Source organism: Trichomycterus rosablanca, chromosome 25, assembly GCF_030014385.1.
Source record: "Trichomycterus rosablanca isolate fTriRos1 chromosome 25, fTriRos1.hap1, whole genome shotgun sequence".
NCBI classification, from domain to species: Eukaryota; Metazoa; Chordata; class Actinopteri; order Siluriformes; family Trichomycteridae; genus Trichomycterus; species Trichomycterus rosablanca.
Window position 1 is genome coordinate 14,864,600 of NC_086012.1, and position 71,856 is coordinate 14,936,455.

The following is a 71,856-nucleotide window of genomic DNA, read 5'->3' on the forward strand; positions in this document are numbered from 1 at the left end:
CAATTTCACTTGCAAACTTTAATTGAGAAATGCCGGCTGTGACCGTGGCCTCGAGCATTAATTGTTTCACTGTAGTGGTTTCAGGTTTGAGGGTTTTTTGTGGGTTTTTTGGTTGTTTTGTTTTTGTCATTTTAAATATTTATAAGTAAATTATTGGACTTTTTTTATTTGGCTCCACATGGAAACACTGGGCTCAGGGCTGTAATACACCCTGGACAAGGTGCCAGTCCTTTACTGGGCAACATATCGTATTTTAATGTAGACACTTACATATAGGGGGAATTTAACTCAGCCAATCTGACCTTTTTATGTTAATGGAGGGGAAGGAGGAGTAACTCATGATCAAACACAGGTCTCCTGAACACTTGATTCTTGTGAGAACAGGTTTTCTGTACTCTTTCTACATTTAAAAATACTTATCACTGGTAATCACAAATAAAGAACTGAAATGTTCCATAAAGGTTTTACACCACCAGAGACCTACTGTTAATCACTACAGCCTTAACGAGCATTATGCCATGCTTTCCATCACAACGCCTGTCTGACCACTCCAGCACAATCAGCGTTTCCTCATTCACCATCATGTTGTCTTTTCCTCACAGTAGCTGCATAACTGGCCCTTTTCCCACTGATGACGGCATATGCAGTGTGTACAGGAAGTGACCTGTTCGGCCATTTTATTAACACCCTCCATGTCAGATCAAAGGGCAGCAGGCAGACTGACCCCACCGTCCCTGGTGTCCTGTTTCCTCTGCTGATCATGGTGAAAGTTCGTCGCACATATCAGACCAGTGGAGAGGTCAAACCAGAGGCCTTTCCTGTGGGTTCTGTAACTGAACAGCTGACCCAGAGGAAGATATTAAAGCTGTGGATAGTTCAAAGCTGTTATGTAGAACAAGTCTTACTGTCTGAACCAGATCTGCAGAACCACTAAGGGCGCATTCACGTGAGAAGCGCAAGCCTCGGCGCAAATGGCCTCTTTGCTCAGCGCTTGGCTTAAGCGGTGCAGTAAAACTTCATGAAAGTGACCATGACATGAATATTCATTAGTGTGAAATAAGCATTTAGCTGTATTTTTCTCACTGTTTTACTTTTAAACTTGTGTTATAGTTTGGGGTGCTGAGAAATTGTGAGAATTAGCTTTCCTAAAAGACTCTAAAACGTTTTTGTTAAAAAAAAGCTTAACATGGTTTAATGTACTAAAAGAACGACACAGGAGCACTAAACTTCTCTGAATTATTACTGATCATTGTTTTAATACATTAAGTCACGTTAAGTTTTGTTCACGTTAAGCGTTGTTTATACTGGAGAGTTGCTTTAACTATGTTATATCAAACCGTCGTCTCATTGAAGGAGCTTTGAAAAGGTCAGCGGCAAACTGGGACAAAATTCAATCAGGTGAACTTTGAGTGCCGCGGCAAGTGCAAAAAACGCGATTTTGCCACTTCTCATGTGAATTCATCCTAATGGTTTTAAGCTCTGTTATGGGAAAGTGGAAGCATTTGATAAGCTTGTTCTCACAGAACTGAACCACCAAGCGCTGAAAACATCGAAAACCAGGTCCTATGAGCACATTTTTCCACAACCTGCTAATGGTCATATGGGTGATTGCTTGATTTCCCAAGATCTAGTGGAAAACCTTTCCAAAAGAATGGGGGGGGGGCTCTGTATTAATCGTCATGTTTTTGTTGAGCTTTAGCTTATGGACAGATGACCTGACATTCATTTCAAACATTTTAAATCCACCATAAAGTAAAATCCATCATTCCCTTGATAACGGCATGAAGAGCCCTGGTGCAGTAAGGTACATCCACACCATCACACCACCAGTATATTTAAATAGCTGTATTTCTTTTTCTTAAGACATAATAAGACCCCTGTTGCCCAAGATGTTTTTCTTGTTGTAGAGAAATCAGGCCAGACACTCCTGGGTTGATTCACCACCATTTCCAGGTTCAGTGAAGTCCAAGTGTCTTAAAAATTTCTACGTAACCCTTTCCAGATTAATGGCCCGTAGTTGTGTCCACAAACATTACAATAATAACGTTGCTTGGTTTGTGAATGCTGTAACCATGATACTGGCAACATAAAAAGGCCAGCATCTGATTAGAAGCCAGCTCAACTGTGTGCTTCAAATAAACGTTATATGCGATGGAAATACCAGGATTACTTAAGGCACAAACATAATCACTCTAATAAGCCTCCAATAACCTGCCAACTTATTTTGTGTGTAAAACAGATGTGGTTATTTTAATCACATCCTGACTGCTGCATGATTCCACAAAAACAGAGCATTTAGCTTACAAACCCCTTTCCTCGTAGCTCCTCTATAGGTCTCGGATTAAAAGCCATTTATTCAAGGCACACTTTTAGCAAGGACGAAAATGTCCTGAACTGAGCGCTTATTGTTTGGAAGTTGGTGCCTAGAAGCTGCCTTGGAATAAATCGTGCCAAGCTATTTGTGGAATTACATAAGGACAATCATCCCTGCGATGGCTAGCATATTTTGATGCAAGATATGATGAGTAATAATAATAAAAATCATTTATTGAGAAGATTGAGCCAAGTTGGATTCTGTAAAGGCTGCGTGAGTCATGTTTCACTGGAAGCCGCTGATCCAAAAGTGCAGAATTGTTATTTCACTTAGTAAAAAACTAACTCACTTAGTGTGATCAAAAAAGCTTCTAATATATCGTATACATGGAGCTCAGTCAAGAACCGTTGATGCTTGAAAGAAGGCGCTCCAATCAGTGGAGTCTTTACTAGGCTCTTGCTAGAGTTGTTATTTTTCATTCAATCTTATTTTTATTGTGTCTCTCTTTTTTATTTTTATGCAGCTATTGTTCTTATGTATACACTCTGGGGGGAGGGGGGATGTTCTATGCTCGTATCTGCTTATGATAACTTGTATGACAACATATAAGTTTAAAAAAACAATAAAACAATTGTTCACAAAAAAAAGCTTCTTCTTGATGATGAATGATTTAATTTTGGTGGTTCTTGAATTACTAGGTGAAGGTTTTGGGTTCTGAGTTTTCATTCTTACCTTGGCAAAAGACCACTGTTCCATGTACTCTTTCATTTGAGCAGTCAAACTAGCACCCTATTTATTTGATAATATATTATATGGTGGCTCAGTGGGTAGCACTGTCGCCTCACAGCAATAAGGTCCTGGGTTCGATTCCCAGGTGGAGTGGACTGGGTTCTTTCAATGTGGAGTTTGTATGTTCTCCCTGTGTCCATGTGGGTTTCCTCCAGGAGCTCCGGTTTCCTCCCACAGTCCAAATACATGCAAGTGACCATGACTGTGTTTGACATTAAACCTGAACTGACGAATCTTGTGTAACCAGTAACTACATGTCCTGTCATGAATGTAGCCAAAGTGTGGAAAACATGACGTTAAAATCCTTATGTAAAAAGATGTAAAAAAGTTATGTAAAAAGAATAAATAACAATAATAAAAGTAATGTAAAAAGAATAAATAACAATAATAAAAGTAATGTAAAAAGAATAAATAACAATAATAAAAGTTATGTAAACAGAATAAACAACAATAATAAATAACAATAAAAAAAGTTATGTAAAAAGAATAAATAACAATAATAAAAGTTATGTAAAAAGAATAAATAACAATAAAAAAAGTTATGTAAAAAGAATAAATAACAATAAAAAAAGTTATGTAAAAAGAATAAATAACAATAATAAAAGTTATGTAAAAAGAATAAATAACAATAAAAAAAGTTATGTAAAAAGAATAAATAACAATAATAAAAGTTATGTAAAAAGAATAAATAACAATAATAAAAGTTATGTAAAAAGAATAAATAACAATAATAAAAGTAATGTAAAAAGAATAAACAACAATAATAAAAGTTATGTAAAAAGAATAAATAACAATAATAAAAGTTATGTAAAAAGAATAAATAACAATAATAAAAGTTATGTAAAAAGAATAAATAACACGGCACAAGAAAAGACAAGAAAGAAAAAGTCACGTTAGAACTATGCACACCAGAGCATACCTAAATACTTTCAGTGTTCTCTTTAGTTACTTTGGTCTGTACATCTGCTTTGTGTTTTCATTCTACCTTTAGAAATTCTAAAAAAATCCACTCAATCTCCTCGTTGTTTCACTCGACAGCCCCTGAGAAAAAATCTAAACCATTTCCTTGAAAGCACAGAAATGTAGCAGACAGCCTGATGCCAGCCCGACCGGGCAGTCTAACGGTAAATGGTAGCAATTGTAAGGCCGCGCAGGTCCGCACGGCTGGTAATGGAGAAAGCTGTACATGTGTATGTGTATGTCTATGTGTGTAATGTGGAGTTGCGTGTGGTGTTTATTCAGCTGGTAGGATTTAAAAGCGATGGGTTTGACGTCCGTGTGTGTGGATCTGTGTCGGGCTAGATGAGAAATTAAACAGGCACGTGTCACTTAGGCCGTAATTTAGAAGCGTATTCACGAAGTGTCACTGGTTCTGGCAGTGATGTTAGAATGATGATTATGACTGGACGTTAGTGGACAGGGCTTAGTATAAGATATGCACTAGTAGTTAGTTATTACAGGGGTTGGACAAAATAACTGAAACACCTGGTTTTAGACCACAATAATTTATTAGTATGGTGTAGGGCCTCCTTTTGCGGCCAATACAGCGTCAATTCATCTTGGAAATGACATATACAAGTCCTGCACAGTGGTCAGAGGGATTTTAAGCCATTCTTCTTGCAGGATAGTGGCCAGGTCACTACGTGATGCTGGTGGAGGAAAACGTTTTCTGACTCACTTCTCCAAAACACCCCAAAGTGGCTCAATAATATTTAGATCTGGTGACTGTGCAGGCCATGGGAGATGTTCAACTTCACTTTCATGTTCATCAAACCAATCTTTCACCAGTCTTGCTGTGTGTATTGGTGCATTGTCATCCTGATACACGGCACCGCCATTGGATGCACATGGTCCTCCAGAATGGTTCGGTAGTCCTTGGCAGTGACGCGCCCATCTAGCACAAGTATTTGGCCAAGGGAATGCCATGATATGGCAGCCCAAACCATCACTGATCCACCCCCATGCTTCACTCTGGGCATGCAATAGTCTGGGTGGTATGCTTCTTTGGGGCTTCTCCACACCGTAACTCTCCCGGATGTGGGGAAAACAGTAAAGGTGGACTCATCAGAGAACAATACATGTTTCACATTGTCCACAGCCCAAGATTTGCGCTCCTTGCACCATTGAAACCGACGTTTGGCATTGGCACGAGTGACCAAAGGTTTGGCTATAGCAGCCCGGCCGTGTATATTGACCCTGTGGAGCTCCCGACGGACAGTTCTGGTGGAAACAGGAGAGTCGAGGTGCACATTTAATTCTGCCGTGATTTGGGCAGCCGTGGTTTTATGTTTTTTGGATACAATCCGGGTTAGCACCCGAACATCCCTTTCAGACAGCTTCCTCTTGCGTCCACAGTTAATCCTGTTGGATGTGGTTTGTCCTTCTTGGTGGTATGCTGACATTACCCTGGATACCGTGGCTCTTGATACATCACAAAGACTTGCTGTCTTGGTCACAGATGCGCCAGCAAGACGTGCACCAACAATTTGTCCTCTTTTGAACTCTGGTATGTCACCCATAATGTTGTGTGCATTGCAATATTTTGAGCAAAACTGTGCTCTTACCCTGCTAATTGAACATTCACACTCTGCTCTTACTGGTGCAATGTGCAATTAATGAAGATTGGCCACCAGACTGATCCAATTTAGCCATGAAACCTCCCACACTAAAATGACAGGTGTTTCAGTTATTTTGTCCAACCCCTGTATATAGTTAGTTTAATATCTATTTTTTAGAGTGAGGCAATGCACAAAGCTTAATGTGACTTATTGTACTACAACAATTCACAAGGAATTTCATTAGTGGAGAGAACTTATAAGCAGTAATAATTAAGAGAAGTTTAGTGTTCCTGTGTCGTTCTTTAGTACATTAAACCATGTTACGCTTTTTTAACGATAAGCATTTTAGACTCTCTGGGAAAAGTCCCGAGCTATAACACAAGTTTAAAAGTGAAACAGTGAGTAAAATCTAGCTAAACACAGATACATGTGAAGCTTTCAGACTGGATTCGATGGTTATTTCACACAAATGCAGATTCATTTCATATTCACACTTTGATGACGTTTTACCGCACAGCTCAAGCCGAGCGCTGAACAAAGCGACAGTCACACACACGTTGAGTTTAAGGGTGCAAATTTCTCGACGAAGGGCGTCAAGTTTAGGGGAAGTCAAGTAACAACGTACCACTGTATCTGTAAAACTGTAAAGTCGTCGATTGCTGGGGCTGCTAGTTAAATTACAGGTATATATTATGGCACTCATTGTTGTGAGCTTGTGTGGTGTTATGGTAAGAGCCACACTGCTGAAAATGACAGTGCCAGAGTTTTAGGTTTGAATCCTGGGCTGAGTTTACTACTACAGAAGGCACTGGTCCCAAGCCTGGTTACATAGGTGGGTTGTGCCAACTGTGTCAAACTGAGCCAAATCAATTCTACTTATTGAAAAAAACAATGTGACTATTTATATGTAATCTTTATGTTGTCTATTTAATTAATATGTTTTTACATGCTCGTTTATAAATTAGGTACATTTTATGGCCAAAATTATGTGAACACCTGTGTATAAACTTGCCCACCATTAGGCTATAAAACCCTTTACTCTTCTTGGTTTTTTTAGTACGTCTCTGTGTACATGTGCCCGTTCAGTCAAAATAGCCTTCATGAGGTCAGGCACTGATGCTGGACGAGAACGTTTGACTGAAAATCAAAATATCATTTCATCTCAAAGGTGTTCATTGTGCTTGAGGTCAGGGCCCTGTCCAGCACCTGGAGTTCCACACCAAACTTGTCAAGCCACGTCTTTATGGACTTCATTTTCTGATCAGGTGTAGAGTAACGCTTAAACACAAATAAAAGGCCGTCCCAAATGATTTCAGGAAATGTTATATTACAGCATATCATTTATTCTATATAATTGGTTTTATACCTGTTAGCCATGGCTGTGGCTACAACAGCTGAACTCAATTAATGTGGGGGTCTATGTCCCACATACTTTGGCCATACAAGTGCAGAGTCATCAGACATTATGTGTGTAAATGTGAAGTAAGTATCTGCACTGAAGTTTTATTAAGTGACAAAACCTGTGGTTGAATACCAGTGGTTACCCCCACTTCATGACTCTTTCTCTTTCAATGCTGAGAGCTGATGCAACCACATCCCCTTTAATCAAACAAAAGCCACCTTTATTCACAACCAAAACATTTTAAAAGCCTGTACACATATGTGTTTGTGCTCTGTCCAGAACAGCAGTGTTAATAGCTACTAAATGAAACCATCCCACCCACACACATACCAGCCTCCAATAATGCCCTTGTATTGAGTAGAAAGTGTACCAACCAGGCCTGGCAGCAATCACTCATTAAATCCAAGGCTGACAGTTAAGCATCACATTCCTGGATTACAGACTGGCCGTTGTGCCACTCGCTGAGGTGTTAATATGATGGTGCAAATGCTTTACACATCGGTCACATGTTCCACACAGGGCTAAAGCAAGTCAACAAAAAGACCCTGCAAGGTTTTCGATGTTCTACAGATGTTCAAACAGTGGCTGTTTCATTCTCAATAAAGCACACGAGAGCAGTTAGTGATGCAGCACAAAACCCAAACTGATCAGAAAGCACTGACATAACCTACAAAACTGAAGCTATATGATAATTCAGCCTGTCTGCAATGGCAAATCCACAGATGCCATGGTTTACAGTCTCATGTAGGGTTTAGGCCTACTTTTGTTCACAGATTCAGACCAAAAGCTACAACAATGTAATTAGAATAAGTCACGTTTTAGGATGTCTGTGGGAATTTGTGCTGATTTAGTCAAAAGACCATTTGTGAGGTCAGATCCTGATGTTGAATGAGAAGGCCTGGCTGATTCCACCACACCAAACCCATCAAAACACGTCATATGGACCATGTTATATGCACAATGACCATCGTCAAGCTAATAGTAGCAACAATAGTAAAAACATATGATTCTATTTTATTAATTGATTTTATACACCAGTTAGTTGTTTTAGCCAAGGGTTTGGCTAAAACACAAGGAGTCAATTGCTAGGAAGGGTGTCCACATACTTTTGGTTCTATATGGAAATTTTGGTAGGGAAGTTCCTCTGTTCCAAGTTTTTTTTTCCATTTGTAGATAATGACTCTCACTGTGGTTCACTGGAGTAACAGAGCCTTAGCAATGGCTTTGTAACCCTCTCCAGATTGGTAGATTTCACTGACTTTGTTTTGCATCTGTATTTGAATCTCTTTAGAACATGACATCATGTGCTGCTTTTGACCTTCTAGGCTGCTTCACAATGCCAGACAGGTTGGATTCAAGTAACGATTAAGTTTAACAGGTCTGGCAGTCATCAAATTGAATCCAATTGTCAATTAAATTTGATTACCTGTTTGATTTTGTAGCAAAAGTAAGGGGGCAATTAACTTTTCATATAGGGCATTTTTCCTTTAATAAATGTTCTGAATAAATTAAGCATCATTTTAAAAAAGCATTTTGTGTTTACTTGGTTTATCTTGTGACAGATCTGCAAAAACAGAAGGAACTGGGTAGCAGGCAAATACTTTTTCACGGCACCGTACACAACGAGTTCAATTCCAGGCTGCAACACTTTTTACTCTTTGCATTGCTCCAATTTGGATATGCTTAATTTCCCTGTGCATTCTGGCAACCTGTGCAGCAGCACGTCGCTCTACTTTCTCTTTCTTACATTCTACTTAACAAGACAGCAGGAATCACTGTTGTAGTGGCAAGGAGACAATATCCTATTCGACCTGCCCTTCCTCAGACACAGCAGATTGTGTCTGTTGAACGCTGGGCCAAGACTGAAACTCAAGGCAATGATAATTTTTCATAATTAACAATGACGACAATGTGAACAAGCACACTGATGGATGCATCGGTGGATCTAAATTGAAACTCATATGATTTAATGATGACAAACACTTGTAAGGTAATAAAAATGCCCTCAGATATTTAAGTTTCTGTTCATTTTCATTTGTCCAACACATGCCTAAAAATCGAACAAGAACAGAGTACCTCTCAGGTGCGTATAGTTGGGGGAAGAAAAGAAAACACACAAAAGTGAACGCGGGTCTTGTTCCAGAATTTTCCACAAATATTTGAGGTGTACTGGAATTAATGCTGGATGCCAGCCAGGCCTTTGAATTCCAGCAAGGTTGGTCACACGTGCCAGCCAATCTCTGTTTTTCATTTCTCAGCTCTCCCACCCTCACTCCTAGAGTTTTTCAACAGAGTCCGCGAGTCTCAATGCTATCATTCTCTGATTCCGCGCGAATCTGGCTGCGCGTATGCAGGAAATGGGACCAAACGGGTTTCCTGAGTGGCCCAGGGAGGAAACGCTGCAATAAGTGAGGGGCGTGCATTTAAAAATAACCTCGTATAAATGCCCGTGGCCGGAGCCCACTTGCCTTCAGTTTCGACTTCACACTCTTTCCATGTGCGTGTTACGCTCTCGCTCGCTGGTTCTCAGGACTGAGCTGAAAGGCCAGCTGAGTTAATACAGGTAGTGACAGAAGTGTACATGCACTTGTGAGGGTTGGGATCTCCAACATTTCTTTCTGCAACTGGTCTTTTACTGTGACTGCATTTAAGAACAAAAGAAAAGTCATTTTAATAATTTTATTTTTTAAAATTATTTTTAATACATTTTTAATAAAATTATTTTGTGTCAAAATACACTACAGCAATATATACAACCTCACGATGGGCTTTGTCATTCCATGCCATTTCCCTGCTTTTTGTTTGTCAGCAACAAACCTACGCTTGTTGGAAGAAGGGGCTTCTTTTTTGCAGGGCAACCTTCAAACCCATAGTGATGTAAAGCTTGTCTGGCTGTGGACAGTGTCTCGATGTGAGGAACTCTGATCTGACAGGTTTGAATTCATGGCAGACATGTTTTTGGTAGTTTTTGGATTGGGCTGCCCATCCAGACTAGTTTTACCATATAATCTTTGTCTCTTGCAAGTGTAGGTAAAATGTTGAATATCGCACATGATACTGAAGTAAAAAATAAAACATAAAACATATTACACCTGAACTGAGTGATACTGAATCTCACTGCAAGAAAACACATAATCACAAACACGGCTAACATGACTTGCGGCCACAAGGAACTTTAAAGGTTTCAGGGTTCGATTGAAGTCCCTGAACATTTGTTTTGTTCGCAGAGCTTTTATTTAGAGGAAGACAAAGGCACAAACACAAAGAGCCAAATGTCATGTCTTTGATGCCAGCACTCACCACTCGCTTGCCAGTTTTGACACTGTTGTTCAGGGTATAAATTAGGATAAAAAAACTGGTACAGCGAGACCAATACAGGAAAAGTGACCAGGGACCTGGGGCATGGCACATAAAGACACAATAGACCAGATTGCTATGGGATAAATACTCTTCATGACCAGAAGTATTTGAACACCAAAACACCACAGAGATTTTGCTTGGTAAACAATTCGTTCAAAACCACTGGCATTAACGTAAACATTAAGTCCTGGTATATTACTATGTTCTGGAACACAGCTGTTGTACCTAACTCTCATTAGCCAACAAGAAGATGTTGTAAATTTGATTAAATATGTTGATCAATAAGGCTTTGCTCGCAGTTTCAGGTTACCCAAAAAGTTAAGATCAGGTCTCTGTGCAGTCCAGTTAAGTTCCTCCTTACCAACCTACTACTACTGCTACTGTTTGACTAGCTATCAATGTGGGTGGTTGACACGACCAAGACTAGAAAATTTTATACATACTATTTAATACATGAGGGTTCCATTCTGTGTAGCGGCTTCACAGCTGAGCAATTGTTGCTCAATTATATTTTACTTTTATAAAAGCAGTTGACCAGGGCAGCAATAGCAGGGGTAAAGTTTGATAAACTAACTTCTTAGAAGGATGAAATCCTGTGAAATTGCCTTGCTGATCCATTGTACAGCCAGTTTTTCTATGTAGACTTTATGACTGTATAATTCACCTTTTAAAAATGTTAGGGTGACTCAAATGGCATGATCCACAAGCTCAAAAGTTTGTCTGAAAACTTATGGCCATGAACCTTTGGGTATGCAAGTTTCATAACCAAATTAATAGCATAGGTAGAGTTGGTAAAATGATTACCATTCCTAGTCTTCGAAGTTCGAAGTTTTAATATCAGTGTTATACTAACAGAAGACACACTGTGTCAATAATGTCCCATTTTTTTCAGGTTTCAATAGTCGTCAGTCTTTTCTAACAACCTGATGAGCAACAAAAGCAAAGGAAATATTCCGATGTTTTCTCAGCTCCTCTGCAATGCTTACATTCTCTTACACAATCCACACTATTGTGTAAAAACATGAAACATTGGAATCTGAGAGGTATTGGCTCATCAACATTCAGACTCAAGAGGTGCCATGGCATGTTTGTAACTACTGTCTACCAGTTTATATCTGAGTCAGCTAAGCCCAAAAACCATGCCAGCGTCAAAAAAATGAAGTGGGTTCATTCAGTCTAGCTGGCAGAAGTAAGCTTAAGAGAACACAAAGCAGGTATGTCTGAAAAAAAACCTGCACCAGCAGAAGTAAGCCTGTGGCGCTGATCTAATGCTTTTCAACAGCAGCAATAAGAGCTTTGTAAATAGTACGCTCAGCTCCTCACGCACAAACACACACACTGCTGCACTGGCACAGGAAAATTACAATAAGGTCCCATAGTAACATATTTGCACAGACACACATGCTAAGTGACACATCACTTAGAAAAGATGGCACTACTGTGGCAGGGAGTGTACCCAGGGCCGGCAGTTAAACTGTTAAGACACTCGTCAGACGTAGGTAAAAGAATTCAGCGACACGCGTGACGTCTGTTTATAATTGCTGTCATTTGTGCAATGGAAAAATTTTTAGAGTGAAAAGGCAGTTTTTTGTTTTGTGACAAATGGTTTATCTTTGCCATAACCTAGGTTACGATACAGCCGTGTACTTGAGACTGAACAATAAAACAAACAGCTGAGGGGAGGCAAATGACATCATTTGTTATGTAAATAAACTGTGTGCAACTCGAGCGTGGCATTTTTACCATTGCAAAGATTCAAAGATGTAAAAGCTTGAATGTGGGTGAGTGAGGACAAAAAAGAGATTGTCAAGGGGTTTCGTGAAGGTTTCAATGTAATGAAAAAGGTGTCATAATGAATACAAAATGCCTGTTTTACACACTTTACATTACTATTCTTGGAAGAAGATCAATTTTACCACAGAAAACTTAACAGGAGGTGGAACCACATATTATAAACATAATAAACCTCTTACATGATTTTAGCAAGCTCTGTCTAAAAAATTGCAAATTGAATGTAAAGCCTTTGCAATCAGATAGGGAAAAAATAAAGCGATATTATTAACCAGTGTTACTAAGGACATATTAAAATTACAAAAACAAAAAGGTCAAGACAAATTGATACGAATGTCTTTGCTTTCTAGATGTCATTATGTTACCCAAGTACTTTACCGTATGACTGAATAAACACCTCATTTTAACTAAATATCTTTAACTGATTAAACATCTTGTAGGTTTATTTTGCTCCACACATGCTGAATGTGGAATTTCTCTGTCTGACTGGTTTGTGTATTTACCTGAAATTGTTGTAAAGCCTATAATTATTAAAGAAGGATGAATAAACAGTAATTTGCTACTGGAGATGGTTTATAAAACCTGTCATGTGTATAAAATATGATAAAAATATAACAGTAACCCATAACAGAGCCATCAGACCCACACTACAGTTGTTAGAATAGTTTTATTTGCTACGTGCAAATGCAAAATCATGTCAAAATTATACAAACCACCTGACACATAAATGATTAAAAAGAGCATTATTAGTTTTTATATTGTATTATCAGGTTTTACATGTTAGGTCACTGGGGTAAACTAGTGAGTGAGGAGATTCATACTGGTGGCATTATTAATGTTAGTATCAGTCTGGTAATAATGTAGGCAAGTTAGTTTATTTGATCCACGGAGGCTCAGATCTTTACTTATGCAAATCCTTCACAATAGATTGATCCATTATAATTTGCATTATCTATTCTGATCTCTCTGAAAACACCAGGCTGAAACTATGCCACACAGCCTAAATCTGTGTTCGGAGCAGTATTCCCCAGTAGCTTACATCACCCCCGGGTCATCATTAGCGAAACTAATGGCTCCGTAAACAATGCCAATAAATCGCACCTACAATCGGCGCGCCGTGTACTTTAATCCCCCCATTTAATTTACACCTGAATAAGGCGCAACGGGAATGTGGTGAATGTTGAACGCAGCACAGACACGAGCGGCGCCCGCGTTTAGACAAACCTGCTGTGAGCACTTTGTTTAGATTCGGTCAACTAAAGTAGTATCGATGCTTATAGACCACATCATCATGGTTATAGACCACAGTAAAACAAGAGAGCGTACAATAAACCTGTGTTTCTTTAAGTATAACAAATAATGACATATAACACTGATCCCTTCAAAACCTTTTGGTACAAAATATTGGCGGTACAATGAATGTATCATAAGAATTCTGAATATACTTGTTATATTTGTGGTGAGGCACTAAGTAATTACTGTAGTTTAAAAGCACAAGCTAATTAATGCTGTACTGTTCTAATATGCAGGTAAAGTCAGGAGTTTACATATAGCTTCAAGGGACATGTCTGGCAGACTTGCAATATTAACCATTCTTAAAACTAATAATTTATTGTGAACTAATGATTGAAACACATACATAACACATCACAAATATAAGTTTATTGTAGGTTTTCTGAAAACATTCAGTTCCAAAGTACATCCAGCAACACAGATGATCAGAAGTTATGATGTTATTGAACTTTGTTGCATTGCCTCCTATTTATTGATTTAGGTTGACTACAGTTGTGGCTTCACTTTGGCCATATCATTAGAGCTAGTTTGACTGCATCTGGGCTGTTTAAACATACACAGACCAGTGGTGTCTTGGTAAGGTCATGAAATTAAATCCACAAATTGCCAGCTTATAGTATGAGGATTTTTCTCTGATGGTACAATACAAACTAAAACCCACAAAAGGCACATGCTTGATTGATTAGTACTTATGTAAGCATAGTGGACCAAATAGCTTTAACAACCGCATAAAGCATACACAAATGGAAGACATATCCATATTCTGAATTATTATTTTCTGCAATTTGCAGGGTGGATGACATTATTTGAAGTTTGGTATGCTTTCCCAGTAATTGCAGTGGTTTCACCAGGATACTTTGGTTTCCTCCAAACTGGATGTCTGTCTATCTGTCTGTCTGTCTCTGTCTCTCTATCTAGCTAGGATATATTCCTGCTTTGTGCCCACTGATTCAAGTGATGCCAAATAGAGATAAAATTGAATTGTATAAGGTTCTTGAAATTTATTTTGGGATAATAGCCTGTACATAGCATGTGCTCACCTGTAATGTTACAATAATAATAATTATTATTATTATTTCTATTGTTATTATTATTAACTGACTTTGAGCTCCTATTCTTTTGAGCTTTCAAATTCAGTAGAACGCGGTGCTTACTAAGCCTTACTAAGCATCAGCGACCGGACCCACCGCGACCCTGAAACGGTCGAATGAATGAAGGATAGTACCTGCATTTAAAAGTGTTTAAACTCCTTCAAAACTTTATTACTTTCTTATAATGTAATCCCTATTATCCCCCGCCCAAAAATATCCAAAAAAGTGCAAATAACTTCAGACCACTTAGACTGCAGCGATAAAAATCTGCCAAGGAAAGGTGCGTCTTTTCGCAGTGCGCATGCGTGTCGAGAGCGGGCGGTGCTGTAAGGGCCGCGGTATGTGCCGCCCCCTCCTGACGTCACTGCTGTGAGTAGCTAAATGCGTGTATGAGGGCAGCGGAGAGAGAGTGTGTGTTTGTGGAACTGAGAGAGTGCACTGAGCGTTCCTCTGTCTGACTCTTTTATACTGGCTATTTTTGGGAAAGCGCTACCTCCATCCTGAACGCGGCTTCCTCCGCTCGCACAATTGGCCCAGCTGGGAGCTTTATAAGGTAGGAGGGTCCTACCTGGTACATGCACTCAGTCAGACTCGCTCCTCGGTTCATGGACAGGAGAGAAAGTTTGGATCAGACGGGCTGATTTTTTACTTGGACGAGCGGTGCGTTTTTGCGCTCACGTATTAGAGAAGTTTTCACGGGACAACCTGGACATTTGAAAGATGGCCTTACCTGGGTCCATTTTGCCATCGATTTCGACCTTTGCCAACCAGAAGGAGAAATTGTGGGAGAATGTAAGTATGATTTCATTTATGTAGGCAACAAGTGCTTTAGAAATGATGTTGGCATTTGTGATGCGAGCTTGTCAAACGTCAGCTGACATTATTATTTTAATTATAATTAGCGCGCAAAAACACTTGAAAGCTTTTTGTGCCACAATTGGATCTTATTCTAGATACAAAGTGAAGAAAATACTTTTGTAATTAAATTTGGTAATTGGACAAATTTGCGTTCCTAATTCTTCAGAATTAAGAATTAAGTTCTTGTATAAACCGATTTTAATGTATGCATAAATATAACCATGAATAAACTAATATTTGCTCTTTAATTTCCAGAGGTGGACTGTAGATGAGAAGCCGCTGACATGCGCAGACGCGTACCGGAGAAAAGACGACGAGGATCTGAGCGATTTCTTGGATCTGGAGTTCATTCTGGCTAACACGACCGGTCCTGAGACCGTGAACCCAGTCAGTGCCACTGTTACGGACTATAATTCCACACCAAACCACTGCAACATGTACCAAACCGGGAGTGCGTACGCACCATACAGCCTAGTGGCTGAACTCTTGCACACTGAACCGGACACCTACTGCACCAGCGGCAGCATCGGAATTCACGGTCGGTTCGTCATGAATATGAACACTGTTCCAAACAACGCGCCTTTTCCAAGACCGGGCTTTCCAGACGGAATCAAAGTTGAGCCCTGCGCAGAGGAGGACGGATACGGCCCAGTGATGGGCATGGTGCCCCAAAGCTGCCAGCGCATCAAACAGGAAGGCAACGTCTCTTGCGCATTACAGTTCGAGCAGCCCAGACCTGCAGTGTCCCCACAAGCAGCGGGCAACATCACCCCACCGCTCAGCCCAGACGACCAGGCCAGGTGCCAAACACAGATCTGCCGCAACACCTTCCCACAGAGCTCCTACTACCCACCTCAGCAGCACCAGCAGCAGCAAGTGCAGCTGGGATACCAAAGCGCGCAGCTGTATGCCGTGTTCGATGACGGACTCGGAGTGATGCAGCCCGGTGCCCAGCGTGCACTCCTCACCCCTCCATCATCACCCCTAGATCTGCTCGACTCCAAACCCAAAAGAGGGAGGCGCACCTGGCCGAGAAAGCGCGCAGCTACGCATACGTGTACGTTCCAAGGCTGCGGGAAAACCTACACCAAGAGTTCGCACCTGAAAGCGCACCACAGAACTCACACTGGTAAGTTATAAAGTACACAATTTCACCAGCTTTCGAACGCTGCATGATTTTTACCTTTTGCGTAAAATGAACAATGCAGTGTTAAATTACGAAAGAGTTTAAAGTTCATATGTGTTTATGAGTTTTCGTTGCACTGTAAAGGATTTACCATGCAAAAAGGAGTAACTTCACTGACTCAATTTATTCTCTGCAATATACCTGCTCTACCACTACTACTTGACCCGTTAAAACCGATTTGATCACAACTGTCTACATAAATATGTAAAAACAGTTGCTCTGACTAATTCATTTGTACAAAATGGCCATGAAGGAAACAGTATAGAATTAAAGCTGCAATATGCAACTTTATCATAAAAACACGGCTGTGTTATTCTGGAAAGCCTTAAAACCCAATTCTAATTAAAGATGTAAAATAATAAAGGTTTTTTATTCTTTAAATCTCCCCATAGCAATTGAGAATCATTTTCTGATTGTTTCATGAATAATATATGAATTACTTGCCACTTGCCAATCAGCAACAAAACACTCTTAGTTCTTCTGCCAGGGAGGACAACAAATGATGCATGCATATAAAACCCACCTAAGATCCTGTATTAACATGTTACCTGTTTTGTTCCATCAGGTGAGAAGCCATACCACTGCAACTGGGAAGGCTGCGGCTGGAAGTTCGCCCGGTCTGACGAGCTCACCCGTCACTTCAGAAAGCACACAGGCCACCGACCCTTCCAGTGCCAACTGTGTGAGCGTGCTTTCTCCCGCTCCGACCACCTTGCTCTGCACATGAAGAGGCACATGTAAACATGGAGGAACATGAGACTGATCTGACAGAAAAAGTTGTAACCAAAGCCTTATAACTGCCTTATTTAATACCTTCATACAACCCGAGACCAAAAGACTTTTGTGTCACCATTTTTTCTATACTATTTTGTATTATGTAGCTGGTACTACGTGGGATTTGCAGAACAATTGAATGCTGCATTAAGTGTTTTGGGGACAAACAGCAACCTGCAGGGACGGTCCTATAATATATAAATATATAGCCATGTTGAAACTGAAAACAGTATGTATGTTCAACAGAGTGCATTTATAATGAGAGTAAATGTGCATACTGACCATGCACAGCGACAACGTTCTTGAAACTGCCTTCAAATTGTTGACCAGAACTGTGTGTTCATTGTGATACTTTGTAAGATAATGTTTTGTTAAAATTATTAAAATTATCATTTGTTATAAACTATTCCAACATATTGTATCACAAAGGTACAATAACCTGTTGCCCCATTGTACACTAGCACATAAACCAGGGCTCGATGTCCTGCTTTTTTTAAAGATATAAACAGAAGTTTTATATTGTAAGTATTGTATTTATTGTACATAATAAACTAAATTTGAGTATACGCTTGACTTGTATTGCTCATTTTTCATGTTCACTCACATATTCATGCACACTCTCTTATTACTGGCTGCTTTGAAGTTTCTTGGAATCCTAAGAAACTCAAGCTGTGGTGAACAAGCTTATTACACTAAACATGGCCCTATAACATGCCATTTGGTTAAAGCAAGGGTACCGAACTGCTATTCCTGAACCCCCACTCAGGCGGGTATTATAGTTTAGGCCGAGATGCTTTCCAGCTGCAGCCAGCCGAGGCCCGCAGCCTGTGGCTTTCGCCTATAAATACAAACATTACATTTACATAATTACAGAGAGAGAATTTAGATACGTCTGGACGGAGGGGCGCTGGGCTCCGTGCTGAAGATCCAGCTTAAAGAGACGGCCTGTTTACAGAAGCCTTTGATGGTGGCTTGTCGAAACAGACATCTGACTGCGCAACTGCTGATGCAATTCAAAAATCCCTCTGACTTTAAATCCGAGTTGTCTCGACGGAGCACGTTTGTGGACCTCTTTTAAACTTTCATAACATAAAATGACAAAATGACAGCAGAACAAACCAAAATAGTTATTACGACCTGCAAATGAGATGGCACAAGAGTCTAGAACAGGAAAAAAAAACAAGCCTGAGTCGTTCCTCAGCAGCTTATTACAGTTTGCTGGAGAATTTAAGCATGAGAACCTGATGTCAAAAGTCATGTTCACTTCTGGTAAAGAAAATTTCACAAACACAAAAAAGCAGAAATACAAGCCGAGCTATTTATAGCAAACTAGTGTAGTATAAAAGTAGAAGTCTCATTTCACTTTTTTGTTCTGAAGATAGTACCTACTACTACCACGACACGCATGATTTGTGATGAATGCTTTTATTTTGAGGCCTTCTAGATCCAGATTACATTATCTGAAATATATATTTACATATGTTTTCAAAGCACACAGATACTCCCAATGTGAGCTACAGTACAGATGTGAGTTTGAGTTCAAATACATACAAGTACAGTCACTGCAGCAAACATAGTCTGGTCATTTAAATCCTCAAATTATTTATTTTTATTTTATATTAATTAACTCCAACTGCATGGTGTCATAAAAAGTCAATTTTTGTATGTGTACTACTGTAACATACACTTGTGGTAAAAAGTATTGCTTGTTTGACATCCCATTCCAAAACTATTTGGAGCTGCCACCCCCTCCCCTAACTGTAGCTATAACAGCCAGGATTTGAATTGTGTTTTGCTATTTTGGCCATTCAATCAAAAGAGCATTTCTGAAGTTGGGCACCAAAGTTGAAAAAGTCCAACATCAATGTCTTAACTCTTCTCAGTGTTCAGTAGGGTTGCTGTCATGCTTCTCTGTTCAAACCACCAAATTTCTTCACATCAAACTCACAAAATAATGTCTGTATGAACTTTGCTTTGTGCACAGGGGCCCTGTCATGATGAATCAGCAGGGCTTTCCCCAAACTGTTGCCACAAAGTTGTAAGCATGTATATGCTTTATATAAGCACACCTAGGGGCTGCTAACAATAGTCCACTTTCTACATGTTTTTATAGAGTATATAGAGAAAACCCACATGAGAACACTTCCAGGAGGATGCTGTGTACTGTATTCACCTGCAGTGTGTTTGCCTCAAATGAAAAATTTATGTCTCCCCCTATTGTGCAAAACGATTAGTGCTGAGTTTATTTTTTGGCTGATGAGTTAATTGAATTGATTTTTTGTAAGTTGTACGATAAAAACACTTCACTACTCCTGGTACAACCATTTCATCTAAAGAGCTTGTCTCCTACAGATTGTAGATGACAAAGCTCATCACCCTTTTGTAATAAACAACAATCATACAATTGTTCAGAACTCATTGTCTAATGCAGATTGGAGAGATGTTCCAAAGTTAGTTAGAACACAGAATAATTGAAGCCAACTTTGAAGCCAATTTTACCAACACTTCACGGTGTTTCCTCTACTATAAACATGACACTTTAATATTACTTGTTCTGTAAGAGCTGCTCTGGAGTTCATTAAACAGTATTTGACAGTAATTGCTCAAAAATCGATATATCTTTCATTATGACAGCTAAGTAACTCTCTTTTTGTTGTAGTGTCTCAAATGTTCCTATTAACCACTAACATAGTTTTTAATGATACATTTTTCATGACATTATTATGATTTGAGACATGGCCTATGCATATAAATTCAGTTTTAGACAATACATATCAAAATGTTTAAAGGAGCATCACACATTCATATTTAAACACATTGATTAAAAGTTTGGAATCACAAAATCTTTCCCCATTTCATTAAATTTTTATCAACCTTTTTACCCAGGTCAGAGCCACTGTGGGTCCAGTTCCATCAGGAAATACCCTAGAGAGAGTGCCAATCTATCCAAGCAGTTTACTCTATTCATGCTTCATCAGATGTATAATGTTTAGCTTTCAGCAATGAAATCTCCACAGACACAGACTGGCATTAGAATGAAGAACGTTTATTGATGCCACCTTTGCAACAAGTTTAGTCAAATTTCTAGATCTTAAAATCCACTGTTTGTATCTAACAGCAGTTGTTTGTTTCTAGCCTTCTAGCATCACAACATCAGTGCCAAACCCTAGTAATGTTCTTTTAACTGAATGAAGGCAGATGGCAACAGTCACATTCAGAATCTGGGTACTAATGCCCATCATTTGACCCCATTCTGTTGTATGTTGATATATTAAAATGGTGTTGGTACAAGTGCAACTATCAACAGATCATTTCTATCAGAAAAGGAAATATTCTAAACCTTTTGTTTAAAATCAGGCTGGAGCTGTAGGTATGGCCGACTGGCCCCTCACAGTTATTATAAATTAATTCAGAGAAGTAAAAACGATTCTGTTCAGGAATCCCACAGGGCAGCCCTGTTAACCCACTTGACACTGGACATGCTGCAGCAAAATTTTAAAATGAGACAAAAATGTGGCTGAGCATGCCTGGTGAGAATTCTCCTAAATTAACCACATATGTGGACCAAAAAAAAGCAAAGCAGCGTCAACAAATGTTAAGAAAAAAAAATGCAAATAAGAGAAGAATTTCAACCTCACATTTTTTTCATCACCTGAGCCCTGCGCTGCTCCTCACTCATCCTTTTAAAGCTAAATCTCCACTTCTAGCTCCTGACCAACCTTCACTAAATTAGAACAAGAATGCCAAGGTATGTGGGTTGGTATGGGATTTGACATACCAACTCACAAATGCAGGCAGCTGCTGGATTATTTTTACACATCAAAATCTTGAATTTATTTTTGAGTTACTTAGTCTGAAATGTCTCAGTCTGGAGGAAACAAGGAATTTGTGGTGCTTTAAAGAAACAACATGGAAGGAAAGAGAAATTAGTCACATTTGGGAGTTTGATGAGAGTAAACAGACAGGAAATCAGGAGAAGACAGCACATGTTTCTATGCATGCTGACATACAGTGCCTTGCAAAAGTATTCGGCCCCCTTGAACTTTTCAACCTTTTGCCACATTTTAGGCTTCAAACATAACGATATGAAATTGTAATTTTTTGTGAAGAATCAACAACAAGTGGGACACAATCGTGAAGTGGAACGAAATTTATTGGATATTTTAAACTTTTTTTAGAAATAAAAAACTGAATATTATTCGGCCCCCTTGCGTTAATACTTTGTAGCGCCACCTTTTGCTGCGATTACAGCTGCAAGTCGCTTGGGGTATGTCTCTATTAGTTTTGCACATCGAGAGACAGAAATTTTTGCCCATTCTTCCTTGCAAAACAGCTCGAGCTAAGTGAGGTTGGATGGAGAGCGTTTGTGAACAGCAGTTTTCAGCTCTTTCCACAGATTCTCGATGGGATTCAGGTCTGGACTTTGACTTTGCCATTCTAACACCTGGATACGTTTATTTGTGAACCATTCCATTGTAGATTTTGCTTTATGTTTTGGTTCATTGTTTTGTTGTCTCAGGTCAGTCAACATGTTTTGTTGTCTCAGGCCAGTCTCAGGTCTTTTGCAGACTGCAACAGGTTTTCTTCCAGAATGGTCCTGTATTTGGCTCCATCCATCTTCCCATCAATTTTAACCATCTTCCCTGTCCCTGCTGAAGAAAAGCAGGCCCAAACCATGATGCTGCCACCACCATGTTTGACAGTGCGGATGGTGTGTTCAGGGTGATGAGCTGTGTTGCTTTTACGCCAAACATAACGTTTTGCATTGTGGCCAAAAAGTTCGATTTTGGTTTCATCTGACCAGAGCACCTTCTTCCACATGTTTGGTGTGTCTCCCAGGTGACTTTTTATGGATATCTTTGAGAAATGGCTTTCTTCTTGCCACTCTTCCATAAAGGCCAGATTTGTGCAGTGTACGACTGATTGTGTCCTATGGACAGAGTCTCCCACCTCAGCTGTAGATCTCTGCAGTTCATTCAGAGTGATCATGGGCCTCTTGGCTGCATCTCTGATCAGTCTTCTCCTTGTTTGAGCTGAAAGTTTAGAGGGACGGCCGGGTCTTTGTAGATTTGCAGTGGTCTGATACTCCTTCCATTTCAATATGATCGCTTGCACAGTGCTCCTTGAGATGTTTAAAGCTTGAGAAATCTTTTTGTATCCAAATCCGGCTTTAAACTTCTCCACAACAGTATCTCAGACCTGCCTGGTGTGTTCCTTGGTCTTCATGATGCTCTCTGCGCTTTAAACAGAACTCTGAGACTATCACAGAGCAGGTGCATTTATACGGAGACTTGATTACACACAGGTGGATTCTATTTATCACCATCAGTCATTTAGGTCAACATTGGATCATTCAGAGATCCTCACTGAACTTCTGGAGTGAGTTTGCTGCACTGAAAGTAAAGGGGCCGAATAATATTGCACGCCCCACTTTTTAGTTTTTTATTTCTAAAAAAAGTTTAAAATATCCAATAAATTTCGTTCCACTTCACGATTGTGTCCCACTTGTTGTTGATTCTTCACAAAAAATTACAATTTCATATCGTTATGTTTGAAGCCTGAAATGTGGCAAAAGGTTGAAAAGTTCAAGGGGGCCGAATACTTTTGCAAGGCACTGTATGGATAGAACTTCATGGTTTGATAGACATGGTTTGATAGAACTTCAGTGGACTAAGCACTGACCTCAACCTCACTGGACACCTATGGAATAAATAGAATGTTGGCAAGCCAGGCCTTCCTGTTCAATTGGTGCCTGAAGTCACAGAACATCTTTTAAATTGGGCACAGGTTTCCACAAACACACTACAAAGTCTTATGGAAAGCCTTTGCAGAGACTATTGGACAGTTACATATTAACACCCATTAACCCAGTTTACAAAAGGGATGTGCAGCACATTCATGGTTAGGTGTCCGCATATGTGCGACAACCAACTCAAAACAGACTAAGTATGGAAAGATTTGGGCAGTGTCCACATTCTCTTAATAGAAGTTCACATATCCTGGTGTAGTTGGTGGTAATTCTGATGCCCATCATAGGAACACTGGGTACACTGTGAGAATATACAGTAGACTGGGCACCAGTCCATCACAGGGCATAAAACCCTCACTCACTCACTCATACTAACAGCTGAGAGAAATGTCTGGGTGGTCAGGTGTTATCCAAGCACCATCAAAATTAGAAGCTGCTGGAACATAGGTAACAGTCCAGCAAGCTTTACATCGCTATTAGATTTGATAATGACGGGTAAAATCAGCACTATAAAAACCTTAAAAAAAAAAAAAAAAGCCTACATACAATTATATAAAAAAAAAAAAATAAATAAATAAAAACATTTCCTTTTTATGCTTTCAGAAAGTGAAAATGATTCCTTTTCAATTTAGTGTAAGCAACAAACTTTCCAATGTCAACTCCTGCACCATCTGAGGAAGCTAAACCACTGACTTAAACATTATAAAATGTTATCATCCTTGTAAAATTCAAATAGAAATAAAGAACTGGCAGCACTGATTTTAGGTATATAAGTTTAATTTTGAAACTAATTCAAATACATTTCATTTCCACCAATCCAATATCACAGAAAAAAGCAGAAGAGTCACAAGTGGTTACACCAACACAAAGTATAAATATGTAATTCTCATATATAGAAAAATGAACCGTAATTATTAGATGTGTTTAACACATAATAAATATATAAAAACACAGAAATAAAATACAGTATAAGGTCATTGTGTGTAACATCCAAATCATAATAATCTATCTGTATTTCAAGCTCACCCTGATTTCAAAGTTTTAAGTAATATAAATATAACAAAGTATTTCTCTGTAATACACAAACCTTTCAAATAAAACTGAAACTGAAAAACACAGTATTAATGCTCTGTACTGGGAATGTATAAACACTCTAGAAACTGTTCAAAACCATTACAATATATTCTAGTTCTACTTGTATGTGCTAATACCGTGTTACACAAGAAACGTAAGAATTATTACAGCTTCATCCGGTTTCAATCAAACGGTGTAAATAAGGCTAAAGTAACATTCGTTTTGAAGCTCTGCTCCCACAAGAAGTATTTTTAAAAAGCACCAATTTAATACCGAGTATCTGTACCAGGTGAATATTAACTCTGGAATGATATCAGCTTGGCATCACCTCAGATCATTGGAAGCATTAAATCATTTCACCAGCTTTGGTTATTTTATTCAGTTTATTCAGTTGGGACAATCTGGCAAATCGTAAGATAACAGCCTTCAGATCAAATCAAATCAAATCTATTACTTTATTTTCCAAGCATTTTAAGAGATCAGGTCAGTGTTCTCAAAAAACATTTACTTTAAAATCTTTAAATAAAAAAGCTGATCAAAGTCAGGTGTTATAAAGAGGAAAATAATAATGTGAGAAGTTAAAATAAGTGTTTTGAAGGTTCTACATTTCAGTAAGTCAGTGGAATTCACACTTTTTTCAGGTTCTTCCACCTCACTTAACCAGAGCTTTAAATTAAAGCTTTCCCCACATCAATTAATCATAAATAATAGTTTGGTTTAGCTACTGGAGTAGGATGTTCACAAAGCAAATGGTCAGGTGTCCACATATATTTGGTCATAAAATGTATTTGTATATAATTAAAAATAAAAAAAGCGCTTCGAAATACTGGCACTTGTATAAGAGAACCACAATCCTGGGAGAAAAACGGCGTTCCACTTTGGTGCTGTGGTGATTATTAGTGGCACCTCATATCTGAATGCTGTAATTCAGTCAGGTTTCTGATACAGATACTCAGTATTCGGTTTGGTGCATGTACAACTGCTCACTAAGCTGATTATTCAAATACATGCATAGGTTTCTCTTGTCTCATATAAGCTTATATGTACTAAAATAATTAACAGAGTTTGGTTTGACCTGCAAGCTACATTCAGCTCTGCTATTATTTGTGACTATAGATGGGGAATAAATGTAATAGAAAATAACGTTAGTTAAACCTAGAATGACACGAGTGTATTATACCCCAATGCACAGTGAGTAAAATGGTTAGAAAGGTAAACATTCCTCCAAGGATCATGGTTGACAATTCTCAGAAAGTTGGTAGCAATCTAAGATCGCACAATGTCCAAATCTACAAACAGACTACTGCTACATGCCAAAAACTGTCAGGTGTGCCAGAGCAAAGCTTTTACTTTAATTTAAGCACAAATGTTTACAATATTTGATTAAAAGTGAGGTTTCATAATCAAATGCCACAAATTTAAAGCTTTCTGGCAACTCCAGGTCGGTTTTGCATAAAAGCATACAGAAATCTACAGAAAATAACTTAATCCATGATATTTTAGTCAATTTCTGGCTGCGTATGGCTAGACGTTAAAACTTGAAAGGTTTTGGTCGATTCATCCAGTCCAGTCCAACTCCATTTACTCTCAGACTCTCATCAAGCATTGTATAAGAGAAGACTCAGTGCTGAGGGGAAGTCATTCAATTACAAAATAGTTTTTTTTGTTACCTTTTCTACCCATCTTTACAGTTTTATCAGTTACCAAAAATCCTGGAGCTGACTGTTTACAACACATATGTAACCTGTTATAAGTTTAGTATTTAAATACATGCATTTATACTGTATATTTGCTTTCTATAAACAAACAAAGAAATACAACATTCTTTGGATAAAAGAGCAGTATTTGGTTTTGGTTCTATAGTAAGAAGTAGAATCCTTCATATCACATTAGTATATACATGTTGTGCACTATAAAAATGCAGTGCAGTAAAATAAGAGAGGAGGAAGATTGTCAGAAGAGGCCACTTAGTAGTCTAGTGGGGCCAGACTTGTTCTCTAACAAGATTTAAAGTCAAGAGAAACGTGTTAGATCCTGTGTCATTATATAAGGACCTTTCTTTTTTATTATTATTCTACTTATGCGTTTTCTCATTTATCCTTTTTCTTCCAATTTAGTCATATCCAGTAACCCTGGTTATATCTCTACTCACTGCTGCAGGCTCCCACCCAGGCTGAGGAGGGTGGTACCTGACACACGCCCCTTCAGACACCTGCACGAGGCAGATTCAGACAGGGATCAGTATCATGTACGTAGAGTCACGCACTGATCTCTGTTATTCCTCGTCTCTGTGCAGCACTGATGAGAAATCCCTCCGGCCCTCCCACTCGACAGACGTTAGCCAATCGTCTAGTCTGCATATTAATGCCCGGTGACCAGTAGCAGAGCTATTCATTTTATTATTTATTAGGATTTTTAATGTCATGTTTTACACACTTTGGTAAGGACACACTTTTTGTATCACCAGTTTACCTCACTTGCACGTCTTTGGACTGTGTGAGGAAACCAGAGCTCACGGAGGAAACCCACACAGACACGGGGAGAACATGCAAACTCCACACAGGACCCGGACCGCTCCACCTGGGAATCGAATCCAGGACCTTTTTGCTGTGAGGTGACAGGGCTACCCACTGAGCCATCGTGCCGCCAGTAACAGAGCTAAGTTTCGAACTTGTTGGTGGGCTAGCATGTTTTACTGCTTCACCACCTGAGCACCCCAAGTTTCAATTTCTTAAGCCAGTTTATGACTACAGCAGCAATTGTACTGGGACACATTCCAAACTGCACTTAACAATATGTCTAATTAGTGCACTACCAATTATATACTTAAACACTATGTAATACATTGGAAGCAGTTTGGGATGCAGACAGAAAATCCCTTGTGTTGTGTAAACACTGCTTGCATGTCATAACCAGAGCTAAAAATATTCACCTGATCATGTCAGTAAAAGACAATCAGGGTCTCAAGAACGAAGAGAACACATTAAAATCTGCAAATATATTTATAAAGTACAAACTACTTAGCTAAAAAGTAAATAAGAACTCCATGTACAGCAGGATAAAACAAGAGTTATTATGTGGTTACCATTTAAAATCAGAATTTTGTTTTTGTGCTATATGCCAAACTGGTTAAACTGACGTGCCTGCGGGCTTCATTTTTACTGCAGGTTATAGTAAAATCTTTGCTAACACTTTCCCCAGACTTTGCCTTGTTAAAGATCATGGCTGGCCTGATTTGGTGTATATATAAGGCCACGAGAACGTGTGATTCTATAAAGTACTGTAGTATAGTTTTGACCTAAGGCACATGGCAGTGCATTTAAAATAGACCCTGGAAGGCAACTAGGAATGATTGGTTGAACACAAAAAGCAGATTAGGACTGAGTAATCATTTTAGCAGCAGCATAAACCGAGCTATGTGCGCCTCAAAGCTCAGGGGAATGGATCACACTGAGAACGTTCTGTTGCTGAACCCTCAAAGGAAGTGGTATTTAGATGGATGTGTTGCAGGGTTGGGTTCTGGAGAATAATATGTGAACTGGCCTCACGTTCGGGACATTTCGGCTCTGCTGAGAGCGAGTGCCAGTTCCAGATCTTCCTGCTCCTGTAGACGGAGCCTCCTACTGCGCTCCTCCTCCTCCTTCTTACTCTCTCGCTTGGCCCACTCCAGCTGTTCCAGTTCACTTCCGAACTGACAGAAAGATAAAAACTTACAATATCAGATCAGAGATATAAACATGATGTATATCAGGCCAACATGATTGTTTTGGATACACACTGTGGCCAAATGTATGTGGACATCATTCCAAATTTTTTAATTCAGCAGGTTCAGCCACACCCATTACTAACAAGAGGATAAAATCAATGACATCAAATAAATGATCAGCTTCTAGGTTTGGGGTTGTTTTCCTGTTTCAGTGTAACTGACCCCCTTCACTCAATAAGAAGAGTGGAGGCTGTTAAAGTCGCAAAGGGGAGCGAGCAGCAACTTCGTATGGTATTTTGGTGTGCACATATTTTTGGCCATGTGGTGTGAAATGGATTTCAGTTCATTAGAATAAAGAATTTTTATTTAAAACACATTTCTTGTGTTAATAAATCAGAGATTAAACACAGTGTGATTCTTTTAGGCAACTCTGTGATTCATGCTATCAGTTAAGCAACCATCCAGACACAGCATTTATCCATATTTTTATAACATAAAATTATGAATCACCTGATCAAAAACATTTGTTTAAAACATGCAGTGTGAATGGTTACTGAATGATCACATGTGGGCACTGTAAAATTTTATGGACCTGAACCCCAGATCACAGCCCTGTGATGATGGATGAACGGAAGGCTTTTGTGAAGTTTAAATATTAATATAATTTGATCTTAATAGTTAAGGTTAGGTTTGTAACAGTAGATGGAGTAAAGCCTGGTTTATGCTTCTTTCAAAAGCCCTCAGGAGGTTGGATAAAAATATTGGAGAATTACAGTATATAAACTAGAGCCAATAGCCATGTTACTTCTGAAGGTCAATTCATCTTTCCCATGGATAACTTTCTAGTGCAACAGCACAACAACATAGTTGACTCCTGGGCATATGACCCAAAAAAAAGGTACTTGTAGGTGCTGATTTATGCATTGAACTCATTAAACCAGCCCTGCACAACAACATTAAAGCACACTTACAAGTGGCTTGACATTTTAAAGCTGTAATGTGTAATTACACAGTCGAGTCACATTATTATGACCAGCATTTAAAATCCAAAGTAACCGCCGTGTGCAGCACAGATAGCAGCTAGACGGGTTGGGAGTGACTCAATAAGATCCTGGTAGGTTAGGTTGTCACAGGTATCTTGGAACCATGCTGACTGCAGTGCAGCCCACAGCTGCTGAAGGGGGCATGGGGAAGGATCCACAGAGCGAACACAAGGTTCGTGGTGGTCCCACAGATGCTCAATTGTGTTCAAGTATGGAGAATTAGGGGGGCAGGGTAATACTTGGAAGTCTTGGTCATGCTCTTCCAACCAATGTCGGACATTTTTGGCGGTGAGACATGTCGCACTGTCTTGCTTGAAGATCCCATCTGCCTCAAGCAAGACAATTTTACCCAAGACAGGAACGAGGGATATATGTGCAGACAGCCTATGGCACACCTTATAAACCCACAAAGCCAGCTCACGAAACATGACTTCCTTCATAAGCTACGTGCTGCCGCTGTCGAAAGTAAGTGGAAGTGGTTATAATCATGTGACTCGAATGTGTATTTATAATCAAATACTTTAATTCCTATTACTTTAAAGTACTCAAAATAAATGCAGTGCTTATCTCAAATGAGTCTCTAACATTCTACAAGCTGAAGCATTTTTACCTTTAATGTGATGTAAACCCTTGACTACAATTGTTGGTTAAAGGCATTTTTTATCTTGATGAACAAGTGTGAACAATTGATCTATTTATAGTGGAGTCAATACTTAGGGACTGTTGTTTCCTGACTCTTTTACATCACTGCTGAGGTAAACCCAAACTATTCTTTAAACAGACAATATATGTACACTTGTACCTACTTCTACTGCCTTTGTATCACATATTACCTTGTTCCATAGACAGCTAAGAACATCCTAATTTAAAGAAGCATTTAGGGTGTCACTCAGAAGCACTTCTAGAGGAGCATAAACCAGGTTTTAATGATCATATACTGGCGAGTGGTGAACATCCGTTCTCCAGTGCTCATATATCATTCTTAAACATGTGAACAATAAAGAAATCAGACTGAAATTCTTTGATTCTGTGATTATCGAGTGGAGTGGGTGCTCGCTATGATAAACACACACACGTGCAGGGAGCAAAGTTGTGGTCACCATACCCTCGTGCTGCCTTACCTTCACGTGTTCTGGCCCTGAGAGAGACACACATTATAATACAGTTCTAGAACAAGCACGTCTACACAGCCACCATAAACCAACTCATGCTGCATAGAGGAACAATACAAGCAAATACGCTGCACAGCAAGCACATGCTGGAGCTATACACAAATAATATAATGCAAATGCTGCAACGCAACACCACGTACAAGCAGGGATGGAATATTGTCATATTATATTTATTTTGCATGATTGAATCACGGATTACTTACCGTGGTAAACTGGGACAGGGAAAGTGCCCCGACCGTCAAAAATGATTTTAAATACTTTATATAGTGGACTTTGGGTGAACTGAATTCACACAGGGCAGAAACTAGGAATGATAAAATTCAGGATATCACATAATGCGTCTCAATTTATGGTAGATTTGAAATCGTTCTGCTCTTAAGCGATCAAAACTAGACAATCAGAGCATTAAATCATGTACATTTGGTCTCCTAAGCTAATAGCAGTTAGTTCCTCACTTCTTGTTCTATGTTATCTACATCAGATCACAGTAATTATGGTATTTATGTTTTCATTAAAAATTATCAGACGTGGTTAGCAACACATTTACTCAAGCTTATGCACTCTGTGCCTATAAAGCACCCTGGTTGTAGTGAATGCAGATTGAGGACTGGCACTGTGTTGCTGACATAACCAAGGAATTCTCAGTTAAAGACTTCCTGCCTTGATGGTAGCATGTGTCTCTCTACAATCCCAATATACACCTCAACGTACATGCACACATCATTTCGATTGCTATAAACCCAATGCAAAGGGCAGCTGTAGCCTAGCGGTTAGGGTACTGGACTAGTAATAAAAAAAAAGTGTCACTGGATTAAGCCCCACCACTGACAGGTTGCCAATGTTGGGGCCCTGAGCAAGGCCCTTAACCCTCAATTGCTTAGATAATATACTGTCTAATGTACTTTAAGTCACTTTGGACAAAAACCCTGGTCTACAAGAGCAAATATCATATTTAAACTGGTATCATGCATACCATAATACTGGTTTACCATTCAAACTGACCTGAATTGTTTAAATTGATCTAGTGTCATTTTAAGCTGAACTGGGATGAATTTGAAGTTGGCACTGTCAGATGTACTAGTTTGCAATGTAGTTTTCGAAAACAGGAAGTGCACAAGGTGAACCACCAACTCATCGCCAACTCCGACCTAAGTCAGTCTGAGGTCAGACAGAGTTAAACTCCCACACAAAGGAGGGCATGAAGAGTTTATGTGAAACGTGTATCTACTTTACATGATTGATGAAATCAATAACATTTGCTGTATTGTGATGGGAACTTTACATAGGAAACTGGGCTAATTTCATCTTTTTACATGTATTAGGTCAATTTATACATATTTATCTGCAACGCTGGTATTTTTGTGCTTCTCACCCAAAAACATCTTTGTTCAAATGATCCTACAGAAAGATAAATATCTGCAATTATATAAGTGCATTGTCATTGGATAATGTTCTAGCTCGCCGCTACATGCTGTATTTGTATTTGGTCTGTGTGTGTAAATCCGAGGCACTTTTGTAACAGGAATAATCGGTTCTTTTGAAGTCTCTTTAACGGACGCATGATTTCATACACTTTACCCACATAAAGGAATAAAGCTCAGGATGCAAACAATAACACAGAAACACAAAACACAAAAGCTGGCTGGATGTGAGGGTAAAGCAAGCAACATGTAAAACAGGACGGTTTACACCAGCAGGGTCTAGTGGTCTCAACTACTGCAGATAAACCGTTCACACAAAGAAACGAATGGTGGAATGGGCAGCATGCTGTAACTTCAACTATGACAAAAGACAATGCAGTATGGGACCGACGCAAAACACCACCAACATGAACAAAATAAACACAGACACAGAGCGTGCTGGACTGGTCATGCCTGCAGGGACACAGCTCTCGCCAAGCTGGACGGACGGGAAATTCAACCGGGCTCGACTTACAGCTCTGAGATCTGTCAATTCTGGGGATTCTCTTACAGTCGGTCTATTGGACTGAGGCAAAGAGCAAGAGTCCTTGCATGGCTTTGAAACTTGTGATACACCGAGTGCTTGTTTATTAGAAGCAACTCCTGTACGACTTCCTGCTGCACTTGGGCCTAAAACAGTAAATAAAACCGTTACCATCACTGGAAGTTAGATAAATGTAAGAAATACAGGTAAAAGTCAGGTAAAGAAAAGAACAAATTTATACTGACAATCTTTAACCAATCTTTTTTTCCCAAAGCAATCTTTACCAAAAGATTTAGTAATTTTGGAGAACTTAGTGTAGTGATAAACACACTGCTCAACCCAATCCACTAAATACCCCTAATTATAAGTTCATACAATCTCCTAAACCCTGAAACTCTGAAAAGAAAAAAAGTTTTCTAAAGACTTACTTGCGGTGTACCAAAACCAGAGCATTGGTTTCATTTCTGTCAAGACAAGCCACCTTTAAAAAAATTACAACCCACTGTTGATGATTACAACAGAAGATCGTTGAGGCATAGGCTTTGTGGTACACAAAACACTGCAGGTGGAAGTCAGATTCTTAAAAAAAAATCCAGGTTAACAGGGTTTTGCTAAATAGAAAACGTGTTGATGTGATGTGGTTTGGAAAGGTAAGGCATCACTATCGAAGATGGGTCACACTTTAGAGTGCAAAAGGTCAGAGTACAGCTGCTTGAGAGAAGTAAAACACTGCTGGTGCACAAGGGCTTTGGGACATTAATGCTATAGATTATACCATTTATCACACCACAAACATGTTATAGGTTTTAATAGAATGACATCAGCATTTCATTTTGATATAGGTCATCTATTCAGTGGTAGCAATTACGTGGACTCAAGGTCTACGATAATGAAGCATCAACTGAAATGGTAAAACTACAAAAATTGCCTCAAGCATCTCTGCTAGGACAGTTGGTTCAATAATCCTGAAGTGGAAGGTTCATGGAACCACCAGCGTACAGTAATCACCATGGACTGAACAGCTACACCAGCTTGTGCTCTCATACTAGCTTGTCATGTTTGTGGGGGGGAAAAAAAAAAGAGTTGTATGTATAATCCCAGAAAAAACAACTGTGAAGTATGTAGGTGGGAGCATCCTGATGTAGGGTTGCTTCCCTGCACCAAGACATGTGATGTCAATGAAACGAATCTCTCGGGCAGAAGACTTTCAAGGGCCAAAAAAGCTAAAATAAACAAAAGCAAGCCGATCTGCTGACTTGAAATCTATTGAAAATTTGAATGATTTTTATAAGCGCAAGTCTATGTTTATGACCATGGAAATTAATGACAGGTCACAAACTGAACCACAATGATCTAAAATTAATGATGATTTCTTACAGTAGATGTAATTACTAGCAACGGCTTTGCAAAAAAGTACTAGTGCTTTCTTTATGCTTGATCCTTTTTTCCTTCAATTTTTGTTAATATTTTCTTTCATAATACAAGTCAATTTCCTACAAAAATATTCCATGTTTTGTTTATTTTATAAATTAGTGTAAGTGAAAACATATACTGTACATAGAACAAGTTTAAACATGGCATTGTAAAATCTATTTAAATCTATGTTTTTCCAAAATTAAACATACAGGCTATACTTTTGCTTAAAACTGCATGGATATCAACTGAAGTGGACACAATTTAAATAAGTTGTTTTTCTTGTTTTTCTTACAGTACTCATTATAAAAGGAAACAGAAAACAGACAGAAATAAGTGTATAGAGTTGAGCTAGGACTGGCTCTGTTTTTAGCCAACCATGGGAACTTCACGCTGTGCACTAGGTGTGAACTGTGCATGTCGATCAAACTCTCACTTCTCTTCATCTCCTAATTTCCTCTGCTCAGTGATATGAGCAACACATCACTACTCCACCCATGTCTACACTGATAACAGCAAAACAACTCAGCCTGGTACCACACACACACAACAAACAGCACAATACACTGCCGCAAGCAGTGTAAACAATTACCAGAGGTGAAATCCACTGGTGGAAAGATTGAACCTGCTTTTTATGTTCTTTAATATAAGCCCAAATACAGGTGTATTCAAAAGTTTGGGCACCTCTGGCCAAATTACATTAACTGTCGATAATAAACCTGATCTCTACAGCAAACTATTTACAAATTCTCATTTGAATTCGTAGTTACAATATATTTAATACATTAAAAACTGTAAGTGTGGGATGGGGGAAGGTTCGGACTCCCTACTTGGTCAGTACTTATGCCCCTTTTCCACTGCACAGAACTCTATTGTATGAATCGTTAGTAAATCTGTGATCTAACATTTAGTGGCTGTTTCTATGGCCATTTGACCCAAATTTGTCACATGCTCAACAGCTGGCATGGAGTTCTTTTCATTCTATGATGATTATGGTTCTTCACCAGTACAGCACATGTTTCGAAAAGCCTTTGGTTTACCTAGAAGTTGTTTTGCATACTTCAGACATCAACTTCTGCAAATAAAAGTTATCTTTCTGATTACTCTTCCATGCAGACCATGATTGAACAGGACACGCCCTTTGCTGTTGTATGGGGGTTTGGCACTGCCTTTCAGGTCACCATACAAGCAATTTTGTTTTCTAAAAGGATTTCTTAACAATAATTCGGACAGTTTTAACTGACAGCTGGAAGTGTTCTGATGTATTTTTTAACAGGCTGCTTTGCAGACGTCAATAAGCTTTATTAGAAAAACCTTACTCAGCTGCTCAGAGAAGCCCAGTGTTGTTAAGAATTAGCCTAGGGCTTCAAGTGTCAGAAAATGCATTATGCTCTGAAATTGACATCCGCTGACAGTTCCTGATCATACCTGACCTGCCTAATGAAGCCTATCTAGTCAATAAAGCTCCGGGCTAAAGTTTGCTAGAGGCAAGTGAAAATTGATTTTCTTATAGAGATTGTTAAGTAAAATATTTTACATCCTCCTCAGCTGACCTGCGATGTGCACCGAAGTGAAGATGTTACATGTTATAAAGGGAAAGTACCAGAGCTGCCATGATGCTGTGCTTGGCTGAGTAATGCGTAATCTGAGAGCACAGAAATGGGTCAAGAAATGTTTATGTTTGCTTTTGATTGACGTCCCTGTATAAACAATACTGGACTGCAATGTATATTTATAATATATAATACATCATGGTGGCTTGAAAAAAACTAGCCTAATAAAAAAACTAATATACATAGTTTGGTCTGAGAAGGGTGGTAAAGATTCTAAAGCAGGACGACCTCATGAGGTTTTTTTTTGTTTTTGTTTTAACACAACAAAAGAACTCAGGATCACTAAATTTCCTAATAAACAACTTTTATATATTTTATATATACACAACTTAATAAACTGGCCAGTGAGACGATTTCTTACATGCCTAAAATAGCAATAACTGTATTAAGAAATGTTGTAAAATGTTATTTTATTGTATAATTTCTCTCGTCAGTGATTTTGATTGACTACAGCAGGTGACCTCTGGGTGCCCATATAAATAGGGCTGGTTTGACTGCACCACAAGTATTTAAAAAAGCAGGTTGTAGATTGTTACAAGTCAGCAATGTCTTGCTGAAAGACATTGCACAGTGAACACACACAATGGGTTAACACACAGTCACGTATGTGCGTGTGCACGAAGACACACAAACTTACCATAAGGAGGCGGTGCTGGTCTGGCTGGTATAGGTTTTTTAGGGGGAGGTAGTGGATAGGTGGGCTTGCGAACTACCGCCTGCCCACTGGAACCCTTAACAGAGGGAAAAACAAAATCGAATTCAAATGGGCAACATGGATCAGCAAAGAAGACAATCCACACTGTGTCAAAAAGGCTTATGAAATGCCAAGAGCTATTTTCTGTCTATGGATCATTAAAGAATTCCATGAATTTTCCCCTTCATGGATTCCGAAAAGGTATAAATAGGCTATTATGGGTAGATGAGAGATAAAACGCAGTGCGTAACTACTGCTGGTGCATGGTGTACTTGTGCTTTCCTGCTCTCTGATTACTGAATAGACCATTTCAGTGTGACCTCTGTCCTACCTTTGACATGTTTCCAAAGTCTGCAAACCCACCGTTCCCGCCAAAAGACTTGCTACCAAAAGGGTCCGTTGAGGCAAAGGGATCTACGTCAGAGAGAGAGAGAAACAGGAGGAGAGAAAGAAAACAGGAGAAACAAAACATGCATTATTTAATAAATTGTTGTGCTTTCCATTGTGGAAACAACCACAGGGTCAAGAGCAGCACGAGTAACAGGCCAGCAACTGCACAATTTTCCTAGAAGCACACAGTTCCATTTTTAGTGACTCCTAAACAAGCCTGCTTTCAGTCCTAAGCATGATGCTCATGACGTGTGTCTTTAATTAATCGATTAGAAAAGTGGACATGGTGTTCAATCAACCAGCGCAAATAGATTCATGGATCTAGATCGTGACCTCCTGAACATGCTCCCAAACACAGAACATGCCAGCAACCAAAACACCAACCGCCTGGACACAATAAGTCAGTTGTGACCACAGAAAGGAATTCAACACGCCCACTAAAATTAGAGCGCTGGAACCAAATCGTGTGTTTATTCCATGCATGCTACATGTACATGAGCAAGATAAATAAAGCTAGCACACAAGCTAGTATTCATTCTTCATACAAAACAAGGTATTTGAGGTGCAAGCACACGTGAATGAGGCTAGCGTAAACGATCCTTATTTCCTTCTGAAAAAATAAAGACAGTGCGGCTGTTCAACATCTATAGCGTGCGAGTGAGAGAGAAAACGTAAGCAATCAGAGCAGCTGAAAACGTCTCTGTTCCTATAGAGGTTTTCTGCAGCAAACATGTCACCAGTCACTTCTGTCTGGCCACAAAGCGAGGTCTGTTTCGTCCACACTATTTTAGGAAAAGCCGGAGCTATTTACACAGGTAGAGGTCTATAAATAGTCCTGACGCCACAGGAAAATGTGAGGTATGAGTAAAAACACAATTCTGAACCGCCACTACAGGTTTAGAAAATACACACATATGAACTTGATCTCTGGACCGTTCGGCAAATATTAGTAAGGTCTGAGTATGTGGACGTAAATCTCAACGGGAAACAGACTGACAGTACATTTCCAGAAGCGAACTGCTGCTTTCATTAGTATAACAGTAAACTGGATCAGCATGCATGTGATCGTTATGTGCACTACATGTAGCACTCTGACTCAGTCGCATTAAATCATGAACTACCAAAAGACTGCAGCTCATAGTACACGAACAGTACCTGAGTCTTTAAACTTGGCGGAAGTGACCGATGGAAGATTCCCCTGCCTTCCAAAAGGACTGGTCTGCACATGAGGAAAAAAAAAAACCAGAAAGAAAGAAAAAGAAAGTGAGTGTGTGGTAGATTTAAATTTTATGCTTGAGTGAGTGAAGGTACTTCCCCAGAAGAGTTCCCACTTCTCTAAGTAACCTCAAATGCAAAGTGTTATTTTGATTGAATTCTGCTTTTTACTGTCAACACTAAAGCAGCAATATTAAGGGCCAATGTACATGTAGACTAAGCTAATGAAATACAGCTGAGGTCAAATGTTTACGTCTATTTGTAAACAACACGTATGGGTAAAATCTGCTGGATAAAAACGTACCAGTTAAAGCTTAGTGATTAAGGTACTGGACTAGGAATCAAAACCAAATCGCTGGTTCAAACCCAATCACCGCAATGTTGCCAGTATTGGGCCTTTTAAGTCTCAAATGTTTGCACTGCTTGTATATGATGACACTTATAAGAGTCTGCTAAATTCCATTGCCACTACCAAGCTTATTAGTAGACACAGCGATTTAGGGTTTAGATGCCTAACAGTTTCTCTTCCAAATACTTTTTGGTCATTGTAGTCAAACATCTTAATCTTCATTTTATCTAACTAGAAAACTAACTGCTCGAGTGGCACAGCACAAATACAATTGGCCGTGCGTGATGTAGTGAAGGTCAGACAGGGTCTCTAAACTAGCAAACTCAAACTATCCCCATTTATATGGGCACAAAGAAGCCATCAGCTGTATTCACAGCATTAGGAGGGCAGGCCACAAAGCTAAATTACATTATAGAATCTCACAATGTATGTGTGCAATTGACCCAAGCAGGTGGGTCTGGTGCGAAGTGTAGTAACACACCTCAGACAGGATGCCGATCCAATGCATAGAATTTTAAAGAAAAACAAGAGTTACAGAAACGACATACATGTTGTGTACAAGTGTAGACTTTTGACCGTAACTGCATGAGGTAAGTGTATCTAATACAGTGAGAACTAAGTGTTGTATTTTTAAATACCAAATACAAAACAAATATTACTGATAAAATAAACTCACCGCTATTGAAGCAGCAGGGCTTTTACTGAATGGATCTGAGCTGCTGAAGGGGTCTCTGAACAGGTCACTTTGTTTGAAGGAATCTCCTCCAAAGGGGTCAGCTAATAAAAAATGATTGTTATTAGACATTCATTTATACTGTACAAAGTATGTAAACACTAACCACTGACCAATTAATCATTGGGTGTTTCAGCCAAACCACTTGCTGACTTTTTTTTAATCAATTATACAAAATCCATTATGTGCTTTTAACTTCGTGGCAAAGACCTTAAGAAGCCGCTGTTCTGTTCAAGTCTGACTGCTTGGAATCAAGGTCCATAAAGGCGGCCACACAGCCCTGACCTCAACCCCCAGTTACAGCTTTGGGATACATTGGAATGAAAAGTCGATTGCGAGCCAGGCGTTTTTGACAAATTGGGCAGGAATTCCCTGAGACACACAAAAATATCTATGGTTTTGGAATGAATTAAGCTCTTTCAGGACAATGTTCACTGTAATAAGCTCTATGCAAATACATCTGGCCTTGAGGTTTAAATAAAACTTTTCAGTAATGTGCATTAATGCACTTTATGCTTTAAAATGCATTTTTCATTTTACTGTTTTCCTTAAATCAATCCTCTTAAACCTTTATTTGTTAACTACTTTGAATTGCCTTTGTGTACGCTGTGCACTGAAAATTGTATAATAAAAAATAAAAAAATCCATTCATTTGGTTATTATACGTATTCTCAGCACACTTCTCCAGGATACCTTGACTTGATGGTGCATACCTTTACTGAAGGGATCATTTTTGAAGGGGTCCTCTGTCTTAAAGGGATCCACGCTGTAGTTCTGTGTGGCATTGCGATTAAACATGGCCAATCTGGACTTGAAAGAGTCCTCCTGTAACAGAAACAGCATTCAGAGATGTTGTTTATTCTCCTGCTCAGTGCTGAGAAAAATATAGTTATTGTAACAGGACAGAGGAGAATAGTATGCGGCCTGTGTGAGCCTGTGGTCTGCGTGACAAACCGAACTTTCATTCGGTCATTTCCTTCTCTGTAGAGGGAGAGCTTATTAAAGGGAAAACGTCAGAGGAAGCTTAATTGCAAGGAAAAAAGAGAGTGTTTAACAGTCAGTCAGTGCATGATAGTTAAGTGCCAGGATAAGAAACGCTCAAAATCTCATGCAGCCCATGGTTTAGCGCTGTTCCTATATTTTTGGTGTACCAGCTCAAAGTGCCACAAACCACAAACAATAATTTATTCATTCAGACTAAACATGCTCTCGAGTGGTGCAGTGGGAAAATACGCATGCCCACTACACTACTGCTAAAATCAGAGGATTCTTATTTATTATTTATTTATTAGGATTTTAATGTCATGTTTTACACACTTAAGTAAATGACAGGACAGGTAGTTACACAAAATTTATCAGTTCAAGTTTAACGTCCAACATGGTCATGAACAATTTTGTATCTCTAATTAACCTGACTGCATGTCTTTGGACTGTGGGAGGAAACTGGACAACATGCAAACTCCACACAGAATAGATCTGGACCGCTCCATCTTGGAATCGAACCAAGGACCTTCTTGCTGTGAGGCGACAGTGCTACCCACCAAGCCACTGTGATCAGGGGATTCAAGGTTCAAATCTCAGTAGTGCTATCTGGTGTCTGCATGGACATGACTGGCTAATGTCTGGGAGGGGGATGGCGAAAACAGCCTCGCTATTGGGCGGTGCACTTGTCAGTGTGCTCTCAGTGCTGGTCCCAAGCCCTGATAGAAATAGCATTGTTGCATCAAGAAGGGCATCTGGCGTGAAAAAGTTTACTGAGGTACATGGACCAAATCTGCTGTGGCGACCCCTTATATATGAGAAAAGTCAAAAATAATAATAACACTGTAATGAATAGCTGTGTATCCTGAACCAATTAGCAATCCAGTATTCTCACCACGGTGGGGCTAAACGCTGAACCTTCCTCAGCCAGAATCTGGTCGATCTCATCCAGATTGCTCATGCTGCCGTTGAGAGCTTTGTTTAGTCGCTCAATAGTTTTGTTCATCTCCTTCTGACTCTCCTGAATCTGTGAGATCTCGTCCCGGGTCTGTGAGGACAAACAGGTCACCAAAGATCAGTGGGGTTAAGAGAAACATTCAGATACAATGGAATCAAATGTTAGAGCAACAACCACCTGCAGTGTGTAAGTGTGTAAGTGTGTGTGTGTGTGTGTGTGTGTGTGTTGGCTCTAACCTCCTCCATCTCATTCTGGGAAGTCTGGAGCAGTTTGAGGATGCTTTCTAGTTTGGCTTTTCCTGCACACAGGTTTTCCTCCAGCTTGCTCTCCTCCTGTTCCAGACAGTACAGGTCCATCCTCGTCCTGTTCACCTCTTTTTCCTGAGTCTGCAGGGTCACCTCCTGAGAAGAGATCTGCACCTGCAGAGAGGAGATCTGTACACCCGTGCACACACATATAAGCACATGTTTAATACAAAGACATCAAAAAGATCGGATCACAAGTATTTAAGTGCGTGAATGAAGAAAGAATGTAGAAAGGCACACTAAGTGAAATGCACTAAATAAACCAATAACCATTTAAAATAAACCACTTTTAAATGAGTACTTTGATTATTTTTCATACACCAGTTATGTCTGCATTTTGTTAGTGACTTGGTCCTTAATAGAGAAATCAAGATTAATAAAGTGCCATTTAAGCAAGGCTCCTAACCCTCTCAGCTCCAGGGGTACCATACAATAGCTGACTCTGCGCTCAATGACTGACCACATCTCTCAGACAAGATGGGAATTTCGTTGTTTTACGTCATGCTTTGTTGTACTGTACACCTGTATACGTATATATGACAAAGGCATTCTATTCTATTCTATTATTTGTAATGTATTAAAATTATTTGCCTGGCTGTAAATGGACATGCTTGACATTATGAAATTTAAAAAATGATTACTGATACTCATGAGGACCATTCAAATCAGGATCCCACCCAGCCACTAAGCTAGAACATCTGACACTTTTATTTCATTCTGCTTCACTGTTATAATTTTTATGCTCTCATGAAGCTCCTGGTATATCTCACTTCCTGTCACTCTAGGTTTCTCTCCTACCCGGTTGCTTTCCTCCTGGAATTTGTTCTTGGCCTCGTTCACATTGGCCTGCAGCTTGTTCTTTTGCTGCTCCATCTCCTGCAGTCGGGTCTGAGCATCCTGTTTCTGCCTCTCCAAATCCTGCAGGCTGCTGTTCTCTTGTTCCAGTTCCAGCTGCATCGCCTGTACATACAAACAATTCGCAGAAATGTTTTCTGTCTCTAAAATGATGACACGGTCACAGCAGAGGCGAATAACTGCTGCTGGAGAAGCACGACCTGCTCTTATGGTCAACCTTAACATAAAGGTTTAGGATCTTTATTATTTATGATTGCTACTGGCTATATGTTACACATTAGCGCTTAGTGGGAATTATTTAAAGCTGAGCTGCGATCAAATGTGACAGATCTGTGTAACGTGCCAAAAAACTGACATGTTTCAATATGCAAATGCATTTCACGCTACACCAGTTTACCAAGAAACGAGGGAGGCCACATGTTTGTTACTGATTAAGAATCTGGATTTAATGGTAAGGGTGGTCTCACAAGGCCAGCTGTGATCTCTAACAAGATTACATCTGGGGAATGTCTTTGCAGATGCAGTCTCTGAATTCCATTCAAAATGTGTGCAGGCTGTGTGTGTGTTCTAAATCTGCTCCTGTTAAAAACCTAAGGGCTTTAATTTCCTTTTATGTAGTAGCAGGTATAGAGCGTAGTGTTTCTCATAGTGCAAAAGCTTCTGTGTCTTTTACTGTCTGATGATATTTTTGACAGATTTAACACATTAAGCAATGTGTGGTCTTATTTGAATATTTATTTATGTATTTTACACCCTTTTTCTCCCAATTTAGCGTAGCCATTCTGCTGCTGGGGTCCTCCAAGAAGGGTGTATATTTACCTGAAACACTCCCTTCAATGTGTGCGCAGTCCACCAACCCCACTCTCTGTACAGGTGCCCTGGGCAACCGAGGTCCTTACACAGTGTTGATAACCACCCACCGGTCTATAGTCACCCAGCAGACTGGAGGCCAATTTTGACTGCTGCAGGCATTAGCCAACTGTGCCTGCTAGAGATTGTGCCTGCTCAGCAGACTGGAGGCTGGTGTGCTAACGGATTATCCCGCTGAGCCACCTGGGTGCCCATCAATGTGTGGTCTTTAGGGTAACTAAATGATATTAGGCCCAGCAAAGTAAGTTTCTGTCAGAGTCCTGAACTTACGTGAACCTCGTTGTTCCTCAGGCGTATGATGTCCTCCCTTTGCCTGATCTCCTGCTCTGTGCAGCGCTTGTCACTGGTGGAATAATACATATAAATACAGGATTCTAACTGATAGTTACAGTGCACTTCAAATCTCAATAATAATGCTTTTCTTGCGACGGTCTAATCCAGTAGGGAATAAAATCATGACTCAACGATCACCAAATGACAGTGGATCCTCAGTCTACTGACTGTAGCAAATACTATGGGTCAATTCTGAAAGCAATATTACAGTCATTTTGAAAAACTGAGCTAATAACAAACCTGCGTTTTGGCTTTAGAATCACATACTTGTATCAGAACTGAATTTACTTTACAACAATAAGCCCTTGTCCCCACTAGAGGGAGCTCTTTCCCCCCACTGAGGACCCGAGCTTCTCGAAACTGGTCTTGAAGTGACCAATAAATTTTCCTGCTTCAACATCATTTATAATTTGGTTATTGGGTTTAAAAACAATATACTGCTTTAAAATACATAAAACAACCCAATTTACAACAGGTAATTATGCCTCTGTGCACCCATCACAAGATCAGAAAGAAATTAGTCCAGAAGTAGTTTGAGAACCACCAAAAAAGCAGCTGTGACACAGGTGACATTGTCCACAGTCAAGCAAGCTTTACACTGCCATGATCGAAGAAAATGCCCCTGCTTCAAAATGTCTAAATGTGTTGCCGATTATACTAACAAGAAAAAGCAGGAGTAAAGACTTTTATTTCTTGCACAGCAGTCTCTAAGCCCTTTGCAACATGAGGCTCGATTGACTGTGGACAGTATCACCTATGCTTCAGCAGCTTCTAATTTTAAAATTCTGACCATCACCACTTCCACAGATATCTGACAATGTAGCACACGATGAGCCCCTAAAAACACAACTCTAGCTTAACCTCTCCCCTGCAGTGTTGACGAATACAACGCACCTCTGTAGTTGAGCGAGCTCCTGGTTTACATCATCCAGCTCTTTGTTTCCAGTCAGCTCCACTTGCACCACCTCCTACAGAGTAAAAACAAGAAATTACTTAGTAAAAAAAGGACACAGCATATAAATATGTATATGCTCAATCACAACCTGAATCCGAAAAACGTTCTGGTGCTGATTAGCTTTGGGAAAAAAAATAGGAAGAAAGAAATAGTGCACAGTACGGCTGTAACACTAGATGGCAGTGTTGACTGCAAAATAAATATTCAACCTTCATTATTTCTGATTGTATTCATCTAATTCCATCTATCCCATTAAGACATAAATGAATGCTTTCAGCCTCTTGTTTTAGCATTACTATGTATTTTGCTTTGTGCACAGGGTTTGACTTCTAAATGTTGGTGTGGAGGGACTCCATTGGCCTATACACAGCCCTGACCTGAACACTATTAAGCACCTTTTGGAACAAACTGCTCTTTAAACAAATGGGCACAAATTCCTAGACACATTTTGATTTGCTAACAACATCTGGCCTATTAGTTAAGAATTTAAAGTACTGTTTCAAAAATCCTTCATCCTCAGATATTAATTACAACTTACGAGGTAAAACACTGTTTCGTGTCCACCAGATGTCCCAATAAAAATACTATCAATGCAACTGTGGTTTGAAGACTTTGCTCAAGAGTCCAACTTGGCAGTGCTTGGACCTCTGATAAATGGTCACACCTTAACTGCTGAGCCTGTCGTTTGAATCGCTCCTCTATCTCGCTCCTTTACACAGATAATGAATTGCTTAACTGCTGCACACCAGTGTGAGCAAAACCAGGAACAAAGTCATGTAAGCTGGATGAACAAGGATCAAGTCTGAAAACACTTACTCTTGGTATGCTCGATAGTCCAGCCAAATCAAAGCCTACGGATGATGGGATTTCAGATGAAATCGTCTGAGGAAAGACAGAGAAAAGAAATGGTAATGAAAAAGATTACGAAGCCGTTATTGGTGCTGTACATTTGATTCTGAAAAAATTAAATTCCCAATTCACATCAATCTACACTCCAGTGGTGGTTTTGCTGTATGCAGAGGGTTAATGTCAGGTTTTGGTAATTAAGTATACATTGATGGGTAAAATGGCAATTATATCCAATCAAAATCAAATCAACAACACAATAAAGTGCACAAAGTCAAGTAGCCTGAATACTTGAATGTATGAACTCTGTTGACCACAGACTCACGGTTGTAGCAGCTGAGCCCCTCTCAGAGGGAGGAATCATGTCAGGGGTCAGAGTCTGAGGCGGATCAACTCCTTTAACCTTCTGATGAATCAAGTACATAGCCAGAGAGAACTGCTCCATGGTGAGTTTGCCTACAGATTTGGTGTCTGCCAGTGACCTGGAGATGGAAACGCAGGGAGAGGAATAAACAAGCAGATCCTAGAGTGTTTTTCTGATAATACACAAGAGCTTTGATGATGATGATGATGGGCTATTGTGGTTCTGGAAACACTCAAGACTTTAGCTATTGTTTTATATTCTTGCCCTGATATATTGTCGTCACAATTTATTCAGAGATCCACAGATGGGTCCTTGAACTTAACATTATTGTAAATTAATGGGTATAAATGGCAATTATATCCATCTCAAATGAAATCTACACCACAATAAAGTTTCAACAAAATTAAGTGGTCTGAATTATTTCTGAATCTATTGTATGTGTGTTTTACAGCCTAGTAGTGTGGAAATGAATGCACCACAAATCAGCATCTCACCAGATGTGGGCCAGTACACTCTGGGGCAGTCCTGAGTTTATAAAGATGTCCTTCACTTCACCTCCTCCCACCATGCCATCAAAATCAGAGTCAGCCAGCTCAAAGATTTCCTCATACTGCTCCCTGTCTTCCTGGGGTACCACCCAGTTCACTGAAACAGGCTAAACACAAATGTTTCGACATTTTTATCCCTTATTTATATTTACTCCAGGAACAGTGTGGGTTCCGTAAACACGAGCCTAATCTTTTGTTGCAGATTTGGCAGTTATCTCATGATCAGTGCTCACATTAGCAGTCTGGTATGATCTGGTGTAAGAAAGTGAAATGAGACCAATATTGATAATCAGGAAAATTATCTGGGATTTTTTTCAGACTTCTTCAACTATGTACATTCTTACTTTAAGCTTAAGATTTTAGAAATCGCTTTGAAGAAAACAAAAATACAAAAAAGGACACGGGGTGTTATAATACACACAAGCTAGCAATGATGGTATGAACTTAAAGGATTGGGGTGTAAAGCAATGCTTACAATGCTGATAAACCTGTTTTGCAAACACTAATAGAACTCAGGAACAGGGTATGCTGGTTTGAAATACACCCTGCCCATGCCTTTTTTAAATGATTTTACTTGCAGTTTGTCGTGTAAAACCGGCTTATAAAGCCTCATTCACCAGTTTTACTGTTTATGTGAGTGTTTCAGGTCTAATGATTTTGAAGGTAACACAGGGGTTGGGTAATGTTGCGGTTTGTGTTTGGATAAATGTAAAGACTACTGTGATAATTATAGGCCACACGGACTCAGGAGTACTTTTAAATAATGTTGTCACTTAACACAGACCACAACGGCATTAACAAATACAACCTGAAATGATATGATGGAAAGACAAAGCCATATATTAATTCTATTCAAAATGCTAAGAAGTATTTTTGGCCTACACACACACACACACACACACACACACACACACACACACACACACACACACACACACACACACACACACACACACACACACACACACACACACACACACACACACACACACAGTTTAAGCTCTCTCTGACTGCTCTATGAGTCTCTGCACAGGCCTTAACTGATATCTGCAGTTGTTTGTACAAGGCACAGAGATGGTGTTTTGACTGGGTGGGAATGGATGTCTGTGCTCAACATTTGTATAAGCCATCAATATTTTACTACATGCTTTGATAAACTGCTTTGTTATATATGATCAACTACACAGCTGGGATTGAGTACACGTACCACTGTTGGTGCAGGGCTGGGGTTAGGACTCGGGCTTAAGCTTCTGAATGAGTTTGACGGTGAGAGTCCGGAGGTAACCGTCAGAGGACTCTTGCTGAGAGCCGCAGTGGGCCGCAGGTTCTCCTTTAGAAGAAAAGGACTGGAGGGAAGCACAGGCACAGAACCGGGCAAAGCTCCAGCAATCTTCTTCCGTTTAGATGGTGGAATGAGAGCAGGCTGGAGGGTGGAAGGGACTGGTTCTTTCTCTCTGGCTCGATATACCAGATGCATAGCCTATGGGAGAAGTGAACAACAGAATCAAGCAGCTTAAGGGCCAGTTCATAACCATGTACAGTGCTGATGAGTTCCACAAAAATCACAAGCTTGGACCACTTGGATTGGATCTTATCACCAGAAACTTTGCAGCTAAACTTTACCAGGGTACCACCAGCTCATAGACAATAATGAAAAAGAAAGTATGTACAAATAAGAAACTACATTTATTTACTCACCACTGCAAACTCTTCTTTATCCAAATGGCCATCTTTATCAATGTCACTAAGATCCCAAATCTAGGTCAAAACAAATCAAAGAGAGCATTACTTGTGTATAAATAACTGTTATAACAACTCAGTAAACTAATTACTCTCATATCTAATTCTAATCTGAATAGCTGTATGATGGTGTATTACTCACCTTGCCAAGCACATCTAGGGGAAGGTTGGAATTGATGAGAACTGGTTTCACTTTATCTCCTGATAGAAGACCATTGACCGGCGAGAGACTCTCAAATATCCCATCATACTTAGCTTTGTCATCAAACTAAAGTTTAAGAGGTGAGAGAACGAGATGTACTGTGATGAGTTTAGAAGTGGGTACTGTACACAGCAAATTAGGAGTAAGACAGTCAGTACAGTATATATACACACTCAGGAACTCACTACAGCAAAACCTACATAACATCACCACATTCAAGTCTTAATGCTGATCTGATTTATGGTTTTTTGTCCATTTTGTAATTGTTGGTCATAAGTATGTTTTAACTATTGAGAAGGGGCTTTAAGCTTGCGAAAGGCACTCTATAAACCCTTGAAATGTAAAATTAATATGTTCTTACTTTTATTGCCCATGTGGAGTCACTAGATGATGATATCGGGTTTGGACTTGCTGTGTCTCTCTGTGTAATAAGGATAAAAAAAAACAATGAATTATTCAAATAACTCAGCCAAATATTACAAGAATTAATTTGTTAACAGACTTAGATTGTTAAGAGGTATGTTAATAGATGCAGTTACATTTATGACATCTAGCCGACACTTTTGAGCAAACTGGCATAGAATTGTGATCATATATAATTCAAGCAATTGAGGGTTAAGGGCCCAACAGCGGCAACCTGGCAGATGTGGGGCTTGAACCAGCAGCCTTCAGATTATTTTGCTTATCATTTTTCTTTTCTTTGTGTTAAAGCCGTAATAGTTTGGTTTATGGCTGCCTGCAGACGCAACTAAGTTAAAGTGGTCTCAGGCTGGAGTGGCAGAATTGAGAAGACTTCAAATCTAGTGTGTTTAGGACCGAGTGTGTGCTTATGGGCTGCGGGGTGGGTAAATGTAACACTGCCTTGTTGTTCTCAGTACATGTTTATTCCTCTCCCTGGACTACATTTGGAACAGATGGGCAGTGTTTGTGCTGGTACTGTGTTTTGCCTCTGCTCTGAACTTTCTCTTAGGGTTGGTATCCTTGTCGGTCACAGGGAAAGGCGCCACAGAATCGCATACTGACTTTGGATTGAGAGGTGACCAGTAATACATGCTAACATGATCAGAACTATAAATGTTTTGAGAACTAGTGCAGAAGTGTGTGTATCTGTGTGTGTTTGTGTTGTCATGTTGTTATAAAATGAATATAAAGTAACCAAGGTATGAGAAAGCTACTATATAAATAAATCACATTCTTATTATGTTTAAAACCATCATGTAAATGCTTGGATTATACTCAATAAACTTAAATAATGCTCACAAACGTAGGGGTGGGAATTGTGCTGGTCTGGTTCAGACTCTTCTGGCTGACATCATCTCCACTCTGTGCTGAAGCCACCAGTCTCAGGGCAACAAAGAACCCCTATAAACAGAAAAAGTGGCAAGTGAAAGGAAACACACAAACAAGTGAGTAAGACATTTCCCTGATAAATAAAAGAAACCCAGGAAAACAGTCCAATCCAGTACAGTTCCCAGTAATGGATATGTTCGTCACTGCATTTACCCGCTTGTCAAGGTAGCCTTTTCCTTCTGGGTCTGACAAATCCCAAATCTGGGGTAAAAAAAAAAAACAATCAATCAATTACAAATCCATCTGTTACATCATGTACAGCTACACTTCAATGCCAGATATGCACAGCCATTACAACACTTTTAATTGCCAACAGCAACATATAATCAAGAATACATACAAGCAATCTCCATAGTCGAGCACTGGCAGTAAACTGGGGTGTACTGAAGTTGTATTGGGTTTCAATCTAAAGCTATCGAAGAATTTTACCTCTCCAACACCAACTTAGTTCGGTCAACTTTAGCATTTAGCATGTAATAATAATATTTAGTCCTTAATTACAACACTTTTAAACTACAAGTATAAGATAATTCTGCACAATAAGAATCATTGGCTAAACTGACGTTAATAAGTTGGACACTGGACTCTAAAGCAGTGAAAATCGAGTCTCTGAAGCAACAAATCCTGTTTCACAATCTTGCAATCAGTTGGATGTGATTGTTTCAACAAAGTTTGGTGGAGAGGAAATGATTATATTGGTGTGTTTTGTTTGAGGTAAGTTACAGTAACTAGTTATACTACTGGTTATAGAAAAGTTACATTCTGTCAACCTTTCATAATTAATATGACAAACATCTGCACAAAGCAAAAATCATGAAGTAATAGTTTGGTGTGGAGGAACTTGACTAGACTGCACAGAGCCCTGACCTCAGTCTCATTTAAAAAAAAATAAATAAAAAAAAGGCAGTGAAAGGCCATATTGCACAACCTTGGTGTCGACAATGCTTTTGTTGCTAAGTGAAAGTAAATGGATGCCTATAGTTTTTAAATAAAACAATCACAAGCAAGTCGAAGGATTATTAGTGAGAGTCTTCTACATGTCCACAAATGCCCATGTGATGATTATCTGATAAATGTGGAGCATTTGAATGAATTAATCCCGTTGCTTGGTTTTGAGGCTGCATGTCTTACCATGCGTAGAGTGCTGTCCGAAAGTCCTGATTGCTTCAAAAACTGAGCTGCTTCAGCAGCACCAACTTTCCCTGTGTTTCCTGGGTCAACCTGGACCGACCAATCAGAAAGCAGTTTGGTTAGAACAAAAATTTGAGATCACTCTATTTTAATACCATTTGTTTCTGAAATAGGATGTCCAACTACTTTTGGCCATGTAGCATAACACTTCATATATGAGACACTCTGACATGTTGTGTGTTGCATTTATTTGGAAAATAAATAATTCATCAATTGCAGTTGACAGGAACAATTAGGGAAATATGAAATGGTATATTACCTGTCTGTATAAGTTCTCATATGCTGGATTTCCACTTGATAACTACAGAAATACAGAGCAGTAAATGAAAAAAGACAGAAAACATTAACATATGCTTATTGCACTAATTCATAGTGGCTCTCATTAATTTTCGGGTCTATGTGGTTCTGAATTAGAATTACCGGGTAAAGAGGGGTTTCTCGAGAAAAAATAACCACTGATAGAGGACCAAATTAAGTTGACAATTTGTGTTTATACAAGGGTTCATGACATATAGTTATAGTGCATTGTTTTAAATGATGCTGCAATAATGAAGTATAAAAACGTTTCTACAATAATTATTCAACAGTTATTGTTGACTTATCATAAGCACTGTGGTTCACTTTATAATTTATATTTTACAGCTGTTTCTTACAATCTATACCAGCCTTACGATGTAAACCAAAATAACACCTCCATATGTACCCTCAGGTCCTGTTGTTGTAGTGTGCTGTCCGAGTGTTGTTGTGATTATACAGATACTTGTTTGTATAATGTGAATCTCTGTAGTGTGTACTATTACTTTTGATAAATGTAACTTGCTACTGAGGCCTTAATTTCCTTCGGGATTAATAAAGTATCTATCTATCTATCTATCTATCTATCTATCTATCTATCTATCTATCTATCTATCTATCTATCTATCTATCTATCTATCTATCGGTATACCTACAGTATAGTGCACTCTGCTCTCATTTATAGTAATGTTTAACTAACAAAAGACATAAAGATGTAGATGTAGCTGATAAATAGACCAAGTGTAAGAAGTGTGTGTTTAATAAAGGCGTGACTGAGGATAGTGAGAATCAGAATGGCTGGGAAATAAACACCTGTCAGCCTGAGGATGATAACCTCATAGGTGTACACGGAGAATATTCAAGTTTATTCACGAGTATGTAAACATTTCAAACTAACAGTACAAGTATAACGTGAAAAAGACAAAATGACACACTTATAAAACTGAACTAATATTGTTTATTTAAAAACACTCCTTTTAAAATCTGTAACCTGATAAATGAACAACAGTGGATTAGCAACAACCTCCTCTTTTCATTTAGGTCACCAAAAGCTCTCACGTTTTCCAAGCAGACTTAGCTTAACATAACCAAACAAGTTTTCAGGAGTAAACAGTCTCGCTGTAAGTTTAAAATAAGTAAATAAATCTTTGCGAACCCAAAAGCAAAACAAACTTTCTAATCATTACCTGGGTCAGTGACTGACTAAGCGCCGCCATGTTTCCTCCTTCCGTCCGCGCGCTCACACCGTTTACCTCGTGAACGCGCAGCCAAGGTGTCCTTTCAGCCAGCTGTTCGATTCCAGACAATACGGAGTCGATTCCGATAACAGATCTGATTACTGGAGGGAGTCGATTCCAAGAGTCGATTACAAACCTTTTCGCTATTTTCGATCAATTGATTCATTTTCACTAACGTCTCATTCGGTCAGGGTCGCGGTGCTATACACTGGCTCACTGGCTTAGGTTACACCTGACCATCTAGACATTTTTTTTCTCTCAGCATAAAATGACCTGTGTTGATTCAAAGCCCTTTTATTGCTGTAGTCCAGCGTTGTGCCCACTGTGGTGGTTTCAGAGCTGACCAAAATAAAGTGGTAAAAATAAGTAAATAAATGTTCAACCAAAGGCCACAACACCTTACCTTTTTCTCTTTACACCTACGATCTCACTTTAGACATGATACTGTCAGAAGATGCCACATTGTTCCTGGGATAGTATGTTCTGCCTTAGAGTTACCCCAGTCAACTGTATGTGTTGTTATTGTGGAACAAAAAACATGTAGAATATAGGGTAATATAATCACACTGGAGCAGAAATGCTTAAGAGACCCAATAGTGGCAACTGATTTAAAAGAGTTAAACCCTTGACTTTTTGATCAACAGCACAGACCTGGACCAGAGCCCTATCCATTAAGCTACTGATGCCCCTCTTAGAGTTAAATGAAAGTAAGTTTCTTCAGTCATGTTCCAAAATGCAGTGCAGACAAATACAGCTTATGTTACAACCCCCTGACTCATGAACAGCGTTTGTTCACATTCATTTATTTATTCCTTTCCAATGTCTCCATCTCGTGAGAAGGCTTTGAAGTGCAGCATATTGCACATTTATGTTGTTTTCAGTGTGTGATGCTCTGTAATGTACTGGTGTAACACTGAGGTTAGATTCTCGTTTTTTTTCCAATGATCCCAGGATCACCCACAGAAATCCGGAGCTTTTGTCTCAGCTTTACTATCAATTAACCTCGACCAGCCAGCAGAGGCCGCAATCGCAGCAGGAATGAGAAACATTCATTGTATAATTGTATCTGTGTGGGTGCCCAACCAGTGCAGATGTCATTAATTTGATAAGTTAAACTCAAATTTGATGAATAAGAGCCTTTGCATCTCAGATGTGTCATGCTGTCATACAAATGAAGAAAATCAAAATTTGTTAATAAATTCTTTAATAAAACTTTGGCATCAATTACAATGCTCGGACACATGAAGAACTGATCCTAGTTTCCCCCAAAGTACCACAGCTAAAAGAATGTTGTGTTGAAGAGCTTCATGCCAAGAGACTGGTCCAGATCTTTTTCATTTCAGTGAACCCTTCAGTACTATTGAACAACTTTAACATGTTGGAAATCTTTTAATGGGGGGGATGTTGGTCAATTATTTTCAGTGTATAAACAGGGTTGCAGGTCATGACATAGTAGCTGTTTCTGTGTCTGTGTTGACAATCTAAAGACAATCATATCAGACACATGATTTTCTCTTAAATAAAAAAACAAAAACAAAAAAAACCAGCCACATTCATTTCATAAATTGGGCAAAAAACAAGTAAATCAGTGCGTTTAAATATCTACTGCATAAAATTAAAACATGTTGGGAATAGTAATGACCAGGAACCTTTAACTGCAGCCTTTATCAACAGTAACTTATTTACAACATAGCTTTCAAGAATCCAGGTTGTGTGAGGACTTCATGTCACCCTGTGGAAAAGAAAACATCTGCTTCCACAGAGTGAAACTGGTTTCGAATAAAAAATTAAAAGTATTACCTATACCTGCTTGCCAAAAATGTATTTAAAAAAACAAAAACAAACAAACAACCCACATTTTATAAAGTTTGAGACCTGCTACTCTACTTATTGTCGCCTATCAAACAAGTCACATTCCAAATGGCATCTTTATTGCACAGATGCCCTGCAGATGTTTCCCTGGTGCCAGAACGTACTGAATGTGCAGAGCAGGAAGCACCGCCTGATTTACAGTTCATCTTTATGACTAGCCTCGTCCTCGTCTTCCTCGGCTGCAGGCTCTTCCGTAGTCTCGTCTTCCTCCTCCTCATGTTCTTCCTCCTCATCTTCATCTCCGTCATCCTCTTTGGTGTCCTGTTCCTTATTCTTTTCCTCTTCTTCTTTACGTTTCTGTTCCTCCTGCTCATCCTTCATTTTCTTCTCTGGGCCCTGCAGCCAGAAAAAATCGTTTAAAACTTGAGTTCATAAAGCCCTTTTAAACAGCATTAATGCATTAGTGTTTCCTAAAGAAAAATAGGCATTAAAAAACTGAATGAGAGCAGCACATATTTGATGCTTTGACATTCAGTTTTTAAAGCTTGCCTAAAAAAAAAAAGCTAACTCAATTCTATGTTTTATGTTGAATTGCTCGCTACTGGATGATAGCATTATCCCAGCGGTAATTAGTTAGTGTAATTAACCACAGCACCGGCCAACAGCGCAAAGCTCAAGCTGATTTAAGGTTGACCCAATTTGCTGACGACTTTTTCAATGCACCAATAATGAGATTTTTTAAATGACAGTGGGATGCACTGCACAATAAGTAAGAAGAAACATATAAAACAGCAAAACAGAAAACTGAAACACTACCTTTGTAACTCCCCAGGTGTCTTTTCCAAATTCCTCAGCCTCTTTCACATCATCTGAGATCAGGAAGTTGTCAAAAATGGTGCCAGACTTGACCTGAGAAAAGCATGAAAAAGGTTAACTGGGTCGATACAATTACTGAGTGCTGTTTCTGATAGCACTGTTCATTATTCCTGTTGTGTAAACAGCTAAACACACCTGCCAGAGATCCAATCCAATGACTCCAATGTTTCCGAACTTGTAGATCTCAGCGTCAGCGCTGTACTCGGGGTTGTCAATCTCAGGATGCACCCAGACTCCTTTGTAGTTGGGATTATCGATCTGCTTGGGTTTCCACTCTCCCTGAATAAATAAAACAAAGTTGTGAATATGTAGCGAGGGCAGGTGTGTTTGGTAAGGCCATTTCAATAAACGTATCAATATGATCTTGATGTGATATGCTGCAAATTAAATAGTTATATTTGCTTCATCAGAGCCAACAAAACCTATACCTTGTATTCAGGGTTAGGAATCATGGCAGGCTCCCATTCTCCATCCATCTCTTCATCCCAGTCCTCAGGCTTCTTGGCATCGGGATCAGGAACGTTCTCAGGTTTGTCCCAGTCCTGAGAAAAATAAAATGTTAAGTTGCCAATAGAGCTCTCAGAAGGGTTGTGGCCATAATTATTTTTCCCATCAGACATAGCCAATCGTGTGTGTGTAGACGCCCGACCAGATGATTGCAGAGCTGAATCTTAGCAATGCCATCGCCCGGTCAGGCATCTACACAAACAGTATAGTCTGGATCTCAAGAATTGTGGGCTAGAGTGATTTACCACTGCACCCACCAAGCGCCTTTATAACCCATACATAGGCATTCCAAATTGCATACTACACAAACAAAAATTTTTTTAGTACAAAAAGGTGCTTGACAGCTTAAGAAGTCTTAAAAATTGTAAATATTTCTAATATTATTAATAACTCAATGAGACACGTTTACACATTGACACTCCATGTGTAAAGTATCGGGGTTGAAATAAAGTTTTAACCACATGCATTTAAATATCTAAGTCTGTCTGTTGTACCACAAGTAATATCGGTGCATTTCTTTTTAGGTGTTTACACAGGAGCTTTGTTTGATTTGTGTATGCTTTCAGTCTTATATTATTAAGGAATTTGAGGATTATTTATGTATGTACAGATTTCTTTTTTGTATGCATGTTTTGTGCAGTAGCTTTGCAAAGCAAATATTGTGCTTTTGCATTTTTGTTATGCTTGACGACAACAGACACACGTCTAACATGTGACCAAAACACATTTAAATAAAATGGATCTGTATTCAAATCCCAGCACTAAAGAGACATTTGAGCCCTTCCACAAGACACTAACCCTCAACCACTCAGCTGAGGATCTTAGCAAAAAGGTCAAATCACAACTCTGTACCTCAGGCTTGGTGTCTGTCTCATCATCGATCTTTGGGCGGTCATCCCAGTCCTCTGGCTTCTTGGCCTCTGGGTCCTTGATCTTCTTGGGGGGCAGGAGGTCCCAGTCCTCCTCAATAGAGCCTGACTCCACCTTCTCATTATCGATCTTCACTTCGTAGGTCTGATCTGGATTCAGGATCAGTGTGTACAGGTGTGTCAGCTCATCATCCTGGTGAAAAAAAAACACAGAAAATCAAGCTGTGATTAAACATTCTGGTCCTACAGGGTTTGCTTGTATTCAAGTAAGCCATTATTCATCTAATTACTGCTTACTGCTACTGCAAACCACTTACTTTGCACTTGATTTCCTTTTTGATCAGGTGGTTTTTGCCCTTGTAGTTGAAGATGACATGTACCTTCTTGGTGCTGTAACCGCAGATATCCGGACCTGTTAAAATAATCAAATAAAACATGAATAAAACAAAAAATTGCAACTTGACCAACCTCTAAAAGAACATTAACAAATGCAGGTCGACCCTAATTCCTCAGAGTGCTGCAAAATGCTGCCACTTTTTGAGACCTACCGAACATGGCGTAGTACTGGGACTCTCCGTGCATATCGGCCTGATTAAGGTCAGCAGGGAAGAGTTTGATGTAGCCACCACCGCAGTCGATCTTCTGCTCGTGTTTGACAGTATACTGGATAACCAGGCTCTTGCCCTCATTGCTGAAAGGCTCAAACCGGGCAGAGGCGGCGTAGAAACGAGCATCCTGGCTGGTCTGCAGACCTAAACACACCAAACACAGCAGATTGTTAATAAATATCAGTAGGACCTCAATTTGCATCGCTTGGAGTATACTTTCTGGCAACTTTATTGGGCACACCTATATATTCATGTAATTTTTGTCTTGTGGCAGCAGTGCAGTGTAAATGATCATTAAGACATGGGGCAAGAGCTAACGTTTACATTAAACCTCAAAATGGGGCAAATTGTCATCTGGGTTATACTGTCCTGTATAACAACCCATATAGCTAATGGCTATTTCTAAAAATATATATATGTAATTGTGTCGGCATTACCTTTGTCTTTCTCTGCATCACCATAGAAGTTTCCAGCTGTGAGTTTAAACTTTCCGTAGTCAGACTTGTGCTCGGAGTCCACCCATCGACTCTTCCATTCCTCTGGAATAGTAGAAAGAAAACTGTCTGAGGATTGGTTTAACATTTATATTTCATGCACTAACTTCATGCCAGCTAAGAATTTAAACTATTCGACCAAGATGTGCAGCATCAGCATTGTGGTGTCCTGTGTGTAAGTGGTGGCATACACTTCCTGCTTGGTCAGACTCTTCTAGTCGAGCCTACCTGCATAACACTGCTTTATTACTCCTTTTACTTTCGATTTTATTGATAGTTCTTTTCATTGCCTTCAAATCCAAAGTATTTGGAAAACCAGGGGGATTTTACACAGAAGTACTGTGTCAACTGGTCAGACCAGACTATCAACAATGTGGAAATAATTTATACTAAAAAAATGATACAGAATGACACAGTTTAACAGAGTTGAACCTCTTAGTCGTTTCTTAAGAAGAAATACCCCGCTTTGCATTGGTATCTGTCTGTTTTATTCATTTGGATTATAGGACTGTGACTTTTTATGTTTTGTACTGAAAACTGCCCTTAGACTTAATTTAAATGAATGAGATACAACCTAAAGTAAGAAACACAACATGCAAAGAGAATTGGCCTTATTTATATGCCTTTATGATTTTCTATGCAAGTGTGTTGATAAGTATAGTTTATAAATAGCATTAACATTAAATAATGATGGGTTTGTTTTTTTAAATAACAATTAAGTTTAATTATGAAGCATAAGGTCATATTAATTAGGTACATATAGAGGGTACCAATATTACCATCGAATTTTGCATTGATAAGTAAACAGGGATTCTTTTCACATCGTTTTCAGTTGTTTATTATAAATAATTTAAACTCTATGATAGAAGCCAGATGTACGGAACACTGTTACATAACTGCAATAAACGCAGGAAAGGGGTTAGTTCGACAAACCTCATATTGTAAAACAATGAAGACAAACTACAGAAATAACAAAGCTAATAAACATTCATTTCACACTTTATTTTTCTTTAATCCACCCTTAAACCCTGAAGTAAAAAGAGTTAGCTAGCTGGGGTAAATATCTTGGATTGAGGAACATGTTCAGGAAATATCACTCACCTCCGTCTAAAAACTGCTCCTTAAAGTACACGGTTGCGTCGACAGAAAACGTCAACAATGCTACAGAAAATATCGTTAATACCGTAAAAAAGTGCATTTTTGCCTAAATTGTTAGTATATTGTTCGGAACGTTGCGCTGACCCGTCGCTCGGTCCCCTGCAGCGGTGTGTCCGGCTCTGGGTTGATTCACTCAGAATTATCACTCCGCTTCGCACAAGCGTGGCTGCACAGATGTCTCTTTCTGATTGGTTCACGCACACACAGTCTGGCCAATCACAAGAGACCACGAAGCGCGAGGCGCGCCCCCGCCTGTGTGCCTCCGCCCGTCGAATCGAACAACGGTTGCGTCCTAATCGTTACTACCACACTATATAGTACGTAGCAATACCATTAATAATGTACTTTTAAACCGACTATTTAGTAATGAATTCTTCTGAATGAGACGCTACATGCGAACTTTTAGTGGAACTGCTCATTAGGTTGAACAATTTATTGGTTTAATATACTGTAGATTTATGTGTACTGTATACTACATACTGCACTAGTATATGTACTGCATAATGGATCAGTACATAAACTACACACTGAATCATACAAACCTTAGCTTCTGGTTAATAAAATTAGCTGATTGATGTAAAAACAGCCTAGAGACACATAACCAGCATATTTTAATAGATTTTAGAATACCTACAATAAAGTTATAAAGCATGAAAACATGTGCTTTAACCACAAAGTTGAATCAGTTCATCTGGACACAAGTTTGTTGTACAGATCTATACAACAAACTTGTGTCCAGATGAACTGATTCAACTTTGTGGATTTGTGTACCTGGATTATTGAGCATGCATCAACAGATGTGCTTTAACCATTTAGTCACTGAAACCAAACAGCTGCAGAAAACATTACAAAATGTCAGCTGCAAGACAGGTCTTACTGATTAACAGTGACTGACCTTACAAATGCTTTTTTGAATGTGCACAAATACACACAGACACACTCAGATTCTTGTGGAAAGGTTTTCCAGAAGAGAGGAAGCTGTTATAGTCACTAAAATGGAAGTAGTAACTATATTAATATCCATGGTGGTAGTTATTATTAGTTTTTTTGGCTCAGTGAGTAGCACTGTCGCCTCACAGCAAGAAGGTCCTGGGTTCCATCCCCAGGTGGGATGGTCCGGGTCCTTTCTGTGTGGAGTTTGCATGTTCTCCCCGTGTCTGCGTGGGTTTGCTCTAGATGCTCCGGTTTCCTCCCACAGCCCAAAAAAGTGCAAGTGAGGTGAATTGGAGACACTAAATATGTCCATGACTGTGTTCAATATAACCTTGTGAACCGATGAACCTTGTGTAATGAGTAACTACTGTTCCTGTCATGAATGTAACCAGCGTAAAGCATGACTTTAAAATCCTAGAAAACAAACAAACATCTATCAGAAGAAGAAAACAGCTATACTGTTGGTGGTTTAAGAAGTAAAAACACGTTCAGCTCGTATAAAAGCACCTTCAGTGTTCAGTTGACAGTGAAGCTGCTTTCTCCTCTCATGAAACACTTGATATGCCTCAGTGCTCTAAACACAACATGAAAACGTGTTGAATTTGATTTTCTTTAGTATTTGAGCTCATTTACTTTGAGCTCAATTATTTTAAAGTTTATTTACTCTTCTTTATATAGTAAATCTTTCGGGAGGACGAGCAAACCCAGGCTGGCAGCTGGACAAGTTACCTCAGCACAGATCCACATGATGGCGCAGAAACACCACAAACATTCTGACAGAAAACGATTTATTTGGTCAAATTTCCGTTTATTATCAAAACTGTCATACATAATGAATACAAATTATTATTATTGTCATATATGGAACCGTAATAAATTATTTCATTTAAATATAAATAAACAATATTATAACACGCATTAAAATGAATGATGTGAATCCTGAGTCGGTTCAGTGATTCAGTTTATTACTAGTTGCTCAGGTCACGTGTGTTTAGTCTGACGTCACCGACGAGCCCATGTGTTTTTAATAATAATAATAATACATTTTATTTATATGACACTTTTCAAGATACTCAAAGTTTTTGTTAGTGATACAGTGAAAGTAGCTGCCGAGACTCTTACATTACTTATTTATTACTTATTTTATATTCTTTCAAATCAGTGAAAGCTGGAGAAACAGAAGCGAAATGAGAGGAAACCAAACCGAGACAAACTCAGGATATTTATTTGGATAAATGATCATTTGTTAACAGCATTGATGAGCTACGTTGGTTGTGAGCGGGTGGAACAGCGACCATGTTGCTCTTGTAGTGGTAAATGTTGCTTATTTTGTACAAAGAGTGTTTAGTTTTTTGTCTGTATCTACTTACTTAAGTACAAATAAAGCACATATATTGAAAATTTTACATAACTGTACTTGATTACTGTCCTGATTTGCACACACACTTATAAACAATGGTTCTTTAGTCGAGACGATGGTTTATTTACATGCTTAAAGGCTTCTGTGCGTTATGAAATGTGGCCTAATTATCGTCGGAAAAAGAAATAATAAAAACCACATTTAATGTCAGTCCGTGGTTTTGTGTCCTTGATGCCACTTTTAAAGCTAGCAGAAGCACAAATCAATCTACCTGCTGAAACTTTCTCTTAGATCTAATTAATATTATTTTCGTTATTCTTTCATTTCTGACAGAAGAGTGTACGTTTCTAAATACTTTGCTTTGCACATACAAAAATAGGGGCGAATATATGGAAATAATAGTGTAAATTATATGTACGTAAAGTACGAACCTTACGCAAATTCACTACCCTAAACGTAGGTCAGTTTTGTGAGTCAGAGCATGCGCAGTGACGCTCTCATTCCGCGTGTGTTTTGATGAATAAGAGCTCATTTCTTTTGACTTTGTGCTTATAAATGTAAACAGAATAACCTCTATATAGTATTTTAAATTACACATTAAAGGACACATATATTCGGTCTTTATTAAAAACGTACATATTTATTCATCCAGCAAGCACAACTAGGTGGTATGAGTTTCACCTTAGAAGTGACTAGAAAGTAAAGCATCCAGAAACTTTAGTGTTTATTTTACAAAAGCCAGAAAAGTGCAATGAAAGGAATAAATTATGTTTTGTTATTATATAAATGGTTTTAATCAAAAACCTCAGACTTAGTTCAAATTTTGCAGTATTGCACACCACTGTAGGCTGTTTATTTCACTGTACCACTGATTAAAACACCTCCTCCACAGTGGCGTCCTATGTGGGTTACAGCCTAACTCAATAGAGGTGGGTTATGAATACAGGTGGGTTACAACTTGAGGTTGGTTATGCATAGATGTGAGTTATGAAAAGAGGTGGGTTACAAATTGAGGTTGGTTATGCATAGATGTGAGTTATGAAAAGAGGTGGGTTACAAATAGAGGTGGTTACATAAAAACTGAAAACAGTCTGGTGTTATGTAACACAGTAATTATACTTCGCCACAGTACTTAAGTATTTTTTTTGGAGTATCTGTTGCTACACCAAGTTTTTACATTTCCATCAACTTTACTACATTTTCTAAATACCTTGTTGTGAATTGAAGGCCAAACTACTTCAGTGTTCAGATAATCAGAGGTTCATGTTTAAACTATGTTTTAGCAGAGCTGTGTAAAGTAACATGCAGTAAAAATAACTCCTTGTGTAAACTGTAAGTATTTTAGACTTGGTCTTTAGGGGGATGGGGTGCCCCCCTCCCGTCTGTGTCCCCTGGAGAGGGCTGATGGAGTGGAGATGGAGTGGAGGCTCATCTTCCTAACGGCCTGGATCTGCGCCATTAACCAGCCAGCAGCAACAGGCAGGGGAAGACAAGGACAGGTCACTACACACTCACCCTGGCCTAATGATGATGAGGAGCAGTTCTGCACAGCTAACTTTAAACACTGGACCTTTAAACAACCAGTTACACATTATAGTAATTTAGCTGAACATACATTAATGTCATATTTTAATCATTTTAACATGTGCTCATTCTCTTTCTTTATATACATATACAGTGTATCACAAAAATGAGTACACCCCTCACATTTCTGCAAATATTTCATTATATCTTTTCATGGGACAACACTATAGACATGAAACTTGGATATAACTTAGAGTAGTCAGTGTACAACTTGTATAGCAGTGTAGATTTACTGTCTTCTGAAAATAACTCAACACACAGCCATTAATGTCTAAATAGCTGGCAACATAAGTGAGTACACCCCACAGTGAACACGTCCAAATTGTGCCCAAATGTGTTGTTGTCCCTCCCTGGTGTCATGTGTCAAGGTCCCAGGTGTAAATGGGGAGCAGGGCTGTTAAATTTGGTGTTTTGGGTACAATTCTCTCATACTGGCCACTGGATATTCAACATGGCACCTCATGGCAAAGAACTCTCTGAGGATGTGAGAAATAGAATTGTTGCTCTCCACAAAGATGGCCTGGGCTATAAGAAGATTGCTAACACCCTGAAACTGAGCTACAGCATGGTGGCCAAGGTCATACAGCGGTTTTCCAGGACAGGTTCCACTCGGAACAGGCTTCGCCAGGGTCGACCAAAGAAGTCGAGTCCACGTGTTCGGCGTCATATCCAGAGGTTGGCTTTAAAAAATAGACACATGAGTGCTGCCAGCATTGCTGCAGAGGTTGAAGACGTGGGAGGTCAGCCTGTCAGTGCTCAGACCATACACCGCACACTGCATCAACTCGGTCTGCATGGTCATCATCCCAGAAGGAAGCTGACGCACAAGAAAGCCAGCAAACAGTTTGCTGAAGACAAGCTGTCCAAGAACATGAATTACTGGAATGCCCTGTGGTCTGACGAGACCAAGATAAACTTGTTTGGCTCAAATGGTGTCCAGCATGTGTGGCGGCGCCCTGGTGAGAAGTACCAAGACAACTGTATCTTGCCTACAGTCAAGCATGGTGGTGGTAGCATCATGGTCTTGGGCTGCATGAGTGTTGCTGGCACTGGGGAGCTGCAGTTCATTGAGGGAAACATGAATTCCAACATGTACTGTGACATTCTGAAACAGAGCATGATCCCCTCCCTTCGAAAACTGGGCCTCATGGCAGTTTTCCAACAGGATAACGACCCCAAACACAACCTCCAAGATGACAACTGCCTTGCTGAGGAAGCTGAAGGTAAAGGTGATGGACTAAACCCAATTGAGCACCTGTGGCGCATCCTCAAGTGGAAGTTGGAGGAGTTTAAGGTGTCTAACATCCACCAGCTCCGTGATGTCATCATGGAGGAGTGGAAGAGGATTCCAGTAGCAACCTGTGCAGCTCTGGTGAATTCCATGCCCAGGAGGGTTAAGGCAGTGCTGGATAATAATGGTGGTCACACAAAATATTGACACTTTAGGCACAATTTGGACATGTTCACTGTGGGGTGTACTCACTTATGTTGCCAGCCATTTAGACATTAATGGCTGTGTGTTGAGTTATTTTCAGAAGACAGTAAATCTACACTGCTATACAAGTTGTACACTGACTACTCTAAGTTATATCCAAGTTTCATTTCTATAGTGTTGTCCCATGAAAAGATATAATAAAATATTTGCAGAAATGTGAGGGGTGTACTCACTTTTGTGATACACTGTATATGGTACACAGATGTAATGCTGATTAGTCCAGACTTTGCCTATTTGTCCTAGGGTTGTAGACAAAGACCAGAGATCAATAAAGTTGAGCAACAAATGAACAGAGGGTGGTGCAGACTGGTCGTCTATCCTTACGCATGTCTACACACACTTACTATGACAGCTACACAATCAGCTAATGACCTCACGCTCCTGGTGGCAGATGGGTCCAGGGACATTTCTTTAACACACCAGAGCTTCAGATGTGACAACACGGCTTAAAATCAAACTCCAACATCAAAACTTCAGAATTCAGTTGATGTGGGTTTTCTTTAAGAAATCTTTTAAGATTTCCTTCCATCTTGCTAAAACACACAGAAGGCTGACTGGTCGTTCTAAATTGCTCAATAAGTAAGTATGTGAGTTTTTTTGTTATATTTCATCTAGCCCTTTAAAACAAACACTTGCCATCAGAAGACCATCAGACAGTAGATAGTGTAGCAGGTTGCATTTTAAAAAATGGAGAATTTTGCTTAGGCTTCAGTAAGCATCAGACTAGATTTATTATTTATTATTAACATCACCAGAAGCAGGGACTGTTTACACAAGAATTTATTTCATATTTATGTGAAGAGTTCCCAGTACTCAGTAAACAATCAATCTGGGTCAAGTTTATAGTGGAAGTAATAGAGATTTTATACTGACGTTACACACATTGACATTTACTTAGAAATACTGGAAAATGCTTTTGTCATTTTAGACACAGATCACAGTATTTCTGTTAATGGAACTAAATGATCAATGGTCCCTATATCCCAAAATTATGTGGATACCTGGCCATGAGCTTGTTAAACATCCCATTCTACAACCATGGGCATTAATAAGAAGTTGCCCCCATTATGACTGAAAGATTTGTGTGCCAAAAGAACCTTTGTTAAGTCAGGCACTGACATTACCCATAAGGTACTGGCCTACAATTAACATTTAAATTCCAGTTCACTTTAAATGGGTTCATTGAGGTTGAGCCCCTACAGACCAGACTCATCATACCATGTCATTATGAACCTTCCATCGTGATGCAATGGGGAAAGTTGTGCTGAAACAGAAAAAGGCCCTTACCCAAACTGTTGCCCCAAAGTTTGAAACATAATTGCTGAAACTGAAGCTGAAACTGCTTGTCTGTGGAGCAATTATTGAAGTAGGAAAGAGCTAAAAATCCCTTAAATTAACTTGAATTTGTAATAGTCTGGACCATTTGCTAGTCAATAAAGACTCCTAGTAAATTATGGACAGCATTATCTGTATAAGAGCAGTGACAGGTCTTAAGTTTACCCAGGTTGGTGTCCAGCCAAACCTGATACATCCTGGGACCAACCAAACAATAAAAGCTTAAGAAGCTCACGGTTACTGGTTGCCTTCACAATAATGAACAGATAGATCCCAAAGTAAAAAAATATCTACTACTGTCAATCCAGATTCTGGAAAATGTTAAGTTGTTTAACCACCTGAGACCCATTAAACTGTTTCACATATTTGAAGACAGTACAAAAACAGAAAAAATGAATTTGTGAAAAACTACTTAAAACCAAACTGGTAAATGTTAGCCCTTCTTGTTTGTAGTTGTAGTTTTGTCCATGGTTTAAGAGTGAAGATTGATCCTCCAAAGACTTTTTACATCCATCAGTTCAGATGTGTTTGTTGCCTGCACACAGTCCTCCCAAATTAAACTTCTTCCAGACAATGCAAACATTTTCCAGATGTGTGCACTGTCCTCATTCATCTAACCACAACACTGAATCCTGACATCACATGGGTTGCCAGGTTTTGTCCATGAACTGAATGTGCTCCTTGGCCTTCATTCTCAGAGCTGCGATGCTTGTTGTGCGGTCCATCTCATCCAAAGGATACTTGTCATTAAAGACAGGTGGACACTGATATGGTGGAGGAGGCATGGGCTGCATTCCCTGCACCACGCCTGGAGAAGTGTTGAAAAAGCCCGGGTGGCTTGTGTAGGTGGCCTGCAGACTTTGCCCTGGACCCATGAATCCTGGAATGCTGTGCATGGAAGTGGCACTGGAGAGTGGGGATGATAGCCAGGGGTCTAAAGGTAAGGAGTTGCTCATCGGCCCCACGTTGGTTGGCATGGGAGGTCGGTTGAAGGACAGCATGGGCGAGTCATGAAGCTTCATGCTGCTGGTGTCCATCTTCTCTTGGCGTCTCCATTTTGCACGCCGATTCTGAAACCACACCTAGAAAAGGTACACAAAGGGATTAGATGAAGCATTAAACTGGGATTCGAGGAAGTTGCTAAGGATTAAGGGAGTTGTGCTGACTTTAAAGAACTAACAGGATGGCAGGAAGATTCAAAAGCTGGAGGATTAGAGGCCTTAAACTGTCAATTAAACAAAGCTCGATTAACAAGGTTAATCATTTGCAGAGTCCAATTGTGTATCCATTAACACCACTGGAACACAATTACCTGGTGCTAATGGGTCTAATTAACCACTACACTTCAGTATTTATGCCCGTTATCCTACCTGCACTCGTACTTCAGGCAGATTGACTTTCATGGCCAGTTCCTCTCGACTGTACACATCGGGATAGTGGGACTTCTCAAAGGCTCGTTCCAGCTCATGCAACTGGTATGTGGTGAAGGTAGTTCGGTTACGTCTGTGTTTCTTCTTGGGTTGGTCCTCATCTTGGGGCTCAGAAGACCTGCTGTCACTCTCCACTTCTGGCTGGTGGATATCTTCAAGGTCCCCCTCACATTTATCGCTTGGAAAGAGTCCTGTGTCTGCAGAGATGAGAGGGGAGTGACAGTAATTACACAGGTGTAGTATAAGCCAAGAAATAACGACAACTGAAATGGGCTGTTTCGAACCGCACTAAACAAAATGACCAATTAGTACAGTACATTACCAATGCTATAGTTCACAATGTTGCCCCTTATTAATAGCACGGTATTGTATGGTATAGTACTTATGTAGTCATTGTTTCCATTGCCAAGTGATTCATGATGTACCAGAGGTCACTGGAGATGAGAACTTAAAAAATTGTAAACAGGGCAACACAATTACAAAGTAAAGACTACATCAACTGCAGCGGGGCAAACTTCAAATTATCCTGATGTTGCCACTGCAATTGATTACATTGTTTACAATGTTTATGCAGTTTTAGTAAACTCCTACCCTTTACAGGTTCAACTGCACAACCTTAGGATGAATTGGAACCTATTTCTCAAGCCAGACCTTTTTTATTAACGTAAGTGTTTGACCCCACAGATGGTTATTTAAGTAAATATTTAAATAAATATGCAGTAAAAGTGTACCTCTATAGTATAAACTTAAATAAAATTCAGTTTTTAATATATTACCTATTACGTCTTATGAACACAACCTACTTTGGAACACGAGTGAGTTCCGTTACATCATTCTCTGTCCAGTTTGCCTCAGTAATCCTAAACATGAACAGATGTCTCCTGCTAAACCTGTAAATGCTCAGGTGGCCTCGGCTGATAATCCAACTGCTTTTAAACCCTCCTTTTACATTTCGGCCTCCTTTGTGTGCATGAAGGGGGGGGGGCCTGCTCAGCAAAAGTAGAGAATTTTATTGCAGTAACTATTAATTTAGTCCAGTCTAATGTTAAAGGAGAGGCTGTTCATAAATCAGTGTCAATAGGAAAAACTTCATACGGTTGATTACTTATTTCATGCATACATGTAGGTGCTTGCACACTCAAGCACCTATAGAATTAAATATGGTTTGATTATGGTACTAGTGCCATTGTCCACCAATTTTGCCAATTGCCAATTTCCCCGTTCTTTTGCTGCTTGTACCACGCCCATCCTGGCCAAGGAAAGGTGAGCTTCAACATGCATGCATGTGCCGGCCTGGAGAGCCACACTATAAACCCCAGTCAACCTCCTCCCTTCACAGCCAGTTGTACCTGTTTGGCTCCTGGCCAGGTTGATAGCACCACCTGGGATTTGAACACAAGAGCTCAAAATCAGTGGTGGTGGGAAGCGCATAAGACAGCTGTGCCACTCTAGCTTTTTTGTAGCTGTCATCAAGTGAAAAATCCCATTCTCACTCATGTGGGTCTCATTGTTACTGATGTCTACATGTATCAGTTGTCCCCTGTTTAATAAAACTACTGTACTGTACAAATCTTGTACATAATACATATTGACTTTTTAGTAAGCTGTGCATGCACACTGTAAACAAATGAATGGCTTACTGTGATAGGCAGGCTGCTGGGAGCTGTCAGTCAGGCTGGACAGGTGAACATAAGGGTCAGAGGTCACCTGCTTACCCTGCTCCCCAAAAACATCTCCATCCACTTTATGGCTCCCGACATTTCCCACAGGGCTGAGCAGAGGGTCCTGGTCCTTACTGAAACCCAGAATGACGTCAATACTGTGGACATGGCCCCCGATGGCCAAGCCACCTCCTTTACCCAGGTCGTGGTAGCTGTCTGATGAGAGGCAGCCATCATCCGCCATGTTTATGGTATCCAGAGACAAATGCATTCGAAAACCTATTCGGGCAGCACAGTAGATGGTAATGGTTTTTGTGTATTCTGCAGGTAATTGAAAAATTTGCACATAATCCTTATGTTTCAGCCACCTCTAATTAAGACAAAAAAGTTAAGAGGGTATTTTAGTTATTTTGTTTAGTTAAAGCTTACCAAAAATGTTGTAGTTTGTTTAAAAAAAATTACAGGTTGTAATATGTCTGCCATCAACCCACACTTTTATATATGTTGTTTTCAATGCACAAAGAGTAATACTGTTTTCTTTTTGCTTACCATCTACAAACATCTTACTTTAAATCTTCTTTCCTCATCACAAAAAATCAACATACCTTCTCAACTCTGTACGCCTTCCACATCTCTCTGGTTCTTCCTCTGCACGCTTTCTTCTCTATATGACAGTGAAGAGAGCAAGCAGAACTCTTTTGCTGGACTGGCACCTTTGTCCGGCCCTTACCGACTATTAACGGGCATTAACCAAGCGGAGCTACAATAGTAACAAACACTCCAAACAACACAAGAGTCTCTTCCACAGCGAGCACAGAAAGGTCCTGATCTCTGTGGCCTAGGCTTCTCAGCACTGTGCACCCTTTCCAGGCACACGAGAAAGAACAGAGGTAAAAAAAAAAGACTTAAGAGATTTATTAATTGGAATCCTTCCTCTTTAAGAATGATTGACACTTGTTCACTGCTGGAGTAATTGCTCTAAACGGTGGGCGCGCTCTGGCCACAGAGGGAGGCCGGCGCTAATGAAGCCCTGACAAAACTTGCTTTCACAAATCTTTTGTTTAAATGATAATGGTGTCCTACCGAAAGTGTCCCCTAATCCCTCTCGTCACAAAGAAAACACACATGTATTAAGATGTTTTTTCCTGCTGTCAGTAACGCCGAATGCTGTTCAGTGTTCCATAACAGTTCTCTGTAGAAAGTGAGCAACTTAAACTTACATTCACATTTACAAACTTTGTTTTAAGGGCAACAAGTTGTACACAAGCAAGTGGTTAAAATATTACTAATGCAGATGCAAGACATAACACAGGTGTAAATAGAGCTTAAAAACACTATTTTAGTCTGAAATCAGACATTCTAGCAATCAACAGGCTGATTAGTGCATTCTACAGTATATATAAATCTGTAAGCTTGCAGTTTTCTGTGTGCCACCTGGACACTCTGAGGCTTGGGAAGGCTAACTGTCACAGGGATCAACTCTTAAGCAGTTAGCATCCAGATTTCCCTCCTGACCCTAATGACATCCACAGATAAGTTTAAGAAGTCTCACAAGCTCCTTGTGAAGTACAGCACGTAAAGAATGATGTTTATAATTACACACACCAAAATGCATAAATTAAATGGTATTTGGTACCAGAACAATTTCTGTATGTTGTGAGGTGGATCATCCTACAGTGAATCCTGATGCCATCTCCTCTGAGATAAACTGAAGAAACTTCAACCCAGTCATCTGGCCATAATTATTTGGTCTTTATTTAAGTCTTTCAGGTCTTTATACCTGATCATATCTGTATTATAGCTTATGTCTCTGACCTTCACATTCTGCATAACTGTTCTAAAATAATCCCTGTCTCACACATTTTTGGCTGATGAGTATGTAATGATGGTGCGAAAATGCAACTTAACATCTGAAAGGCTGAAAGTCTTCAGTGGCTTCTGCATGGAAAGCAGTTCAACAGGTATTTAGGTTATGGTATGGACATCAGATTGGCAGGCCTGATTTCTAATTGTCTTAGGTAAATGACACCACAGCTAGTCCTCATCCAAGGCTATGGACACAATGAGGTAACGAGATAACCTAAGTCAGAAAGAAACCACATTATATAGAGATGCTCCAGACAGGATGTGCAGGAAAACTGTACACAGTGCTTTATACATGCAAAAAAACTTCCATTAATTATTTTCTAACAAAGTCAAGCATTTTAGATAGAAGAATTTTGTAGATAGGATATAGGGTTAGATTTTATAGCAGTTTGATGCAACAACAACTGGAGGATAAATAGAATTAAAACAGGACACGGAGCAGAAGCTTGTTAAAATAATAAAAATCCTAGAGACTCTTGAATGATGCGAGAGTTTCTGTGATCCCTAAAAAATCATGAGTTCAATATCTAACTATGTAACAGAAGTGTAAGCTCTTTGGTTGGGATGAAATTTATCTTTGTTCTGTCCATCAGATTAGTAACCAGTAGCTCATGTATACAAACACTGCATAGTCTAGTAGGTAAAGCTGTAGACCATTGATCAGAAAAGTGGTGGATTTGAATCCTGGATCTGCCATGCAGTTACTGTTGGGCTCTTGAGCAAGATTCTTAACCCCATCATCACCAGAATTGCTGTACAGTAGCTGACCCTGCACTACAACTGTAGTTGTAGTCATCAACAGAAACATTTCTTGAAAGGTCAGAGGCCAGGCAAGCTGTCAGGCTGATTTTTGAACAGTGCCAGTAGAGATCGGAGCGGATGATAATAATTTTATCACATTATTATATTAAGACTGTCGTTTTATGCTCGTTTCCTCATTATCCTAATTGAGTGTAAATTGGTTAAGAGGGTGCTGCGCAGTTATCAAGCCTCTTAGTTTTATCAGAAGACAATTTAAACCCTTCTGATCCTATTAGTGACAAAGCAGCTAGCGTATGAACGAGCTGTGTCAGCTTACCGGGCAGGATAGGGGGATGGGGGACGTAACCTCGAAGAAATAAGTAAAGGAAGAGAGAAGAGGAAGGAGGTCAGGTTTACTTTTATCCAAAGACAAGCAAGTATAAAAGTCAAGTCAAAAGTAGAATTTGATAATATTTAATGATGTCATTTCTTCTTTTTAATAGAAATAATCTGTGGGGGTTTGATGTGCCTCGAAACAATCTAATTGGCAGTGAAAGAAAACTGCATAATCCAAAGAGAACCTACACATACAGTGTATCACAAAAGTGAGTACACCCTTCACATTTCTGCAAATATTTTATTATATCTTTTCATGGGACAACACTATAGAACTAAAACTTGGATATAACTTAGAGTAGTCAGTGTACAACTTGTATAGCAGTGTAGATTTACTGTCTTCTGAAAATAACTCAACACACAGCCATTAATGTCTAAATGGCTAGCAACATAAGTGAGTACACCCCACAGTGAACATGTCCAAATTGTGCCCAAAGTGTCAATATTTTGTGTGACCACCATTATTATCCAGCACTGCCTTAACCCTCCTGGGCATGGAATTCACCAGAGCTGCACAGGTTGCTACTGGAATCCTCTTCCACTCCTCCATGATGACATCACGGAGCTGGTGGATGTTAGACACCTTGAACTCCTCCACCTTCCACTTGAGGATGCGCCACAGGTGCTCAATTGGGTTTAGTCCATCACCTTTACCTTCAGCTTCCTCAGCAAGGCAGTTGTCATCTTGGAGGTTGTGTTTGGGGTCGTTATCCTGTTGGAAAACTGCCATGAGGCCCAGTTTTAGAAGGGAGGGGATCATGCTCTGTTTCAGAATGTCACAGTACATGTTGGAATTCATGTTTCCCTCAATGAACTGCAGCTCCCCAGTGCCAGCAACACTCATGCAGCCCAAGACCATGATGCTACCACCACCATGCTTGACTGTAGGCAAGATACAGTTGTCTTGGTACTTCTCACCAGGGCGCCGCCACACATGCTGGACACCATCTGAGCCAAACAAGTTTATCTTGGTCTCGTCAGACCACAGGGCATTCCAGTAATCCATGTTCTTGGACTGCTTGTCTTCAGCAAACTGTTTGCGGGCTTTCTTATGCGTCAGCTTCCTTCTGGGATGACGACCATGCAGACCGAGTTGATGCAGTGTGCGGCGTATGGTCTGAGCACTGACAGGCTGACCTCCCACGTCTTCAACCTCTGCAGCAATGCTGGCAGCACTCATGTGTCTATTT

The 71,856-nt window shown here is 39.5% G+C and overlaps 4 protein-coding genes across 6 annotated transcripts; 1 reads left to right on the forward strand and 3 right to left on the reverse strand.

Moving 5' to 3' along the window:
- Positions 1-15,031: 15,031 nt before the first annotated feature.
- klf2b (Kruppel like factor 2b) lies at positions 15,032-17,982 on the forward strand. The gene is made up of 3 exons (XM_062987207.1): positions 15,032-15,390; positions 15,712-16,585; positions 17,208-17,982. Exons 1-3 carry the CDS (start codon positions 15,319-15,321, stop codon positions 17,381-17,383), a joined length of 1,122 nt encoding a protein of 373 aa, XP_062843277.1. The 5' UTR covers positions 15,032-15,318; the 3' UTR covers positions 17,384-17,982.
- A 9,306-nt stretch (positions 17,983-27,288) lies between these two features.
- On the reverse strand, positions 27,289-51,547 carry eps15l1b (epidermal growth factor receptor pathway substrate 15-like 1b). 3 transcript variants are annotated; one of them, XM_062987517.1, is made up of 24 exons: positions 51,491-51,547; positions 50,269-50,310; positions 49,950-50,039; positions 48,972-49,019; positions 48,729-48,830; positions 47,830-47,889; positions 47,409-47,534; positions 47,225-47,284; positions 46,734-47,006; positions 45,473-45,633; positions 44,940-45,096; positions 44,585-44,650; positions 43,708-43,781; positions 42,751-42,823; positions 41,554-41,715; positions 40,687-40,884; positions 40,388-40,540; positions 39,225-39,336; positions 38,455-38,555; positions 37,370-37,433; positions 36,156-36,238; positions 35,768-35,861; positions 32,096-32,250; positions 27,289-27,930 (listed from the first exon to the last, which is right to left on the reverse strand). In XM_062987517.1, exons 1-24 carry the CDS (start codon positions 51,518-51,520, stop codon positions 27,784-27,786), a joined length of 2,631 nt encoding a protein of 876 aa, XP_062843587.1. In that variant the 5' UTR covers positions 51,521-51,547; the 3' UTR covers positions 27,289-27,783. The 3 variants fall into 3 exon arrangements, with proteins under 3 accessions (XP_062843587.1, XP_062843585.1, XP_062843586.1); XM_062987515.1 differs by lacking the exon at positions 32,096-32,250; XM_062987516.1 differs by lacking the exons at positions 27,289-27,930; positions 32,096-32,250 and adding an exon at positions 33,975-34,023.
- A 1,181-nt stretch (positions 51,548-52,728) lies between these two features.
- Positions 52,729-57,984, reverse strand: calr3b (calreticulin 3b). Its single transcript, XM_062987595.1, has 9 exons — positions 57,809-57,984; positions 56,651-56,752; positions 56,154-56,357; positions 55,923-56,017; positions 55,589-55,798; positions 54,658-54,771; positions 54,365-54,508; positions 54,170-54,262; positions 52,729-53,749 (listed from the first exon to the last, which is right to left on the reverse strand). Exons 1-9 carry the CDS (start codon positions 57,903-57,905, stop codon positions 53,549-53,551), a joined length of 1,260 nt encoding a protein of 419 aa, XP_062843665.1. The 5' UTR covers positions 57,906-57,984; the 3' UTR covers positions 52,729-53,548.
- A 7,226-nt stretch (positions 57,985-65,210) lies between these two features.
- Positions 65,211-67,934, reverse strand: rx2 (retinal homeobox gene 2). The gene is made up of 3 exons (XM_062987922.1): positions 67,643-67,934; positions 65,943-66,199; positions 65,211-65,654 (listed from the first exon to the last, which is right to left on the reverse strand). Exons 1-3 carry the CDS (start codon positions 67,932-67,934, stop codon positions 65,211-65,213), a joined length of 993 nt encoding a protein of 330 aa, XP_062843992.1.
- Between the last annotated feature and the right edge of the window lie 3,922 nt (positions 67,935-71,856).

What these genes read in the sequence shown, in the direction of transcription:
- rx2 (XM_062987922.1), bottom strand. Translation starts at nt 67,934, where the DNA reads ATGCATTTGTCTCTGGATACCATAAACATGGCGGATGATGGCTGCCTC. An exon ending in CCAGCAGCCTGCCTATCACA is followed by an intron (nt 66,200 to 67,642) that starts GTAAGCCATTCA and finishes TCATCTCTGCAG; the next exon opens with ACACAGGACTCTTTCCAAGC. An exon ending in TGCCTGAAGTACGAGTGCAG is followed by an intron (nt 65,655 to 65,942) that starts GTAGGATAACGG and finishes TACCTTTTCTAG; the next exon opens with GTGTGGTTTCAGAATCGGCG.
- klf2b (XM_062987207.1), top strand. Translation starts at nt 15,319, where the DNA reads ATGGCCTTACCTGGGTCCATTTTGCCATCGATTTCGACCTTTGCCAAC. An exon ending in AGGAGAAATTGTGGGAGAAT is followed by an intron (nt 15,391 to 15,711) that starts GTAAGTATGATT and finishes TTTAATTTCCAG; the next exon opens with AGGTGGACTGTAGATGAGAA. An exon ending in GCACCACAGAACTCACACTG is followed by an intron (nt 16,586 to 17,207) that starts GTAAGTTATAAA and finishes TTGTTCCATCAG; the next exon opens with GTGAGAAGCCATACCACTGC.
- calr3b (XM_062987595.1), bottom strand. Translation starts at nt 57,905, where the DNA reads ATGCACTTTTTTACGGTATTAACGATATTTTCTGTAGCATTGTTGACG. An exon ending in GGAGCAGTTTTTAGACGGAG is followed by an intron (nt 56,753 to 57,808) that starts GTGAGTGATATT and finishes CTACTATTCCAG; the next exon opens with AGGAATGGAAGAGTCGATGG. An exon ending in AGACAGACACCAAGCCTGAG is followed by an intron (nt 54,772 to 55,588) that starts GTACAGAGTTGT and finishes TATTTTTCTCAG; the next exon opens with GACTGGGACAAACCTGAGAA.
- eps15l1b (XM_062987517.1), bottom strand. Translation starts at nt 51,520, where the DNA reads ATGGCGGCGCTTAGTCAGTCACTGACCCAG. An exon ending in TTAGTCAGTCACTGACCCAG is followed by an intron (nt 50,311 to 51,490) that starts GTAATGATTAGA and finishes GTATTTCTGTAG; the next exon opens with TTATCAAGTGGAAATCCAGC. An exon ending in ACCAGCACCGCCTCCTTATG is followed by an intron (nt 32,251 to 35,767) that starts GTAAGTTTGTGT and finishes TTACTGTTTTAG; the next exon opens with GCCCAAGTGCAGCAGGAAGT.